At 59.7% G+C, this 69,584-nt stretch overlaps 1 protein-coding gene across 1 annotated transcript; it reads right to left on the bottom strand.

Annotated features, from left to right (window-relative positions):
* Nucleotides 1-10,387: 10,387 nt before the first annotated feature.
* On the bottom strand, nucleotides 10,388-57,750 carry FAM20C (FAM20C golgi associated secretory pathway kinase). The gene is made up of 10 exons (XM_053893796.1): nucleotides 57,131-57,750; nucleotides 55,122-55,300; nucleotides 43,925-44,003; nucleotides 22,021-22,113; nucleotides 20,558-20,673; nucleotides 13,770-13,950; nucleotides 13,049-13,158; nucleotides 12,815-12,896; nucleotides 11,960-12,019; nucleotides 10,388-11,386 (listed from the first exon to the last, which is right to left on the bottom strand). Exons 1-10 carry the CDS (start codon nucleotides 57,736-57,738, stop codon nucleotides 11,137-11,139), a joined length of 1,758 nt encoding a protein of 585 aa, XP_053749771.1. The 5' UTR covers nucleotides 57,739-57,750; the 3' UTR covers nucleotides 10,388-11,136.
* Between the last annotated feature and the right edge of the window lie 11,834 nt (nucleotides 57,751-69,584).

Below are 69,584 nucleotides of genomic sequence, written 5' to 3' on the forward strand. Positions count from 1 at the left end.
CACCTGCTCACCTGGGCACAGCGGCCCCTCCCCGCTCTGGCCGGCAGGGGGGGCGGCGGCAGGTGTCGGTCTGGTCAGGGAGCCGCCTGGAAAGGGAGAAGCCTGCAGCGTCCCTCACCCCACCTCCACCGAGGTGCTGGGAGACCCCGTCTTGGACTTTCCTCCTGAGGTCGCAGGGGGCAGGCGGGGAGCCTTCGGAGCATTAAAGGAACGACATGCGTTGTTGGTCGATTGCGCAGGAAGTACTGGTTGGTCAGTTGGGAAATTTTCTAACAGATTTGGGGGTCTTAGAATTCTGAAACACGTGCTTGACTTACCTGAAAATTAACTTATTTATTCGGGGCCTGGCAGTGAGAAGGAAGGGTTCTCTGATCTTGAGCCAAAACGTCCTGAAAACACTACTCATGATAGTAACATCGGCAGCACACGTGGACCGGCAACGTCCTAAGATTTTTTTTTTTACGTACATTAACTGACTTACTTCTCAGGACGGACCCTCGAGTAACCCTCCTGGCCATTCCTGGCTCACAGTGTCCCCCCACGTCACGCTATCTGTGTGTGGTGGGGAGGGGGTTTGAACCCAGGCCCTCCAGGAAGGTGACAGCTGTGGGTGTCAGAAGGCGGCCTGGGGCACGCCCACACGTGTGTCCAGGGGGCTGTGGGAGGACACGGAACGGGAGTGTGCAGGCAACCTCGGGGCACCAGCCGCGGGAACCCTGTCCGAGACCAGCGTCAGCGCCTCGGTGGGCCTCACCACCACACCCAGAGTGGCAACGCAGTGCTTGATCAACTCGTATTTGGGGCAGAGGGAAAGAGGGTGGGGAGGGGGAGGGGAACACAGGGCTTTCAGAGGGTCTCCGGAGCATCGTGTTACAGCTTGCTCATGATTGCAAGTTGTTACAGAAAGTTTAAAAGGTAGAGAAAGGTATGAAAATAAAAAATCACGTGCTGGAACATATCCTTTCGATTTCGGAAGGCGGGAACCATACTAACACGTAGTATTCTTCAAGAATTCGATTTTTCATGGTAAAGAATGTTGAATGTGGGGCGCCTGGGTGGCTCAGTCGGTCGAGCGTCCGACTTCGGCTCAGGTCACGGTCTCGCGGTTTGTGGGTTCGAGCCCCGCGTGGGGCTCTGTGCCGACGGCTCGGAGCCTGGAGCCTGCTTTGGATTCTGTCTCCTCCTCTCTCTGCCCCTCCCCATGTGTGCTCTGTTTCTCTGTCTCTCAAAAATAAATAAATGTAAAAAAAAATTAAAAGAATGTTGAATCTGTCAGAATTCGCGTATAAGTCATATTTTAAACTCAAATAATTTCAGGAACCTCACTCTACGGGTCCAAGTTTCCTTAAAATCAGGTGCCAACCTGAAAGGGCAGAATCTGCCTTCAAGGCTTGCTCCTGCTCAGCTGGTGGTGGTGGGTGTGTGCCACGTTCCTGACCTTGTGAGAAGTTCTGCACGCACACGGCAGCTCGCACTGTTTTCTGAGTGGCTTTGCTGGAGCCCCCTGGAGCCAGGAGGGGGGGGGTTTGGTTTTTTTGCTCCCAGCTTCCAGTGGGTGATGCATGGGCCCTGGAACCCCACACTTTAGCCAAAGAAAGAACATAGCTAATTCCATAAATCCTGCCCCCAAAGGGGGAGGGTGTGCCTCACGCTCGCTCCTGCCCACGGAGAGCCCCTCTGTGATGGCTCAGGAAATGCCTTGTGTCGCTTCCCACTGGCTGCCTAGGGTCACCGCTGTCCTCCAACCATTGCAGCCGGGGGATTGCATTTCTTGCCCTGGAAATGCCAGCCCTGGTGCCTGGAAGCAAGGTCGGATCTGCTCAAGTCACAGGACGGAGGCTCGCAAGGGAACCACTCCCTACGGAGGAGCCACAGGTCCAGTAGAACGAAGGAAGGCCTGCCTCTGACCGTGAGGCTGCCAGCAGGCTGCAGGCATATTGCAGAGTGTGCTGTGGTGGAGAACAGACTGTCCTACGTTTTGCTCATTGCAAGGACGCATGCAGTAGCTCACTAGAAACAGGGATAGCTAGCTACGAGTAGGAATGTAGACAGGGTGAGCCCCTCTGCTCCTGACAAGCCAGCTTTGAGCAACTGTGCATAGATGGAAAAGTTTTTGCAATTAACGTAAAAGTTTTGACACAGTGTATTTTGTTATCTACGCTGAGTGCCTTAAGCTAACAAACATCTGACGTCTTGCAGGGTTTCTGAGAGTCAAATCTGCTGTGGCTTAGCTGACAGGTTTCACTCGGGGTCTCTCGTGAGGCTGCAGTTAAGGTGTCACCCAGGGTTGTGTCATCTGCAGGCTCTTAGGGGCTCCCGTTCCAAGAAGCCTCCCCCATGCCTGCTGTCTGGTGCCAGCTGCTGGCAGGGGTGGGGGTGGGGCGCTCAGGTCCTCACCACGCAGGCCTCTCCATCAAGCCACTCCCAACAAGGCGGGGAACTTCCCCTGCACAGGAGATCTGAGAGAAGGAGAGGCAGAAGCCTAGTGTCTTCTGTACCCTAGATTTGGAAGTGACCTGTATTCTACTGGCCTCTCAGACCAACCTGGGTGCCACCTTGCGGGGGCCCACAGGGGCGTGAACAGCAGGAGGCGTGGACCACACGGTGCCCACACGGAGGCTGCTACTACCATGAGAAGTGGGAACCCTTGACTCCAGCAGTGGGGATGGCGTGGAGTAGATTATCAACAAGTGCTGAGGGCCCAGCCGGCGGGTGCCAGGGCTCAGTGTGGGAGAGGGAGGTGCCTTGGAGGAATGTTACAAGTTCAGTGCACAAGACAAGCGGGGGGCCGGGGGGGGGGTTGGTGGGGACTGAACCACGCGACGTTGCTCATCTGAAATGTTCAGTGAGGACTTACTATGTGCTGGGAGCCAGGCGGAGCAGAAAGCAATCCCAGCCTAGTGGGGGAGTAGATGGTCTCCATTCCCAGCCCAGTGGGGGAGCAGGGAGTCTCAAAAAGAGGGAGGAGCCCTGTGACAGGACATACTGAGGCACTCGGGAGAAGGACCAGGGCACTCCCCTCCACCGATGGAATGTTTGAACAGCATCCAAATTGGCAAAGATGAAGTCAAGCTTTCGCTTTTTGCAGATGACATGATATTATACATGGAAAACCTGATAGACCCCACCAAAAGTCTGCTAGAAGTGATGCATGAATTCAGCAAAGTCGCAGGATACAAAATCAATGTACAGAAATCAGTTGCATTCTTAGACACTAACAATGAAGCAACAGAAAGACAAATAAAGAAACTGATCCCATTCACAATTGCACCAAGAAGCATAAAATACCTAGGAATAAACCTTACCAAAGATGTAAAACATCTGTATGCTGAAAACTATAGAAAGCTTATGAAGGTAATTGAAGAACATATAAAGAAATGGAAAGACATTCCCTGCTCATGGATTGGAAGAATAAATATTGTCAAAATGTCAATGCTACCCAAAGCTATCTACACATTCAGTGCAATCCCAATCAAAATTGCACCAGCATTCTTCTCGAAACTAGAACAAGCAATCCTAAAATTCATATGGAACCACAAAAGGCCCCGAATAGCCAAAGTAATTTTGAAGAAGAAGACCAAAGCAGGAGGCATCACAATCCCAGACTTTAGCCTCTACTACAAAGCTGTCATCATCAAGGCAGCATGGTATTGGCACAAAAACAGACACATAGACCAATGGAATAGAATAGAAACCCCAGAACTAGACCCACAAACGTATGGCCAACTAATCTCTGACAAAGCAGGAAAGAATATCCAATGGAAAAAAGACAGTCTCTTTAACAAATGGTGCTGGGAGAACTGGGCAGCAACATGTAGAAGAATGAAACTAGACCACTTTCTCACACCATTCACAAAAATAAACTCAAAATGGATAAAGGACCTGAATGTGAGACAGGAAACCATCCAAACCCTAGAGGAAAAAGCAGGAAAAGACCCCTCTGACCTCAGCCGTAGCAATCTCTTACTCGACATATCCCCAAAGGCAAGGGAATTAAAAGCAAAAATGAATTACTGGGACCTTATGAAGATAAAAAGCTTCTGCACAGCAAAGAAAACAACCAACAAAACTAAAAGGCAACCAACGGAATGGGAAAAGATATTTGCAAATGACATATCCGACAAAGGGCTAGTATCCAAAATCTATAAAGAGCTCACCAAACTCCACACCTGAAAAACAAATAACCCAGTGAAGAAATGGGCAGAAAACATGAATAGACACTTCTCTAAAGAAGACATCTGGATGGCCAACAGGCACATGAAAAGATGCTCAACGTCGCTCCTCATCAGGGAAATACAAATCAAAACCACACTCAGATATCACCTCACGCCAGTCAGAGTGGCCAAAATGAACAAATCAAGAGACTATAGATGCTGGAGAGGATGTGGAGAAACGGGAACTCTCTTGCACTGTTGGTGGGAATGCAAATTGGTGCAGCTGCTCTGGAAAACAGTGTGGAGGTTCCTCAGAAAATTAAAAATAGACCTACCCTATGACCCAGCAATAGCACTGCTAGGAATTTACCCAAGGGATCCAGGAGTACTGATGCACAGGGGCACTTGTATCCCAGTGTTTATAGCAGCACTCTCAACAATGGCCAAATTCTGGAAAGAGCCTAAATGTCCATCAACTGATGAATGGATAAAGAAATTGTGGTTTATATACACAATGGAGTACTACGTGGCAATGAGAAAGAATGAAATCTGGCCTTTTGTAGCAACGTGGATGGAACTGGAGAGTGTGATGCTAAGTGAAATAAGCCATACAGAGAAAGACAGATACCATATGGTTTCACTCTTATGTGGATCCTGAGAAACGTAACAGAAACCCATGGGGGAGAGGAAGAAAAAAAAAGAGGTTAGAGTGGGAGAGAGCCAAAGCATAAGAGACTCTTAAAAACTGAGAACAAACTGAGGGTTGATGGGGGGTGGGAGGGAGGGGAGGGTGGGGGATGGGTATTGAGGAGGGCACCTTTTGGGGTGAGCACTGGGTGTTGTATGGAAACCAATTTGACAATAAATTTCATATATTGAGAAAAAAAAGAATAGGAATGGACGAAAATATGGTTGGTGTGGGGCAGAGAGCGCTAGGATGGGAGGCTGTGCAAAAGCCCTGTGGCACCATGGAGGTGGTGCGTCCATAGCTTCCATTGCCCTCCCCATGAGCCCCAGGCTTCTTCTGTGTTGAAGAGAGTGTCTGTATGTGTTTACCGGTGCACAGAACTTCCACTCAACTCTCGGTGAGGATAATTCATCCATTCGGGGGTAGTTTTTGAGTGGCAGGCACCGTACTGATTCTCCTGGGACAATGAAGAGGCCCCTTGCCTAGGGCCACCGAGTCCTGGTCGCTGTAGGACAGGCGGGCCTGGTTGGTGCTCAGGTGGCTGGCTGAGGACCCACCTGCCAGGCAGATGAGCGTCCCCACGGCCCCTCCACTCTGAGGTCCTGGATTGGGGTCACTGCCTTTTAGAGCGGGTCTTGCCATTCGCGGGCTCTCCTCCAGGTGGCGCAAGTGGGCCGGGCATGGGGAGTGTCCTTGGTGCAGGCCTCCCCAGGCCTTTCCTGGGGCCTTTCCCGAACGATGGTGACCGCGGGACAAATCTGGCCACGGCGGCCAGTGGTGGGGAGTTGTCTCCTACTGCAGGCTAGCCTGGTCCGGGCCCCGCACCTGCTGTACCCCATCCGGTCTGACCTGCGGTTGGCCTCTTTAAAGGTTTCAGCCCACTGTTCCTGTTCAGACCGCCAGGCCAGGAGCTGTCCTCACCCCACTGAGACGGGGTGGACACCGTACCCAGTTCCCAGGCGGGCAGCTGCCAGAGGGCTCTGAGCCCCCTCCTTCCCAGGGCCAGCTGCAAGCAGAGTGGGGAGAGCCCTCTGCGCACTGGGGCCCTCCTCGCGACGCGGGGACTCTGGGGTCAGAGGCGTGTCTTCCTTCACCGCCCACCACAGCCCACACCCAGGCGGAGGCTGCTCGAGGCCTCCTCTGCTCGCCTCTTCTGTTAAGGTCCCTCTGGGAGCGGTGTCCCTCAGGGACACGTGGAGGAGTTTCCCTGGGAGACTGGCCAGGCTGTGGGAGGGACGTGTGAGGGCAGGTGGGAGCCCCTGGGGCGAGGCACTGTGGCCGGGCCACCTGGGAGCTGGGTACCGTGTTCACCCTGTCCCAGTGGGGTGAGGACAGCTCCTCTGCCTGGGGGCTTGGCCTTTGGGGCTCTGGCCCCAGGGGTCTGTGCATTCAGCTTACTCCCAGGTGACCGGGTGCCAGGTACACTGTGGGGGCCACCGGGGGGGGGGGGGAGGAGTCCTGCAGCCCGAGAGGCTCCTTTGTCACCCTTCTGTGGGCCATGGGGGTGTCCTTTGCTGTTCGTGCATCTCAGGCTTCTGGATGGGGGGGCCTGGGAGCAAGAGGGGGTCCACCCACCTGCACTACTAAGCCCCACTGCAGCCATGTTGTCCCCTCGTGAGGGTCCCTCTTTACATATTGGTTTCCTTGTTTATTTACTTACTTTAATTTGGGTAGTGGTCCAAGCCAAGAGCCTGCGGCCTCTGTCTGGGTGTCCCCCCACCCCCCGCCTCCCGCCTGCCCCTCACTTCTCCAGAATGAGTCCCCCGGCCCACTGAGGGGGCACCGGTTTTGACCCCCCCACCCCCCCACCCCTTTTTTTGTTTTTGTTTCCGTTTACATCATGTTTGAGCTCTCGTCCGCACTTTCTCCTGGGCCCCTCTTGAAAATTCTGTCCAGTCTGTGGACCCGGCAGGCTGGGTGACGCCCCCAGGAGACCCGACTTGCACCAAGAGGAGTTTTGTGGAAAGCCCTTTATCTTTATCTTGTTCAGGACCGGCTCCCTCTGCCCCCGCCTCTCTCCACCCCACGAGGTCTCATAGGAGTCCCGGGGCAGGCCGGTCTGGGTGTCGGGTCTGTGTTCTCTCTCAGCAGCTGACGGTGTGTAGGGGCAAGGTGTGGTCTGAGTTTAAAGACAGAAAGAGGGTCTCCTGCGTCTAAGGGTCTGGCCGATCCAGGCCCCGAACATCTCTCGCTCACCGTGTCGGATTCAGGAAAGTCATTTCTCCGGTCGGGGACTCAGTTGTGACAGCTGTAAAATGGCATAGTTGGGCGGGGGGGTCCTCTCGGGCGGTGCTGACCCTACGGCCTCCAGGCCCGCAGCCCAGCCTCTGACCCCACCTCCTCCCCCTGTATCTTCACCCGCATTCCGGACGTGTGCCCAAGTAGCTGATGGGCGCACCTTACGAAGCCTTACGTAACCCCACGATCAGGCCGCACAGAACAGCAGAGTCTGCTCCTTCCCTCCTGCTTCCACCACCGCGTCCCTGGGGAATCCCGCCTATTTCCCTGGATGTGCTCGCTTGCATTTTTGTGTTACCTCCATGCTTGACAGGCGTATGTTAAACTTTATATTTTAAATTTCACCTAACACCTGTCGACTTTGCGTCTTGCAGAGAGGGCTTAGCTCTCAGACCACGTCCTCCCCGGCCCCGGCCCGCCTCGGTTAGACCACCTGTGCTTTCTTTGGAACAATAAGGTTGGGCATGTCTGTAAAAACCACACAGAGCTGAGTCGTGAGTTCCCGTAATTGTACATCCTCTCCTGAGGAGCTGATCCTCTGGACAGAACGGCCTTTCCTGTCTGCCTGGTTCCCGGAAGGTGCTCGTCACCGGCTGGGCTGTGCTGTTGTCTCTTCTGCAGAAAGAGCTGGTTCCTCGTTTTTCCACGTCTTCCTGGACACGGCCCTCCCGCCCCCGTCCTGCCCACTGAACCAGGCTGGCATCCCTCCCTGTTCCTGCTTTCCCCCCCGTCTTGATTTTCTTCCTGGTCTGCTGGTGCATCCTCTGGCACATCCTCCTGGGCACAGGCTGTTCAGGGCCCGTGTCCTCACCCGGGCCTGGTGGGCTCCTCGGTGGGCGGTCGGCCTGCTGGGCCGTTGAGGGAATGTGGCTTCTGGCGTCGTGCCCGTCGTATCCCAGTGGCTGAGCCTTGGGAAAGTGCTTCCCTGTGTCGCAGGGACGAGGAGCCTCCTTTCTGCCTGAGACGCCCTCTTCCCAAGTGGCCTCGGCCTTCGGACTTGTGCGTCGGCTTCGCACTGGCCGATTTTAACAAGGACCCTTCTAAGTCAGGTTAGTGAGAGCCTCGCCCTGGATGTCGGATCGGGTCCCCATCCCCCAGGGGGTGTCTGGTCCCCCTGGCCCGCTTCAGCAAGAATCCTGACCCCATGCCTCCTTAGTAATTTCCAGCCCACTGACCCCCTGCTCTGTGGCTGCGAATCCCCGCTTTGTCACGCCGTGTCCTGAGCTGAGCCTGGGTGAACAGGGACGTCCCTGTGCCCACAGTCTGCTCTCACTGCCAGCCTGCGCTGGGCTTTCTCTGAGGCACCTGCGCGTTCTGGTTCCAGTGATGCTGCCTGGCTTTTGAAGGGCGGCAGATTATGTCACCCCGAGATGGGCCTCTTGGGCCTGAGGATTATTTCGAGCTGGTTGTTTTGAGAGTCAGCAGACACAGGAGATACTCTGAAGTGGAGTGGAACCTACCCGTTTGCCGGGGACGTTCGCGCTGAGAAGGGGAACCCCCACGTGCAAGGGTGTGCCCCGTCCTGGACCGAGAGGAGTCCGGGCCACAGAGACGGGCCCAGACCTGAATCTGTGTGACAACCACACGCTCACTCTTTCCGGTCACCTTTTTCCTTCTGTCTTTGCTCAGGAAGCTCCAAAAGACCTGGGGGTTCTGTGTTGGGACCCAAGAAAAAAGACCAAAAGTGTATTTCCTGTTATGCCACAGGCGCCCCAGGAGCCCCACATGCCAGGCAGCTTACGCACGGGCTCTTAGAGCAGGTGCGGCTCCTGGTGGGTCCCCTGCTGGCCTGCAGGTGGCTGTCTCCTGCCTGTCCCCACGTGGCCCGTCCTCTGCATGTGCGGGGAGGAAGACTCCCCTCCTCTCACGAGGAGGCCAGTCCTAGCGGATTGGGGCCCCAGCTCTTGACCTCACTCAACCTTACTGCCCCCTTAAATGTCCATCTCCAAATGCACTTACACTGGGGGTCAGGCCTCCACCCAGGAACTTGGGAGCAGGGTCTCTCCTACCTCTGTCCCTTCCCCATCCGTCCCTGTCTGGAGTGGCCTAGTTTGTGCCGTACGCATGGGTTGGTCACCTCTGGTGATGTCCGCTGGGTCAACAGCAGGTCCTGCAGAAGCTGCCCGGCCAACCGTACTGGACCAGACCAACGGTGGTTGGACGGGGGGGGGGGGGGGGGGCTGGAGCCGTGTGCAGCATTGACTGACCCTGAGTCAGAGGCCGCGACACCAGCACTTCGTTCCCTCGGGGAGGCCTGGGGTGGGGTGGACGCACCGTCCGGGCCACGGAGCTGTCTGCTCCCTCTCGTGGAACCACAGCAGGCCCTCCTGGGCACTCTACTCCTCCCCACGTGGCAGAGACAGGGACCGAAGCGGGAGACCAGAGAAGGGTGGCGGGCAGGGCCAGAGGTACGCGGGTGCCGGCCATCGGGCGAGCGCCGGGCTGGAAGCCTGTGCTAGGCAGGGAGTGGGAGCCACGTCCCCCGTTTACTTCCTTGCAGCCTAAGGCTCGTTTGTGGCTGGGCTGTGGGCAGGCCTCCCGCACCTGAGCGTGGCCCGGGTGGGGCTCAGGGACGTGGAGGAGCCCTCCTGCCCCTCAGTGAACAGCTGGCCATTCTGGGAACCTGAACTGACTTTGGGGCCCAGTGTCAGACCCTCACGGAGCCTCAGTTTCCCCATCTGTGAAACGAGGAAAAGAAAATCGACCTTGCCATGTTGCTTTAGAGACCAGTAACAGTTCATTTCGGCTGCTTTGCAAGGTGCCGAGCACACGGAAAGTGATGGTCCTGGGGCAGCAGTGGGGCTGGGAGCATAAGAGGGGGTGCCCAGGAGGCACTGGGGGCTCTGATTTCCAGCGCCCTCTGCTCCCAGGCGTTCTCATGCTGCAGGGTTTACGTGAGCCCTCGGTAGCGTGCTCTCCTTGGAAGCCTCGGGGCTGGCCTGTCACAGTGCCCTCTGCCCTCACGGTGCTGCACACGGAGAAGGTCTGGGGAGCCTCCAGGCCCCGCGGCCAGCAGGGCGGGGCAAACGTGGTGTGCCCACAGGTGCCAGTGCCGTGTAGATGTGATGCCACCCTCTGGGACCAGCCCGTGTCTTCGGGGACCCCCTCCCAGCTTTGTCAGTGCCTGCCACAGCAGGAGTGGGATGGGCGGTTGCCCCCAGGCCTACGCCTCCTGCTTGCCTACGGGCCTCTCTTCCCAGCCACGGCGCCAGGCCACCCTGGGCGCTCCCAGCTCCAGGACTGACTTCTGTGGATGGTGGGCGGGCAGGCAGCCGAGCTCAGGGTGTGAGGGACCTGGACCCCAATACACATTTGCTGTATTTTTATTGCACTTTTACCACATTGCAATCTATTCCACAAAAATGCTGCAAAATTAAGCCTGTTGCTGAGCCCCGCGGAGGGGCCCGTGTGACGTATTTACATCAACCATCAGAGCAAAGTCAGAACAGCAGCAGCACCCTCAGCGGCCGGGGAACGTCCCCGGTGCTGCCGAGCGGCTCTGAGAAATGGAAGACGTGGTCATTTACGTCACTCTGGAGCCAAGAGTCTGTCGACCAGCCCGTGGTTCCATCAGGAGCCTCCCGGGCACCGAGATGGGACGGTCGGCTGTCCGGCTGCAGGGCCCCCAGGAAGGAGGGGAGAAGGGAGTTTGTTTCAAGTTAGGTCCAGATGTGAGCAAACTTGGTGGGAGAGTCCAGCCCCGTGGGCTCTGCCCCCTCGTGTGCATTTGGTAGCTGGGCTGGCGTCCGTGTGTGTGGGCGTCGCTCTCTGTCTATGCACATACACGCCACGTATAAATACAAAATAGTACGTAAACACTTCCTTTCCATACAAAAAAGGTGGGTCGCCCCCGCCGCCAGGCCGCCTCCGTCCGTGAGCACAGAGCGCCCGCTCCCCAACCTCCTCCGGTCTCGAGGACGAATACGACGTGTCCTGTCAGACCCACCGCCGAAGGTTCCCGGACTCTGGGAGTGGCCTGTCTGTTCCCAAAGTCACTGAACGCAGGGTGTGGACGCACGAGTCCCTCCTCCGTGGCAGGCCGGCGGCTCTCGGTCACTACCTGCCGGGGGGGACTCTGTGCTCAGGGCCCAGGTCGTCCTCCACCACGCTGTGCGGCCCGTCCTTCTCCACACAGTCCCTGACGGCCTGCAGCACAATGCGGAGCCTCCGGTCCAGGGCCTCCAGGTGAGGCTGGTACAGGACGGGGGCCACGCGGTCCTTGCTCAGGGACTCTGCCATCAGCAGGCTCAGCTTGTACTCCTCCTTGGCCAGAAGTTGCAGCCGCAGGTAGGTGGACTTCCTGACCCTGCAGGGGAGAGGGAGGTCAGGCGCCAGCTCGCAGGAGGCGGTGCCCGGCCTCTAAGGACTGGGCGCGGGGCGCTGGGGCAGGACGAGGGACCGCGTCGGCCCCGAGCGGGGAGGCCACGGGTTGGTCCTCGGCCTGCCTAGGCCCCTGCGTGCCAGAGGCGCCACGGTGAGGGTCCCGCCTGGCAGAGCAGGGGGCCACGTGAGGCCTGGCAGTACACGGGCAGACGCAGGGCGGGGAGGGACGGCCTGACCCCCCGGGAGATGGCGCTCGGCTCTGCGGCACACGCCTGCCGGGGCCGGGCAGACCCAGTGCGCCTCGCAGACTGCTGTCCTGGCCCTAACAGGAGGATCCGGTGGGGAGCCCCGAAGAGGGTGGCAGAGAGTGCTGGGGACGGGACCCCTGTCCGGGCGCCAGTGTCTTCAGCCGTAAGATGGGCCGTTATGGGGTCTGTGGGCTGTGTGCTGGGAAGGGCCTTGGGGCTCTGGCCCGCATGCTGCAGGGACTGGGGGGTTTCTGCTTAGCCTGGGGACGGGCCGGGGCTCCCTAGGGGGCAGGCAGCGGAGGCCTTACCTGCAGCATTGCTGTAAAGGCACCAGAATGGACAGCTCATCGTGGGAATATTTTCCAAACCTGCCCAAAGAAGAGGAGAATTGTCCAGGGTTTCGCCTGCGTGCCGAGGGTACCACAGAGCAGCCCCGGGGACACCCAGGGCCCTGGAATGAGCACCTCACGTGTGCCCTGCTGGGACGCCAGGCACTGGACGCAGGGCCTGGGATGAGGGAGGTCCTGGAAGGTAGTCTAGCGTGCTGGCCGCTGCGTGGGGCAGGAGCTCTTACACGCAGGGTCCTAGGCAGGCGGGGTGGAGAAGGCAGTCGGTGGTCAGCTCAGCCCAGTGCCGTCTTTTGTGCTGGGAACTCGTGGCCCCCACATGCCAACTGTCCGGGTGCCCGGTGCCCACTTCTCCGAGGCATCTGAGAATAGCTTTCGTGGCAGCTTTAACCATTTGGGGAGAGCAGGTCCTGTGTCCCTGCCTGCTAATCAGGCAGATGGCCCTCCTTGGTGGCTCCGGCCAGCAGTGGCCACAGGCCCCCACAACGGGGGCAGGGAGGACCGTTTGTCCCTGCCAGCCAGTCCCAGACATCCACATGAGGCATAAAGGGCTCCTCACGGCCCTGTCCTTCCTGGCAAGCACCCTCTCTGGGCCTCAGTTTCCCCAGGGCAACATGGGGACATAGCAGGACCCAGTGCACAGGGTGACTGCCCCTGAGGGTCAGAAGGAGCAACACGACAGGCACTTACTGCTGACGGGAGCCAGAGGCCAGGGGCCCCCACCCTGCATCACACACAGAATGTCCTTGGGGAATGGCCCTCCCCGCCGCCACAGTCTGGGCCCCCCGGGTCTGTAGGAGCAAGAACACAGCTCACCCTCTTCCGTTGTCCAAGTGGATGATAAACGTCTCATTCCCAAACTTCTCAAAAGTCTCATAGTGATGACGGTCCATGTTCCCTGTGGACAGAAGCAAGCTGAAAACCCAGGGCTGTCCCCCCCGCCCCTGTGTGACACCAGAGCCGAAACAACGGAGCAAAGCGTGTGCCGTGGCCACAGCCAGTCAGGTGCAGGGTGGGAGCCCCGGGTGCAGTCCGGCGCCGCCGACATACCCATGAGGAAGTCAAAAATGGTCATGTCCATGACGTCCAGCACACGGTGACTGCTGTCATAGGGGGGCGTCTGCTTTACCTCCTCGCAGTAGTCGGGGTCCACTTCCCACCTGCAGGGGAGCCACTGTGAGAAGGCTGAGTTCCTCCTCTGTGTGGACAGGGAGGCCCAAAGCAGCTCAGCACGGCGGGATTACCGCAGCAACGACGGGGGGTGCAGAGAGGCGTCACCACAGAATAGCGCCTCTGGCCAAGGCTGCATTAACGGGAGTACGGGGCTGGGAGGTGAGCAAGCCATGTCTGGAGGCCGTCATCAGCCCCAGATGCCAGGTTTCGGGGGGGGGGGGTCGCTGTTAGGAAACAGAGCCTGGACACCACGCCCACAGAGACACCTCCACGGCCACCTCTCTCGTCTGAGGGACAGGAAGGGCAAGGAGTGCAAGCCGAGTTTGGACACTGAGAGCCTGTGCTTCTGGGCTGGCCAGCACCACCGCGGGGGGCACCTCTGATTCTCAGGGGGAGGAAGCCCCGTCCCGCCATCTATTCACAAAGCGGAGGTCTCGTCCGCGTCGGGAGGGGGGAGGTGGGCGGAGCTGGGCGCGCCTCCCTTCCCCGACACCCCTTCACACCCCGTGGCCCTCGACAGGCCCGAGGCCCCTCCGAGCAAAGCGCTGTCAGAATGAGGAGGTGGGCCGGGCCTGGGCTCGGCCTGCCCAGCACTCACTCTGCCTTCTTGCGCTTGTGGTAGGAGCGCCGCCAGGGGTTCCGCCACGTCTTCCTCTTGGCCAGGGACAGGTCTGGCAGGAAGGCCGCCAGTGAGCCCTCGATCTGGTCGGGCTTCCCACACAGCGCGTGCTCCGTAGAGCAGTAGTAGGAACACTCGCCGTAGAAGCAGACGTTGTTGGCTGGCGGCAGACAGACACAGGGGTGAGTAGGGAGCAGCGCGTCCCACGCCCGCCCTCCCGCACGCCCGCCCGGGCCTCCCGCGTCCACACCGTCTGTCGGACTTGCGCAGCCCAGATCTCCCATTGCTGCAACCCCGTGGTACGGGACACGGAGGCCCACGGAGGGGGGCTGAGCGGCCCGAGGCCACACAGCTGTGGGAGACGGGACGGCCTCGACGGAAACTCTAGAGTCAACGCTCAGAGGCTTAAAGGCATAAAGGAAGCGTGGACAGTCCACGGCGGGAGGGGATGTCTGCGAATCGCACATCCGAGAAGGGTCTGCGTGTGGCACATGTGAGGAGCGCCTCAGGCGTAAAAAGCTGAATAATCCAACTGACACACGGGAAGGGAGTTCAACAGATACTGCAAAGACGCGAGGGGCCAACAGGGACGTGGGAAGATGCTCCACACCATCGGTCGTCAGGGGAATGCGGTGGAGTCCACAGAGACGCCCCTTCTTACCCACCAGGCTGGGTTTGCTCAAGAGAACAGGCGTTTACAGGTGTTGCGGAGGATGGGGAGAGACCGGGGCCCCGGACGGAGCTGGTGGGGCACAAACTGGGGAGGCCGCCGCGGAAACCAGTTTGGGGGCTTCTTAAAAACTTAGGCACAGAACGGCCACACCACACAGCAGTTCTGCACCCAAGAGACGTGGGCACGTGTCCACAGCGTGCTGCACGCGGGGGCCACAGCAGCCCCGGTCACAGAGGCCGAAGAGTGGAGGCAGTCTGCACGTCCATCCGGCGGTGAGCGGGCAAACAGAGCGTGGTCCACACACCGCATGGAACGCTACGTACCCTTAGAAGGGGTGAAGCCCCAACACGCACTTCGCTGCAGACGAACCACGGAAACGCGTGTGCCGTGAGAGAAGCCAGACACGGAACACCACGTGTTGTCAGATGCTGTTGACGTGAAGTGTATCCCACAGAAATATTGGTGGCTCGGGGGCTGGGGGAGGCGGGAGCTGGGGGTGACTAACAGGGACGGGCTCCTTTTTGGGGTGAGGATAGCGTGCGGAGATCAGCGGGGCTGTGGCACGACGTGACGAATGTACCAAAAGCCACTGAATGGCACACTTCAAAATGATGAGTTTCATAAAAAAATAGGGTGGGGCAAATTTAACTCGATCTAACCCATATGTATAGGCAGTTACTTAAAGAATAAAACGCCCTGGTCATTTTGTTGCCCAGAAAAGTTAATGAATTTCATGGCGCCCGAATCATGTCTCGATGAAACAAGTCATTTAGAAAGCGGGCACCTCTTGCTGACCAGGCGGCACGCTGATTTGTTGCCAGATGCCCCCGCCGGTCAGGGGTGCGATGGCGCTCGTGTGTATTTACCGGTAGAATCTTGTGTTCAGTAACTTGTCTGTTTGGTGGAGAGACCCTCAAGAGCCCGGGGAGTGCAGCAGCCAGAAGCTCCCTCCCAGCTGTGCAAACGGCCAGTTCCCCAGACGAGGGGTCTCCTTTCGTGCGGCTGCGCGCCCTGCCCGCATGGCAGTCACGAGGCTCCCGAGTCTTCTGGCCACGCTCTCGCTCCCCATGGACTCCTGACGTGAGCCTGGCAGGCCCTTCTAGCCGCAGTCTCCGTGTCTGGTGGGCAGTCTCCATGGGCAGCCGTCCAGAGGAGATGGGGGGCCGGTGCAGGGGCTCCCGCCGCGCCCCGCCGGCACACGGGAGTCTCCGCCTGGATCGCCTGCCTCTCTCTTCCTGCCCCTGACCTCATGATCCCCGAGCCAGTGCTGGGGAATTGCTGTGAGGACAGTCTGGGAAAGGTCAGTCTGTGGTCTCGCCTGCGTGTTGACGCAGTTCATCAGCGACCCCCCGACACACAGTGCAGCCATAACCGAGGAGGCAGCCCCACTTTCAGGGGGACAATCTATCTGATCCTGTTGGCCGGAGCCCTGGGATTTGCTAAGCTAAGAGCCTAAGCTGGCTTTGCTCAGAGAGAAAGGCATTTCTTGAGTGCACAGCACTGTCCTCGTCAGACATCCAAATCTGGTTTCTGAAGGAGCAGCCAGGGTGGGGCCCGGAACACTGCCCAGAGGTGCAAAATCGGTGTGGTGTTTCACCTCCTTGTGCCTCGGTTTCCCCACCTGAATGAGGGCCCCAGTAGTGCCTGCTCATGGGCTTGGGAGTATTAAACAGGAAATGTGGGTAAGATCAGATGTCTGATGCTGAGTCAGAGGGCAGTGCAGGTGAGCGGTCACTAGGTCACCCCCGCACTTGGACGGGGGAGGGGGAGGGGGAGGAGGGGACATGAGCCCTTTCTCGTCTCAGCGATGACGTCTCGGTAGACGGCGGGGAGAAGGTGGGGGCCAGAGTCAGCCCAGGAGAACCTGCTTCCCTGCCACTCTGGGGCCACCGCCTCCAACTCCGGGGACCTCGGGGGGGGGGGGGGGGGTGGGGGCAGGACGGGCGACCCCGAGCGAGAACCTGGTCTCTGTGGAGCTGGAAAGCATGTGGCTCGAGGGCTGAGCATGGGGACCGGGAGTGTTCCAGGCCTTTGCACGGCAGGGAGGAGGGTCCGGAAGAACAGGACTCTTACCGTCCTTCCCCCACCTGGATGGATCTGGTGTGGGTGGCTCTCAGGTGGGGCTGGAATGCTGGGGAGCCACCATCGCTCAGGAGTGGCCTGAAGGTGTCCAGCCACAGCTCTGGGGACCCTTCTTACCCTCGTGCACATTTAAACTGGACGCTGTGTCCACCACGTGTGGGTAGAGGCCTTGTGCCTACCCAGCCAGACCCAGGCCTGCGTAGCAGGAAAAAGAGTCACTTGAAAGATGTGGGGCTGAGTGGCTGGGAGGGAACAGGAGGGGCTCCCAGAGCTGCTCACAGTCTGTGTCTTGTCCTAGAGGTGTTTAGGTAGGTGGGTTCCCCTTGTAGAAACCCACGGATGTGTGTACCTTCTAGGATGTATGAGATGTGTCCATGGAGATTTACTGCAAAGTACAAAGACTTTTGTGGGGCTCAGCACAACTGGATTCTGACCCAGCCTGCCTTTGTGGGGCTCGGTACAACTGGGTTCCGACCCAGCCTGCCTCTGTGGGGCTCGGCACAACTGGGTTCCGACCCAGCCTGCCTTTGTGGGGCTCGGCACAACTGGGTTCCGACCCAGCCTGCCTCTGTGGGGCTCGGCACAACTGGGTTCCGACCCAGCCTGCCTCTGTGGGGCTCGGCATAACTGGGTTCCGACCCAGCCTGCCTCTGTGGGGCTCGGCACAACTGGGTTCCGACCCAGCCTGTCTCTGCACTGTTGCTTGGCGGGGGCGCTTAGCTGCTCTCCTGAAAGAAGACGTATCTGCTTAGACTAGGAACCGATTCCGCCTTTTGTTTATAGGAAGGGATCCACACCCTTCTTCACCCACCACATGTGGGACTTCCGTGCTGGGATTCTGGACACTGGTGGCTCCGTGGCCCCTTTGAGAGCCCCCGGCAAAGCTGCCATGCGCCCCGGTGAGACCTCGAGACCCAGAAGCGGGGTTCCTGCAGGGAGGCCGCTGTGCACCAAGAAAGCAAAGTGTAGAAAGTTCTTGACTCATTTTCCTTTCTTGACATTTCCTCCACTTCATTTGGGGCGGGTTACTGAGTCTCCTCTCGGCGGTGCCCATCACCAGATGACCAGGTAAACGACATGGGACGCACCCACCCAGGGCCCCGGGACCCTGACATAAAGAGCAACACGCAGACACCACACAGCGATGTGGAGGGACCTCAGAAGAGTGCTGTCGAGCGACAGAAGACAGACAGACCGCCGGTCACCCCCACTGTGCAAAACCGTAGAAGCAAAGAAACCCTCAGATACGGAAAGCAGATAGCGCTGTTGGGGGTACAGGGCAGGATGGGACCGGGGCAGACGGGCCAGTTCGTTGCTTCTCTGCTCGTGTCAAAACTCCTCGAACTTCGCACGTTGATACGGTCTACACCATGCCAATCGTACCTCAACAAAATGCTTAAAATGGGGAGGGGGGCGAGGAAACAACCCGCCCCCACAGGCTGGCCTAAGAATTAAAGGTGGAATCCCACAGCAGGTGCGTACCAGTGCCTGGCACACCGCAGGTGCCCAGTCATGTCCGTGTCCCCTTGGCCAAGGTGGAGGACACGGCGCCCGCGGTGCAGGCCTTGCGGGCAGCAGCAGCCCTGTCTGAGGGGGCTGGGGGCTGCTCACGGGGGGACAAACTTGTTTCAGGCTGAGGGGACATTATCCAGCCCGAGTGGCCCCACCCACGGCCCGCTCTCAGCAGCAACAAGCCTTTTCGGCCCCTCCGCCGGCACCAGAACAGTCTCTGGGCGGGCTCTGTGATGGAGGCCCCAGAACTCGTCCAGGTCAGACAGGTGGAGGAGCATCCCTCTAACGGGGAAACCGGGTGATGGGCGTGGGGGAGCGGGCGTGTTTCATCTTAAGTTCTGAGCACTGAACGATGTCACTAGAAATGCTGCAATGAGAATCGGAAAGACCACTGACAGGGGGCATTGGCCTGGGGGGGTCCCGTGGGCGTGGCCTGGGGCCGTGTGGGCGTGGCCATGGCCCGGAGGGCGTGGCCTAGTGCCCTGTGGGTGTGGCCTGGGCCGTGCGGGCGTGGCCGTGGCCTGGAGGGCGTGGCCTGGGGCCGCGTGGGGCGTGATCGTGGTCCGGAGGGGGTGGCCTAATGCCCTTTGGGTGTGGCCTGGGCCATGATCGTGGTCCGGAGGGCGTGGCCTGGAGGGGCCTTGTGGGCATGGCCTGGGGCCGTGTGGGCGTGATGATGGTCCGGAGGGCGTGGCCTGGAGGGGTCTTGTGGGCGTGACCGTGGTCCGGAGGGCGTGGCCTGGGGCCGCGTGGGCGTGATCGTGGTCCGGAGGGCGTGGCCTAATGCCCTGTGGGTGTGGCCTGGGCCATGATCGTGGTCCGGAGGGCGTGGCCTGGAGGGGCCTTGTGGGCATGGCCTGGGGCCGTGTGGGCGTGATGATGGTCCGGAGGGCGTGGCCTGGAGGGGTCTTGTGGGCGTGACCGTGGCCCAGAGGGCGTGGCCTGGGGCCGCGTGGGCGTGATCGTGGTCCGGAGGGCGTGGCCTAATGCCCTGTGGGTGTGGCCTGGGCCATGATCGTGGTCCGGAGGGCGTGGCCTGGAGGGGCCTTGTGGGCATGGCCTGGGGCCGTGTGGGCGTGATGATGGTCCGGAGGGCGTGGCCTGGAGGGGTCTTGTGGGCGTGACCGTGGCCCGGAGGGCGTGGCCTGGGGCCGTGTGGGTGTGGCCGTGGCCCGGAGGGCGTGGTCTAGTGTCCTGTGGGCATGGCCTGGGGTCCTGTGAGTGTGGCCAGCCTAGACTCGAAGGGCTCATCGCCACGTGGGGCAGCAGCGGGGGCAGCAGGGGCGGCTGACGGTGAAGGTGCTGGGGACGTGCAGGCTGGAGGACGAGAGATCCCAGAGTCCCTGACAGGCTGAGGTGGAGGAGGAGCTTGCTGTCTCGGGGGTGGGTGGGTGGGGATTCCCGGGGAAAGCCCTAGAACCCAAGGTTGGAGAGGCAGGTGTCCACCCTTGGAAAAGAAGGGCCTTTCCAGCAACTCAGGCTGTGCAGACAGGAGCTGAATTACCTCTGAGCCGACGGGCTCCCCGTCACCGGGGGCGTCCAAGCAGCCTGCAGCCTTGGGCAGGCTTAGACAAGGCTGATGAGAAGCCCTCCGAGCCCCCTCCCCTTTGGTTTCTGGTCGGGTGGTGAGACGCTGCCAGCACAGGGGGTAGGGGCACATAACCTCTACGTGGGTTTTATGTGCACGAACTAACAGATGGACCCACGCCACCAGGAGGGTATCTGTCTCGGGGTGGGTCCCGCTTATCACCGCACTCCACTTCTCTGCCATCGCCGGGACCTTCCAGAACCGAATACGAGGTAGAAGGTGTCCCCACCCTCAGGCCCAGCAAGCAGGGGGTGCTCAGCACAGGGCCTCGCCCAAAGGAAGTGCTCACAGGGACGGACGGACAGATCGCAGAGCCCTGAATGCCACATCGAAAAGCTCCTGGGGCAGGTGATTAGGTAGGGCAGGAGTTTGTGTGCGTCTGAGACTGATGATTAGCACCGCTCTGTGGCAGGCCCTTGTGCTGGCCCTCGAGGGCGCCAGGGGAGGCCGCCACTCTACTCGCTCTTCCTGCTGAGCCGGGGGAGGGAGGCAGAGGAGTCCTTGTTGCTGTGTGAGGGTCTTGCTGCCGGGGGGGTGGGGACAGGGTGGTGGTGCCTAAATCCGGGAGGAAGTTCAGGGAACAGAGGTCTCCTCCAGCCGGACCACTTGGAGGAGACTCTCTGGGGAGGCTGAGAATTTTCAAAAATGCACTCATTTTCCTTTAAAACAAATGGTAGGAAAAAACCTCTGTGCCCAGCCCAGGGGATCAATTCCATGATGATGACTTGGCCATTTCTGGCAGGCTTTTGACACTGTGATGTAGATACACCCCGAAGTGGAAGGGGCAGCCCTTGGGTGGATTATGCAAGAAGAAACTATAAGTTTCTTTCTTCTTCTTCTTCGTAAAGGTAACTAAGCTCGCTGTTCTGTGTGCAGTGAGCCAGGAAAGGGGCCTCCCCGAGTGCAGGTTACCTGGAGAGATGAAGAAGGTTCTCCACAGCTTCTTGTCTCTCGTGACGTCCCGGATTTCCTTGGTCATGTTGACCATCCTGCCGGCCACCGGAGGGACCCGGCGGAAGTCCAGGATCCTGGCGGGAAAGTGACAGGGGAAGGGTCTTCACCTCCGTGCCCCGGCCCTCGCTAGGCTGGTGCGCGGTGAACGCTCCCATCTCCGAGTCCCGCTAGGCCCAACGCGGGGCCCACAGCTCTGACTGGTGCCGTCGGCCACCAGCGAAAATGGGCCCCACGAGGACCACGGTGGGTGGTGTTCTGCTTCCCAGCACCGGCCTGCCAGTGCCTGGGCCCTCAGGGCTCAGGTCAGAACAACGTTAAATTAGCTGCTTTTAATGGAACGCTCTCTAACCGCGCTGCACTCGCTCACTTAAACGGGACGCCGATGGGCCTGCAGCGGCCTCTGGGGGCAGCGGCTGCGCGTGGGGAATGTGGGCGTCTTGCGTGCCGCCCGCACTCCGCCCGCTGCGTGAGCCGTCCGGCGTCATCAACAGGCCTCACCTTTCCGAATGAGGAACCCTCATCGGCTTCGTGGCAACTGTTCCTTTCACAGAAAGGCCTTTTTCTGGGTTTAGGCTGCACAATAGTTGACATTGTTGAAAATTTGACTTGGGGTTTCTGTGGCCCCCAAACCAGATTTTTGATCTTTAAAAAACAAAGCAAAGTAGGGTTTGCAAACTTGAGTGTGCACACGAATCGCGCGGCGTAGAGAGGGTCTGGGGTGGAGACCGGGAATCTGCATTCTAACCAGCCTGGGTGACCTGGAAGCTGCAGCCCAGGACACACCCCGAGCTGGAGGTCAGGACCCTGCGGGGCGGTCGGGGAGGCTCCTCCCCCTAGACTCTTGGAACTGACTCCAGACCCAGGCCCGTGACTGTCCCTGCAGGGCAGGGATCTCTGGGCCAGCAGGGTGGCTGCTGAGAGGCCCCCCACACACGGCCCCGACACCACTGCCCACCTCGCCTGCAGCAAGGGGCCACGTGGAGCCCAGGGAGGAATTCACGTTCTGCCCGGTAGAGCCAGCCCAGAAGACGGGCGATGGGGGAGGAGGCTCGTGTCCCTTGGTGTCACCGTGGCCCCGGAGGTTACACCCTGAAACACTCTGGGTTAAAATTCCCAGCACTCATGGTCCTTTCCGCTCTTCCTTTGTTATTCCCAACGGGCCACGTCCACACTCTGATCACCAACTGCTCCCGAGGATCTCCTGTCTGGCACCGTTCGTGGTGTGGGGCCTACCGCAGGGTGTTGTAACATCTGCAGGCCAGACTCCAGCTCTGTGCGGCAGAGACTTACCATGCCTCGGTTTTCCCATCTGTACAATGGGGCTAATTATAGGATTCCCAACACCTCGGCAGGGTGTTGGGAGAGCTATTCGGGCCCACCCGCACGGTGCTCAGACCCGGGGTGCAGGCGGGAGGGCTCACCTGTCCAGGTGGAAGGCAGCGATCTCTGCGTTGTGCCTCTCGTAGTCAGAGAAATAAAAGAAGTCAGGGGGCGTCTCCTGCTCCCTCGTCTGCCTAAAGAAAACAGGATTTTTCATCACTGTGAGAACCTCCGGTGAAAGGGTGCAGGAGGCTTGTACCGGCTGGCGAAAAAGCAGGCTGTCAAACTTGCAAGAATTTTGTGAACCAGTTGTTAAAGTCATTTTATAAACATAAGTCACATTTTATCATTTGCTTCCTTAAAAAGTTTATCTATTTTGAGAGAGCGAACAAATGTGAGTGGGGGAGGGGCAGAGAGCGAGCGAGCGAGAGAATCCCAAGCAGGCTCTGTGCTGTCGACACCCGGCCCGATGTGGGGCTTGAACTCATGAACTGTGAGATCAGGGCGCCCAGAAGTGACCTTTTATAAGTGACAAGTATTTAAATCGCAGCACCGGCCGGTTATTTAAGGACGTTCGACAGTTTCATGTTCGGGCTGTTACCCACCTTGCATCTGCAGGGGCGAGCAGAGGTGACGCGTGCCCCCCGCAGCCCCCCTCAGTGACCTCCTTCTGGGAGCATGACGTGAGCCAACGAGGAGGTATTTGCCACAGGAATTTGCAAACTCTCCAGTCAGGCTTTTCCCCCACGAGGGAGCTGGTTACTAAATACCGCTCAGCCCACCAGCAGGTCCGCACCAGCGGCCAAACACAGATCCTCCAGAAAGGCAGATGGCCAGGCGGCCCCCGGCCCCTGAGCCTAGGGAGTGTGTGGATGGCAGAGGGCCAAGGGCCTCACAGGAGTCACCCCGACACAGAGCAAGGGGACCGCCCTGGGGCGTCAGCTGGGGCCAGGCTCAGGCGTCAGTTTGTCCCTCTGGCTGCTCTCAGCCTCCCACCCGCATCCCCGCCCAGACAGCGTCCCCCTGGGGGGCGGGGGATGTGAAGGAGTCTGCGAAGCTCCTTGGGGGCCACCTTGGGACCCCTCTCTGAAGCCCAAAGAGGTGGTCCATTTTCCACCAGGCACCTGCCGTTGGGGACTGTACAGTCGGCCTCCTCCCGCCCCCCGGCGGCAGCTCCCTCTGCCCCCTTCCCCTCTCCTGAGCCGGAGTGAGGGCCATCTGCTGTTTCCGACTTGTCTCCACTCTGCTGCCTTTGCTGTCACTGTTCTGTCTTCCCAGAACAGGCTTCCGCTCACGTCTCCCGAAGGCTAAGTCAGCATTCCCGAATGTGGGTCCCACCCAACCAGGTCCAGGGGCTTCTAGCACAAGAGGAGCCCTCTGAGAGGTTGGAGTTTGGGGAACATGCCTAGTAGAGCACCCTCTGGGGTCTCAACAGTGCATATTACCACCATAAAGGCCCTGATAAGGCCTGCAGCCACTCTGTTTCTTAGCACTACACCGACTACAGAGCCCATTTTTTTCGTAGTACGTTACCACGCTCTGCACTTTTGGGAACTGCCGGTTAAAGCCTACAGTGCAAGCCGTTTCTAACCGCTGCTCAGAGGCAAACTCCCTCGCAAAACTTTCCTGATGCCTTGGTGGGGGTGACCTGAGGCTCACCCCGGACCCTCCCGGACTGCTGGGCAGACAGGAGGGTTCTGTTTGGAGCAGTGTCGCGGGTCACCCCACGATGGCCCCGCACGCAGCCAGAGCCCAGCCCCAGCTGCTGCCCCACCTGCAGCATGTGTGGTGGGGTGAGCATGGCAGGGCAGCCCCCGGCTGGCCGTGCGTGCAGTCCTGGCCTCCACATCTCCTCCCAGGGAGACAGAAGAACTCTAGGACCCCTGGGCTCGGACATCCACGCCCCACAGTGAGCTGCAGACAAGCCCCGAAGGAGTAACACGTGACCCTCCGCCCCAGCCAGGGGACAGGAAATCACACACAGGACTCTCTATAGTCTATACAGGCGAACGGCATTGTGTAAGCACAGATACTGAGCAGACGCCTGGGGAGCAGGGACACATGACGACTGCAAGTGTTTGACCTCGGCAAGCAGGGAATTTCCAAAATCATGTCAGAGCAAAAACGCTCCCTGCATTAAATCCAGCTCTGTTCTGTGCCCCTGCCTGTACCTGCAGGACAATGTCCACCTTCCAGGCTGGGGGCAGGGACTAACTCAGCCCTCCACCTGGTAAGAATTTACCAAATGTCGGGGACCTTCTCCGTGCTGGAAAACGCAGGGTGGGGAGAATCACGTGTGACCTGGCCAGTAAGGTGGAGGCTTGAATGATGTTCCAGCCCTAAGAGGCCCGTTCAGGGGCTACGGCTGGCCTTGCTGGGCAGCACAGATCTCCCCACCCTTGGGGGCCACCTGTCCTCACCCTATCCAGGGGGTGTGAGTCCAGGGGGGCGGGTCTGGTGACCACCCTGAGGGTCGCTGAGGGCCGGGCCCAGAGTTTTGCCTGCCTGCTGCACCCCACGTGTGCACACAGGTGCACACACACATAGACCCACACTCACAGGCACGCCTCGCCATGACAGGGCTGTCAGGAGGGTCTCAGAGAGAATAGGGCCTGGTCCATTGCCTCCTCTCTGGCACGGCCATGCAGGCGGCTGCGAAGGAGCCTTGGGCGTCATGGAAGAACAGTTTGCTTTCCTCGCATTTGTGGTGGAAGAGACTCCGGGCCAGAGGTGGGTGTGACTGATGTGAGTCCGGTCTTAAGCACATCCCACCGCTGCTGCTCTGCTCCTGGCCTGGCAGCGGACGGGCGGTCGGGGGGAGGCCCAGCCCAGGCTCTGTGGCCAGGCCGTGGGTCCTGGGCCCTCAGCCCCGAGGCCTTCTGGCCAGTTCAGCGCGCCTATGGCTGTGAGCCCCGGGCAGGTGCGGGGGGCCCAGGCAGGAGGGAGAGGCCACGAGGGTGGGTGAAGCCACAGGCTGCTGGCCAGGCTCAGCCTCCCAAACGTGCCCCCCATCACCCCATATCTGTGGCACCCACCTCCAACCCAGCACTTTTGCCCGCACAAACCTCCTAGCCGTCTCCAGCTCTGCCCGCCTCTCTCCTCACCCCTGCGGCTCCATCACCAGACCACTCCCAGCCCAGCCCCAGGCCTTTCCCGCTTCTGCACCTTCGTGCCGGGCTCTCCACCGGCACTCGCCTTCTCCATCCTTCCCAAGGTCTGTCCCAACCCCACCCCCGCCCAGGCCTATCACGGAGGAGCTTAACACTGCTGTACTAGACCACTGTTTGCAGGGTCTGGGGACAGGAGTGCCTAGCCAAGCGCCTGCTTTAGAACGGGTGTGCCATGAACAAATGAAACACTGATGGAGGGAGGACGGCGAAGGGGCACCAACCGGTCCACGGCCTTGAGCTGCTCCCACCCTCGTTTCTTCAGTCTGTGCCATTGTCATCACCATCACCATCAGCGTCACCACTCTCCCCTCCACAACCATCATTCCTCCTGCATACTGACCCCTTATTGCCTGATGTGCCTCATGTGATCACAGCCGCTTGATCTGTAACGCTAACACGGGAGCGTTTCTGTGTACCAGCGTTTGGGCTTCGGTCCATTTCTCCCTTACTCCAGCCCACTCCTCTGATCAGGTCAAACACGTGAAAAGCGGGTGGCTCTGAGCCCTGCTCCTCTGCGAAGAGACCAGCCACTTCTCGGAAGCCCTGTGACCAAGTTCCAGAACAGTTCCTGGTTCCCTCACGTCTTCCACCTCAGGGCTTTTTCCAGTGACCTCCGTCCCCAGGCTGTTTACACAGAGAGGCAGCTCTTTCCCGCAACCCCAAGGCCACACAGCAGCCTTCCGCCTGGCTGTCTTGGCCTCCAGATACCCCTGTGCAGAATGACCCTGGACGTGCAGAGAGGTGGTGATGAAGTGCTGTTTGTCTGTGTGCTCAGTGGCTGTCTTCACTCCTGAGAGGCTGCGAGGTGCCCCTGGGGCCTCTGTGCTCTTCGGGCATGCCTCCAGATGTGTGAAATACCCCTGGGTGATTTTGAGGCTCCTGTAGGCTGAGAGCAACTTGGGTAGGGGTCCTAGCTTAACCCGTCCTGATAAGGGCCAGGCTGGGCGCTCAGGCAACACCCAAAGATACGAGGGGCACGCAGGGTGGGAGGTAGGCTTGGTGTGGGCCTCTCCAGTCATTCGTGCCCTTGCGTGGGAGTGAAGGCGCCCAGGTCAGCACCCATCGCCAACTGGGGGGGCGGGGGGGGGGGGCGAGTGCGCTAGACTTCCAGACCCTCCGTTGCTCGAGCTGTGAAATGGGTTCATTCCGTGCATCTCCACCCCCGCAAGGAGAACAGGGCTCTGGGCGTGGCCGGCTGGCTGTGGCTCCGGTCGCCCAAGGGGTCAGCGCTCGCCCGCAAGCGGGGAGCGTGAAGCCGGGGCTGGCAGGAACGCGCTCGGGACTACCTGGTGAGGGTGCCCGAGGGCGAGGCCGGCTCCCTGCTGGTCTCATCGCTGAAGGTCTGTGCCGAGACCACCCAGCGTCGCGGAAACCTAGCCGTGCGCCGGCGGGACAAGCGTGGGGTCCGCCCGGCCCCTCGCCCGCCGGAGCCGTCTGGCGAGACGGCGTGAGCCGCAGCCCGACTCCTGCGCGGTGTGCTGGCCGCCAGCCCGCGCCTGCGGGGAGAACCTGGGGGGTCCGAGAGCCGGGTGTAGTTGCTGCAGGGGCTGTCGGCAGAGCAGGGCAGCCGGGGCGGAGGGATTTCCGGCCTCACGCTGGGCAGGCAGGAGACGGGACACGGTCCCCCCCCCCCCCCACCCCGGTGGGGAGGTCTGCCAGCCTCCCGCCACCTCCTGCGCGTCCCCAGAGAGCCGGAGCTGCCGCCGAGCCAGCCATTTGCGGAAGCGCTTCGGAAAAGTACTGAGCCCGCCGCACCCGGCGGGACCGCTCGCTCAGCTGCACCCGGTCGCCCGGCCGCCTCTCCTTCTCCAGGCGCTGAGGCGGAAGTTGGGCCCGGGTGTGGAGGGCAGGCGAGGGCACGGCCCACCTGGGCCTCTTCCTGGGCCGTGGGCCGTGGAAATGTGCAAGGGAGATGCTATCGGGTGCTGTGGGGGTTGGCTCGGCACCCACAGCCTGCGCCTGGCCTGTGAGGAGGGGTGGGGAGGCCAGGCAGCCGGCACGGGGAGCACGGCACCAGGAAGGCACGGTCCTCTCCTGTAGACTGAGAGGGCAGGGGCGGGTGGCAGGCGCTCCGAGGGGCTCAGGGATGGGGGGAGCCTCCTCGTCTGGCCACCCCCTAACCCCCGCCCCCAACGGGGTCACTGCCCCCCGACACCGGGAGCAGTCAGAGCCTCAGAGCCCCACCCTGATGGGCCTCGAGGTCAGGGTGGGCCCCACCCGGCCTCGGGCAGGGCTGAGTGGGCAGGGAAATGGAAAGGCCTATGGCTGACTTCCCTCGGAAAACAGCAGCTGAGGGATCGGGTGCAGTCAGTCCTTGGCATCAGCAACCGACGGTCAGGGCGGGAAGAAGGGCAGGGCCTGGTGCATTCAGGAGGCCCGGATCCCGGGGAAGGGAACGGGCTGGTCCCAGGGCAGCCCCCGGGGGTACGCCGAGCACCCTGACACCTTTAAGCCCAAGCCGGCTAAACCGTGGCAAGGGGCTGCTCAGGACCAGTTTTTGGGGCTACACTTTCCCATTCCCTCTGTCCTTCCTCTCTGGAGCTGACCGCACCAAATCCCTTCCCGTAGAGGGACTTGCTTCCCTTAGCTCGGAAGGAAGCACAAGAAGAACTGATCATGCGCTTTATACTACAGTGAGAATGACTACTATGTTGGCCTGTCCCAGAAAGTCTGTGGTCCGAATCTCCGTACATGGCAAAAGGGACTTTGCAGTTATGATTAAGTTGGCGACCTTGAGACGGGGAGATTATTCTGTATGTCATCCCCAGGGTCCTTATGAGAAGGAGACAGAAGGAGATCTGACTGCAGAAGAGGCCGCATGGCAGCTTCCAAGAGGGAGGCTCGGGGAGAGGATCTGTTTTCTCACCTCCTCCAGTTTCTGGGGGCCACCTGCATTCCTCGGCAAGGAAACACGTTCTCTCCGAGGGCCTGTAGAAGGAACAGCCTGCAGGTCCCTTTTAGATTTCTGACCCCCAAACCGCGCGAGAACACGTTCGTGTTGCTTTAAGCCGCTAACTGCGAGGTCGTCTGCACCAGCTGCATAGGCAAGGAATATAGAACCTTTGGCAACACCAGAGTGGTAAGGGGGACACCGCGACGTAGCAGCTTTGGGAAGGCTGTGGCACGCGGCCTGCTTCCTCAGATCCGGTCCTGCCACCACGGCTCCGTTCATTAGGCTTTTGAGACCTGACGCAGAGCATTTTGAGAAGAAGGCCCCTCTGTTTTCACAGAAGCCAAAGAGGCAGAATCTGGTAAGAATCACACGAGCCTCCGAGGCTTTGGTCCCTGTCCCCCCTTCAATGACAAGGAAGTCTGAGGTCAGGGAACGGAAGAGGCATGTGCCGAATCACACGGCTAGAAACGGCAGGTCCTGGGTTCTCTTCAGGGGCCCCCAAAGTCAGACATGGCTGCAGCCGGCCCTGTACGTCTGTGTCTTCTCCCGGATCAGAACCACCTCTGGGGGCTAGGACACCCCACGGGCCTGGAGCTGAGTCAGGGCCAGGCTCCCCGGGCGGGACTCCGGCAACCGCGACGACCACTGACGTCCTCCTCCGCACTTACGCCCCCTGACCCAGTTCCCACCGTCACTATTAACATCTCAGTGTTCCTTAAGTTGTGGGAAAACAGAAATCTTGTGCTTGGTTAAAAATACAGGAAATTGGCAGCTTTTAACCAAAGCCTGTGGGGGAAGAAAAGCCAACAGACACCCGGCTCTTACTATGAGCTGAGCATCTTGCTGGGCACTTTGCGGGGATTCACTCCCCACACCTTGACGACAGCCTGGGAAGGGCCCCCCTCCACAGCCAAGTGGCAGCCAGCCAGCCAGCCAGAGAGGTCTCAGCTGCCACAGGAAGGCCCTGTGCTCAGGTCCTCGGCCCTGCTTCAACCCAGCGCGCCTCCCATGCGCGAGGCTGGGTGAGGACTGGGCGGGGAAGCGTTCTCTCCGCTGACGCCCGAGGAAAACAGCTGGCGGAGAAGGGTCTGTCCGCCCGGACCCCCACCCACGCCGGGCTGCTGGGGAACAGGGGAGCCCGCAGCCCCCTCGGAGCAGTGTGGCAGGTGAGGCCGCTCGGAGGTGATGCCTCCGTGGTCCTTTCCACCCCTGCTGCCACGCTGCTGGGCCCACACAGAGGGGAGGAAGCATCCAGTCCCGCTCGGGGGAGCGAAACGCCTGCCAGGTCAGCAGGGTCCACGCGGCGAATACGGGGCCGGGGCCGGCCGAGTGGGGCGCGAGAGCCAGAATGGAACCGACAGCACCCTGTCCAGCACCCTGTCAGGTCGGACTCCGCAGAAGGGGCGGCCGTGTGACCGCTCCGACCCCCTGGGGCCCAGATAGCCGTCACACAGCGGTTTCAGGCATCCTGGTCAGAGCTAAGGCCTCCCCCCACCCCAAGATTCCTGAGTGCAGGTGGGAAACCGAGGCCCAGAGACAGCCACATAAAAACCTTTCGTGTGTCAAGGAGACGCGCGGCCACACCGCCCGAGCCTGCTGGACGGGAGCAGAGGGAAGACGCCAGCTTAGAGGCCGTGGGAGGGACCGCCAGGAGGCGCACCCACAGATGTCCCTGCACACACCATGTGGCTGGAGACCCGCTCGTCCCCGCCGCTGCATGCCCACAGCCTGCCAGGGCCGCCGGGCTCCCTGCTCGGCCTGTCGCTGTGAACAGGCTGGTGACCTAGCCAATCCCGGGCTCTCCACCAACACCCTCACCGGCCGAGGATGTGCAGTGTGGCCGCCCGCACGGCTCCCTCTGGGACCTTGCGCCCGAGGGGATCCCACCCAGGGTGTGTGATCAGCACCACCTCGTGCCCCCAGGGCCCCCCGCGGCACTCCCAACGGACCCCGTATCACTGTGCGGCCCTGCTGCCACCCCAGTACCACTTCTCACCATCTGTCCATCGTGCTGTGAACGGGCAGAACTTGGTGGAGTCTGTGTGTTGCTGCCACAGGCCCTTTGCACTTGCTCTTGTCCCCAGTGCTCTGGTCCTTGACCATCTTTACTTTTTTTTTTTTTTTCAGAGGGAAAGAGAGTGCATGTACAAGTAGGGGAGGGGCGGGGGGGGAGAGAGAATCCCAAGCAGGTTCCATGCCCAGCCAGACTCGGAGCTCGATCTCACAACCGTGAGGTCATGACCTGAGCTGAAATCAAGAGTTGGACGCTCAACCAACTGAGCCACCCAGGTGGCCCCACCGCCTCTTCTAACGAACAGACTCGGCCCCACTCACATGCCGAGGTAGGAGTTGGCCAGCTCCAGCCCGTGGGACAAATCAGCCTGTCACATGACCACGTACACAGTTTCACTAGGGCGGTCCCATCACTTTCTCTGGTTCCTCTTCCCTCTTACGAGGACACCTGAGGCTGCATTCAGGGCCTACCTGGCTAATCCAGGGTGACCCCCCCCTCATCTCCAGGTCTCTGTGCCCGGGGGCTGATACCCTGGGGGCAGATGTCACAGAAGGGACGGGCCCTGGTTCCCATTTCCAGGATCACCTCAGGAGGCAAAACACCAGATAAGGTGAACGCTTTCCCTTCTTCTAAACACACAGCGGGTCCCTGACTCACCAAATGAAGGCACAGAAGCAAAAATTAGCCTTTCTATCCTGGATAATCTTCCCATCACTCACACAGCAGAAAACAGCCACCTTGTCATTAAAGAGATATATTAAGCCGTTTAATATCAGGTTTTCGGATGGCAGAGGTTCTAGAAGGAGAGAGGAGGGCCTCTCCCTGGCAGCTGACTTCACCGTGACCTTTCAGCCCTATAACCCACTGTCAGTATTTCTTGCTACTTTGGGTAGCTGTCACCTGCCATGGTGCCATGTGAGTGTGGGGGGCCTACTTGGTCAAACACGCCTGCCGGTCTTTAATGATGGATGTCTGACCCGTGTTGTTTGAGCTACAATGGCAAGTTCTAGGCCCTCAGTGGCTGCAGAGGGGACACGGCCCCCGGGGCTTGGCTGCCACCCCAGCCGGTGCCCACTAAGCCTGTCCCTGCTCACCACACCTGCAGGTGTGGACGCCAGAGAACCCTTGAGAGTGAGGGTGGCAGCAGGCCTGGGAAGACTGGGGAGGCAGACTTGTCGTGGGGGGAGGGGGGCCCTGCATAAAGTGTGCCGAGCAGAAGACGTACTCAGGGGCCCTTAGCCCTGGAAAGCGTGCCTGTCCCACAAGAACCTGGAGGTGCGAAGGTTACAAGAGCTTCTAACCCAGACGTGAAGACAGGCCAGCGGACTGGCCTTTGCGGGGCCTGGCAGGGAGGGCGCTTGGGGTGCAGCGGGAGCGGGGCCGCGGGCCTGGCTGTGCCCTCTGCTGCTCAGTCACCCGGCTCTGGTCCCGTCTGGATATGAGACGGTTGGCCAAGTGCCTGGGTCTAGGGTGAGCGCGTCTCGGGAGGGACCTGTGCGGTCGTAGGACTTTCCCCAGGTGTGCGCGTCCTTGCGCAGTGAAACCTCTGTGGTTCGCCGTTCTTTTCAAGGTAACAGACGAGATGCCACTGTGTCCCGTCTCCTGAGTGGCCTGAACATTCAGCACCAACGTGACTGCTGTGATGTTGTTTTCTCTCCGGCCGGAAAAACAAACTACTCTAGATGGGGGGGGGGGGGGGGGGGGGTGCTTGTATTCCAGCTCGTTCTCCAAGGCTTGTTTAAGGAGATCCAGAGTCTGACGAGAGAAGTGCTAGCCTCCGTTTCCTTCCCAGCACAAGGGAACGGAGGCCTGTTTTCCTTCCCTCCTGCTAGTCTCCCCTCTTCTGAGACCATTAGAGTCGTGGCCCACACGCTGACAGGCACCCCGGGACCGTGATAGCCAGAGAAAAGCACAAAAAGACACTCTCGATATTGCTGTTTGGGAGAACATTTTGGGGGAAAAAAGGACTTGCTTGTTTGCCTTCAGACAAAGGGGATAATCTTCCTCAGAACCCTCCAAGGACACGCACGCCACAGTGAGAGCCAGGTCCCCCACAGCGGCTCCCCCCACGGACCTCAGCTTCCCCACTGCACAGCGGGGGCAAAGCAGGTGCCGGCTCGGAACCACACTCCCTGAAGGTTTTGCTCAGTTGTTCCCGTTTATTCCTTTTCCTGCCAGACTCTTGCAACCGTATCAGAATTGTTAACAATTTCCTTTCCTTTTTATTTTGCTAAGCAAAGGGATTCCGGGGTGCCAAGTAAAAGCAGGAGAAGACAGTTAACTTCTGTGGTCAACCTGAATTAATGCAGTCTTGGCTGGTGGTCAGTCAATGGGGGGCTCGGGGGCAGCTGGGGTCGGTGAGGGAGAAAACCCTTCTCCGAGGCCCCACACAGTGCTCCCGGCCACAGACCCTGCAGGTCAGGAGCCCCACTTTGTCCCCAAGGGTGCCTGTCCTGCCGTGTCTTCTCGAGCTGATTGAGTCCAACGCGCTCTCAGTATGGTGGAGCTCGGCGTGACCAGCTTACTCGGATGGTGCTGCAGGGCAAGGAGCCCAGGGCAGACGCCGGCCGCTCTGGGCCACCGGGGTCGCAGCAGCTCGGCCTCCTGGGGGCTGGCAGGGCTGTCCAGAGATGCCTGGGAAGACCCAGGAGAGCCTCTCCAAAGCCAGGTTCAGGTGTTGCTTATTTGGTTTTCAGTTAATAGGGTCCATTTTTGTTCTGACTCTAAAAATAACCCACAAAGCTGGAGACGGCCCATGTGCCACACAGCAGGGGGCCTGTGAGGTTAATGGCCGTGTGACACGTGGAATCGGCTTGTCCCTCCCAGAGCCTCGGGAGGCACGCGGGCTGCGGGCTCGGGACACAGCCGAAGGCCCCCGGTGGGACGCAGCATCGCGGCCGAAGAACCCCACGTGCCCGACCCTGCCTGCAGGTCACTGCAGGGACCAGTGCACACCCCACCTTGTGGACCTCCCCTGCCCTGGGGTCTGGAGCACCTGGCCTCTGAGCCTCTGGGAGCCCTGTGTGCGCACCTGCAGCGGCCCGGACAGCCTGCTGGGGTCCTGCTCCTTCGAGCGGGCACCGTTGTGGCCCATCTGGTGACCCAGACACCAGGTGCTGCTCTGAACCCTCAGGAGCCCGCATGCCCCTGGCTGGTGGGTTACACACATTAAAGCCCCTCGGAGTCTGTCTGTTTAGTCACTCGTTCACTCTACTTCACTCACTCATTCTGTGCACCTACTATGTAGCTGGGGCTGCAGACACAGAGTTGAGGAAAATGACCTGGGGCGCGCCCCGTGGAGCTCCTAGTCTAGTGGGACAGCAGATAACGGTTACACCCCAATCCCTGTCATTGTGACCGGTGAGCAGGTAGCAGTTAGATAGATGCCGATCCCCGGCACTGCGACGGGCCAGCAGGGAACGGTTAGACCCCGATCCCTGGCACTGCGACGGGCCAGCAGGGAATGGTTAGACCCCGATCCCCGGCACTGTGACGGGCCAGCAGGGAACAGTTAGATAGACCCCGATCCCTGGCACTGCGACAGGCCAGCAGGGAACAGTTAGATAGACCCCGATCCCTGGCACTGCGACGGGCCAGCAGGGAATGGTTAGACCCCGATCCCCGGCACTGTGACGGGCCAGCAGGGAACAGTTAGATAGACCCCGATCCCTAGCACTGCAACGGGCCAGCAGGGAACAGTTAGATAGACCCCGATCCCTGGCACTGCGACGGGCCAGCAGGGAACAGTTAGATAGACCCCGATCCCTGGCACTGCGACGGGCCAGCAGGGAATGGTTAGACCCCGATCCCCGGCACTGTGACAGGCCAGCAGGGAACGGTTAGATAGACCCCGATCCCTGGTACTGTGACAGGCCAGTAGGTAACAGTTAGATAGACGCCGATCCCCGGCACTGCGACAGGCCAGCAGAGAACGGTTAGATAGACCCCGATCCCTGTCATTGTGACCGGTGAGCAGGTAACAGTTAGATAGACGCCAATCCCCGGCACTGCAACGGGCCAGCAGGGAACAGTTAGATAGACCCCGATCCCTGGCACTGCGACGGGCCAGCAGGGAACGGTTAGACCCCGATCCCCGGCACTGTGACGGGCCAGCAGGGAACGGTTAGATAGACCCCGATCCCTGGTACCGCGACGGGCAAGCCGCGGATGTTTGTGTGGCTTTGGGAGGAGGGGTACTTGGAAGGGTGAGTCCTCAGCGGGCTCCTCCTCCTGACAACGAGATGCTCGTTAGTTCTCCCACCTGATGGCTGAGCCCCTCAGTGTCAATATGCCGCGCAGTCTATGTGGGAGCCTGGTCGCTGCTCCAGTAGGAGCTGACAGCCCGCAACCAGCCAGAGAGGAGCGGGTCCCACGCCCGCTGAGCTCTGATGGGGGGACGGTGCTGGTCCTGACTCCCCATGTGCCCACTTGCATGTGTGCACACACACACGTACACATGCACACCTGGGGGGAGGCCGATGCCGTCAGCAGGCTGCTCTGGGGACGTCCAGCAGTGCGCGGCTGGGACCCTCGCCTCCCTCCTTCCTCACTGCCAGGACCCTAGACCCCGCTGCCCCGTGCTCTCAGGGACGTCCTCCACACCTGCCCACATTGGTCTGGGAGCTTCCTCAGAAGGGGATCAGATTGTAGCCCCCATCACAGCACATCCACTGAAGTCCCGGCCCCGGTGCCCAGAGTCCCCCCCCCCCCCACACACCCTGGGTCCCAGCCACCCCGAATCGTCCTTCCGCGGTGCCTCTGTTGGCCAACGCCTTCTCGTCTGCTGAAGCTCAGATCACAAGATCTGCCCCATCCCCAGCCGTGTGGAGAAGGCTGCTCCTGGCTAAGCCCCGTGATGCACCTGCCCCGCTGCCCGTGGGCTCTTCTCCTGTCCCGCTTCCCCCGCTGTGGCACTCAGGGAGCCCCACGGGAAATGAGCTGACCGCCGTAAAACCTCGCTTTCTTGTCGGGGTGCTCTTGAGGGTCGGCAGGGAGCCCCGGTGCCCTGAGGCAGCACCACACTACCCCGGTGCGCAAAGCCGCACTCGGCTCCTGTCACAGGGAGGCCAGCAGGGCGTGCCTGCTCGGGTCTTCAGCCTACCCTGCCCTTCCCTGGCCTCTCCATACCTGTGTGGGCCACCGGCCTCAGACGGGAACCACAGGTGGCCCGTTGCTAGAATGTTCTGTCCTAGACCTTCACGTGTCTGGTGCTCACCTTACGGCTTACACACCCCTACTGCCACGTGGCCCGGAGCCGCACCCGCATGCGGGCGACGCTCTGCCAGTTCCCCGGGGGGAGGAACCTACACACAGCAGGGGAGAGGCCTGTCGCCAAATCGTCTCTGCCGCGTTGCTCAGCCGGAACCCTCTCGGGACGATGTGGCCTCTGAAATGTTCGTGTCCTCCGCGCTAGAACTTAGGCTCCCTGCCAGGCTGGACCTTATTGCTCTTGTTCAGGGCCCTGCAGTAGGCACCAAGTAGTAAGTCGGCCGTAAGCCAGGCCAGTGGGGGTGCAGAACAAGGATGGGCCCAATCACCAGGACTCATAAGGGGTCTACAGCAGAGACAGGGGCTCTAGCAGCTTCTGGGGGGGTGGGTCACGGTCTGACCCATGAAGCTGGCTGGGCTGCCCACGGGGGAGGGTGCTGGCGCTCCTGGAAGCCAGTCAGGAGGAGGGTGGGAAGCGGGCTCGCAGATTGGCCCACGCTAAGCACAGACACAAAGCGGTCCTTGTTCACCTCCGGTCAGGCCCAGGCCTCTGCTGGCTCCACACCCAGTGGCTGGCTATTGGGCAATCAGTTTGCCTTAGGGGCCCGGGTCAGGGCACCGGTGGAAAGAAAATATGAATTATTTATCAAGAGAATGACAAATCCTTGGAAACTCTGCTAAGTGCCCGCTCACTGGTCCTCAGAATCTTTTTATTTCCCCAAGCCTTAGTATGTAAGGCAGTGCCTCGAAGTCCTTCTGTACCCAGGAAGAACTCCTATTCATCCTGCAAAACCCAGCTCGAAGGTCTTCTCCCAAGGTTGTTTGGCAGCCAAGACTCCTCCTTTCTTGCCCTCCCACCTTGTACGGCCTCGCCAGTGGTCCTGCGTGAGTCTGTGCCTAGGTCTGTCCATAAGCCAATCTGAGCTCTCACCCCTGGGAACTGTTCTGGCCCCGTGCCAGGCGCCCAGCACAGTGAGCACAGGACGGGACAAGACCACAGGTTCTCCTAGGATCAGTGAATCCTTCTCAGGAGCATCTGTTTTCAGAACTGCACCTGCTGTTCACACAGCCCCGTGCCCGCCGCCGGGTCTCTGGGCTTTGACTGTGTTGGATGCCAGCAGTGTCTCACCTGCCCACCAGAGCCTTCCCAGGTCACCTCTGGGCCTCAGGACAGCAGCGTGCGTGGAGGAAGCCCGTGGCCCGAGTAGGGTCAGCCTCGGCACTGCCCGGTGGGGACCACGGACAGCCTACCGCAGCCTCCCTGCCGCGCAGGCCTGTGGGACGGGGGGAAGCCAGCAGCTCCCAGCTGCCTCTCTGCATCAGGCAGCCGCCACACGGACATCACTTCAGGAATTCCTGCCCCACAGCGGCCCCAAGGCAGGGCACCCCTGCCAGCTGAGGAGCTCAGGCTCTCCGGGGGCCTCACCCCACATCCAGACGGGGGCCCAGTGAGGGCCAGGGGCTGCTCAGGGCCTACCCAGAGTTCAGGAAAATGTCCCTGAGGCGGGTGCCTGTCTGGGAGTTTGGCCCCTGGTCAGACACTGGTCATGTGGGGGGCCTGCAGGTTAATGGGGGGTGGTGGTCGCTCAGTGGTCTCCAGCGTGTGGCTCCCTGCGTGGCCCCACAGCCTCTTGGGCCCTCAGCTCGTGGGGGAGGCAGCTGCCCTGCGCCCAGGGCAGGGCCAAGGTCACGGGGAGCGGGCCTTCAGACCAAGGTCGTAATCACAGAGGGGACTCTGCTCGCCTGCTGGTGCCTCCTGCTCTCAGGATACACTCTGCCTGGTGGACCACGCTTGGTCAGAGCGGGAGGGAGGCTCGGGGCTCTGCGTGTAGAGATACTGCCTCAGCCGGAACATTCTTGTGCAGCTGCCTCTGTGCATACATCTCGACTGCTCAGAATTCCTGGGCCTCAAACAGCCGTTTGAGGACGGTTTCTCTGGGTTACACACACACACGCACGTACACGTTTCCATTCTTTGCAGAGACAAACAGATGGCCAGTTTGCAAGCCCTGCAGCACCCACAGGACACACGGTTGAGGCCTCCAGCCACTGGGCCAAGGCTTGGCCGTGCAGAGAACAGGTAACTCAAGGCGGACAAGACATCTGGACTGGAGGCCCTTCCCTGTGCCCCATAAACACAGATAAACAGCAAACAGGAGACGAATCGGAGTATTTAGGCCTCTTCCCCATGTGCGGAGCCTCCGGAAATCTGCCGGCTGGGAGACGTAGCAGACCCCAGCCCCAGCAAGGTGGGTCCCACCACAGCCCTGCCTCAGCCTGATGACGCTTGAAGGGCCGGGACCTGGCATCCGGGAGCCTGGACCACAGCCCTGGCCGGCTGCCCTCCCCCCGTTGATATTTAAACCCTCTGGATCCTCAGTTTCCTCCTCGAGGGGGAGTTGGCAATACAAATAAAGCCTACTTCTGTGGTTGGAAAGGCCAGAGGACTTGGTGCGAGTGACAAAGCTGTCAGCTATCCATCACCTGCTCCTTCACTGGCCAGAGCAGCGACCGAACAACCCTGATAGATGTGCAAAGAGGAGGAAGTCCGAGGGTCAGAACCCACACGGCAGCCTTGGACACAGGTTCTTTCTGCATCCACGTGGAGACACGAAAGCGAAGGGGGAAGAGAAGCAGGTGCGTGCTCCCCCAGCACAGGGGCGGTCACCACCGACGGGTGTCACAGAGCTGTGCGCACACAGTTGGCCCCGATGCCATCCATTGATTCTCCCAAACCCAGGGAGCCTCCTGCCCTCCTAGGCAAGGGGAGCAGGGACCCGAGGCCCAGACCTTGGGATCAACATGTTCACTGCCTGTGACCTCTCCAGGTCATGTGGACAACCTCTCGCCTGCCCGTTAGTCCCCAGCACAGCCCCCACAGCGAGCAGAGACATCAGTGTCCAGCCCAGGCACCAGGCTCCACCCTGGGAACCTCGCCCTGGGTTATAGACCGCTGTGTGGCCTCCGGATGGCTCTGGCAGGACCTCTTATAGCCAAACACAGCCCCACCCTGTGACCAAGCACTTCATTCTGTACCCCCAAAACAGGGTCCTCCAAAAACAAGCATGGGCACAGCAGCATAGGGTTCCATGCACAGAAGGACAAGGGATGGCTGTCTATGTGCAGGAATTGGGTTTTACAAACACTTACAATATTTGCTCTTGGTCTAATCTAATCTGTCAACACATAGAAAATGAGGTCCCAAGATACTTGGAGGGCAAATTCACGAACAGTGAGGATGAAGACTTTAGTACCCTTGTCAACCACGGCACTGAGAAGGGTGTTGTTGGTGAACAAGGAGACTGTGCTTATCTGGGTGCCCAAACGGGTTGGACTGTGCCCCAAAAAGATATGTTGAAGTCCTAACCCTGAAACCTGAGAACCTCCCACGTTCTGGCCCTGGGACCCGCGAACCTCCCGCGTTCTGGCCCTGGGACCCGTGAACCTCCCGCGTCCTGGCCCTGGGACCCGTAAATGTTCTGAGTCCTGGCCCTGGGACCCGCGAACCTGACCTTACTTGGAAGTAGGGACTCTGCGGACGTGATGGTTAATATGAGGTCATGCCGGAGCAGGGTGGGCCACAGAGGAGGTCCCTTCTGAAAGCCCTCCAGCCGCCTGCCCTGCACTAGCCAGCCCCGGTCACACTCAAAGGTGAGGGGAGCTTGTCTGCCCCCGTCTGCCGCCGTCTGCCCACCTGATTCGCTTCGTGCACAGGCACCACCTGTGAGCCAGGCCCCCATCCTGGGGCCGCACTGCCGGAGCACTCTGCTCTCTGTCCCATCTGAGTGGCGGGACGGCGGAGTCCGCACAGAGTGTGGGTCTGAGGCACGAGGCCAGGCCCAGAGGCTCGGTGGGCATGTGTGGGATGGCTGTGAATGTTTGTGCTGGGGGGTGGTCACAGCCCGTGTCACGGGCCTGCCCGGAAGGCTCCTTTTCGAGAGGCAGGTTGAAGTTCGTCGCCACGAGCCACACTCTCTGGAACGTCCAACTGAGTCCACCCACTGTGGCCAAGCCACCGGCTTCTTGCAGCCGCCTGTGGGGCACATGGTGCCCGTGGCCACGCCTGCTTGCTCTGTGGACACACCGGCCTCGCAGACCTCAGCCCCACACCTCCCCGCTGACGTAGCGTATGTGTTGTTCCCACGTTCACCCGTAAATGCTACGCTGAAAGCACAGCCACAGCCTCCACCAAGTAGACAAACCCAACACCCTCAGAACAAAAGCCTTGGGCTGCGGGGGCACCTGGGGGGCTCAGTCCGTCAGTCGTCCGACTCCTGCTTTTGGCTCAGGTCATGACCTCACGGTTTGTGAGTTTGAGCCGCGTGCCTGTCTCTGTGCTGACCGTGAGGAGCCTGCTTGGGATTCTCTCTCCTTCTGTCTGCCCCTCCCTAGCGCGTGCGCTCTCTCTCTCAAAACGATAAATAAACTGAAAAACGAAAACAAACGTTTCCTTTGTGCTTCAAAGGACACCACACACGTGATGAGGGTCTTGTGCTCAAAATACATACAGAATGCTTACAACTTCCTAATGAAGAGACAACCCCCCTGGAAAATGGCAGATTTGCGTAGACATTCCTCCAGAAAAGATACACAAATGGCCAACGAGGACGTGTTGAGATGCTCAACATCATTAGTCATCAGGAAAATGCGGGGCTAAACCACCAGGAGACAGACACCACACCGCAGGGGGGCCGGGATCTAAGAGACAGATAATAACAGCCACTGGCCAGGATGCAGGGTTGCCGCGGATATAAGGGGGGCGGCTCCCGTGGGAAACAGTCTGGCAGTCTCTCCAACAGGTCAGTTCAGTTGTTAGAAGATCCGGCAACTCCGCTCCTACGTGTGGACCCAAGAGACACGAAAACACATGTCCGTGCAAAAATCTGTCCGTGAGTATTCATGGCGGCAATATTCACAACGACCCCAAACTGGAACTAGCCCCGATGCCATTAACAGGTGGAAGTACGAATAAAATGTGGCCTAGCCCCACGATGCAGTATCGTTCGGCCCAGAAGGGAGCGGGGCGCTGGCACCTGCCACAGTATGGGTCATCCCGGAGGACGCGGTGCTGGGCGAAAGAAGCTGGTCACGTTTATGTGTGATTCTACTGGGAGGAAACTCCAGAACTGGTAAATCCCGGAGACCGAAGATGGATTGGTGGCGTCTGGGCCTACAGGGTGGGCGAGGGGGACCCGGGGATTGACGGCAACACTGCATGGGGTTCTTCCTAGAGTCACCAAAAGGTTCCGAAGTGGATTGTGGTGATGGATGCTCATTTCTGTGAATGCAGTAAAAGCTGCTGAGTCGTAGGCTTTAAGTGAGTGAACTGTACAATACGTGAATTACATCTTGCCCCTAACTTGTTAGAAACCTTACTTTAACCCTAAAGCAAGAATGTCCAGAAACTTGTGAGCTAATGTGCTAGGGGTGTGTTTTTCAGTGACTTTTAAAAATGTGTAATGCTAAACTTTAAGTGGTCATCCCCATGCACAGAAACCACACTTTGCAGGACCCCCAGTCTCCACCCCCATCTCACCAGCCACCCTCTTCTAGAGACTCATAACTTATATCCTTCAAGATCTTGGAGGAAAAGTACTCCATATAATTAATTCATAATATTGTACCGACAACTTACAAAACTTTCAGGAGTTCAGAGAAGAAAGTTTTTCTTAAAAAGAACTATTAATCATGGATTTTAGTTTTTTAATGCTATGGTCAGAAACCACAGCTGTTTTCATATTCAGACCACAGCCACTGGGGACAGGAATGGCGTGTGCAGCCTCCTGGGGTCCTGGGCCTGGGCCCCAGGTCCTCAGGGGAGTGGAGGCTGCTGGCAACAGGACCACAGTCAATGCCAGGCTCAGGGCACGGTCAGCGGAGGGGAGTCCGGATGCCAGGAAATGCTTGGATACGACCCAGCAGAGCAGCAAGAGGATGGGACGAGAGGGGGGCAACACCATCAGCTTGTAACCCCTGCCCTGTGCCCACCGTGCCCGGCCAGTCCTCTGCCTAGGACCACGCTGTGTGCAGGGGAAGGGGCCTGGCTCACCTCAGGATGCCCACCATGGCTCTGGCAGTCTAGCTGGCAGGTCATGGACCTACACTCTCCCTTTCTGGCCTCATTTTCCCCAGTTGCCTAGAGATTCTCAACCCTGTTTCCATGGCTTCAGCCTGGCCTCAACATCCCCACTGGCCTTTGCTGAGCACTGGTAGAAACCCTGTCCCAGATGGTCCATGTGTGGCCTCAGCCTTCAGATGCCAAACAGGTAGGACCAGACATCCCTCCTGCTATAAACAGGCTGGGTGCTGAGAATTCAGGAGAAAAGGGGCAGACGTGAGCTATGTGAGCTTTCCGGGGACCCATGAGCCTGGCTGTCCTACCCTGCCAGACCGCTATATTCCTCCATGACCATGGAGGTGATGGTGGCCACCATGGAGGAGGAACCCCAGGGGAGGCTGGGAAGGAGTGGCTTGGGGAGGCCATAGTGGAGGCCAGAAGGGGGTGAAGTTAGGGGAGGGGAGACCTGGAAGAGGAGGAGGCTGGGCTGGGGCAGGGCCAGGGGAGGCCAGGAGAGGCCAGAGAAGGGAAGGCTAGGAGGAGGGGAAGCCCAGGGGAGAGGGAGGCTGGGGTGGGGGCGGAGGCCAGGCTCCCTGGACTTGTGGCTCGACCTCAGGCAGTCTATACGACTTCTCCAAGTCCTGGTTCCCTCATCTTTATGTGGCAGAACAACAGCAAGAATAATACTACTTCCTGTAACTCTCAGAGGCATTTTGAAGACACAACAACAAATGTGTGACCCCGTGGCACAGAGCCTGGCCCAGGAAGTGCCAGGACGGCAGTGCCTGCACAGAGCAGCCACTCAGGCAACGCCACCAATGCTGCTGTGTTTCCGCCCACACTGGGCGTCCTGACCGCAGGCATTCGCACAGGTCACTCCATGGAGGGACAGGAAGGGCACCGTTGTGACATTAAGGGACTTAGAAGTAGCCATTCTACTTCAGCTCCCTGTGAGAGGCTGCGACCTCTCAACTGGTTCCCCTCGGCAGAGGGGCTGAAACCGAGAAGAAGCCCAAGGAGGGTGGAAAGTTTCACAAGGAACCCATGCCTGCTCCAGGCCTCATCTCCTTCCCGAATGTTCCACGAGAAGCCCATACCCACTCCAGGCCTCAGTCCCCTCCAGAATGTTCCACGAGGAGCCCATGCCTGCCCCCAGGCTGCATACCCTCTCGCTGTCTCACCCCAGTCATCCCTCGTGAGTCGGGGATACATGAACCATGCTGGTTGTCCACACACCTGCCTCCAGCCGTCCTCCTGAGACAGCCAAGCCCGTTAATGGCTCCCTCTTCTATACGATTCTCCTGATGGAGGTGCGAACTTCCCTTCCTGCAGCCACAGGGAAGGAGGTGCTGTGCTCACGGACCCTCGACACAGCCAGGGGTGGCATCAGCACTCCCCAGCATGGGGCATGCCCGCTGTATCCCGGCAGCCCCAGGCCTTCGCCCTCCCCTGGTGCCTTCGTCTTGCCTGTGTGAATAAGGTCCCACCTGCTCCAGGCAGCCCCGGACCACAGACAGGCCAAGCGGATCCTCGGGGAAGCCCCCAGCAGGACATCTGGCCCAAGGAATGACAGCAAGAGTCCCAGAAGCACCCTGACACAAAATCATACCTTCGGTCACAAGTTACACACTAGCAGCTCTATTTTCTTTGGCCCGAAAGGTATTTGGAACGCTTCTCAATTAGTTACCATCATTCTCAACGTTTGGAAATTAAGCAGAAGAGATGTTCCAGCTTATTCCGAAAATCGTGTATCAGGACAAATGGCCACGATCTGGTGAACAAAAGACAGCTTCCCTTCGTCCCACCACCCCCCAGAGCGGCAGGCTCACACAACTTGCACGGTCCTTGTGGGCACTCGGGTGCAACAAACCCTTGCCGGTGCACAAACAGCCTTGTTGGGGTAACGCAAGATGGCAGAGCAGCCTGGGACCACATGGATCACCGGAGCGGACATCAAAACCACGATGCTCCTTGTGAATTTTCCGGGGATGGCCTGGATGTCAAATATCCCTTCTCCACCATTCCCACAAATTTTCGTGTGCCAACGAGTACCCTAATGTTTATTTTGGTAGCATGGTTTCTGCTTTATTTGGAGCAGGAAACTACAGGTGAGGGGTCGATCCAGCCCCCTGTTAGTTTTATAAATAAAGCTTTATTGGCACACAGCCACGTTCTGTTTACTTACACGTTGTTTGGCCGCTTTGGGGCTAGGACAGCAGAGTCGATTAGTGGACACACAGACCATACAGCCTGCAAAACCTAAACTATCTATTGGCTGGCCCTTTATAAAAAAGTTTGCTGACCCCCAAGGCAGGCAGGAGAGGCAAAAGTCACCTCCTTTAGGGGCATTCTTTGGTGTCCATATTCGGGCTCCTTGTTTAAAACACTTATGCTCCCTGGGGTAGAAATGATCTGCCAGTGGATGAAGGTGGAGAGAGGGAGGACTGGGGAGGCCAGGAAGGGGAGCGGGTAAGGGTACCGGACCCTTGTGCTGCCCGCTTGCCTTGATGGGGAGAAAGCCCCGAGCAGTCACCCCTAGTTCACCCGAAACACCTCTGGGAGGAAACACTGCATTTTCCACTAGAAACTTGGTGCCTGCGTGTTCCAGCACAGACCGTCCCCACACCTGGCACCCTAGCCCCAACCAGCCCCCAGTACTTACTTCATGGGTTTGAACAGTGCTTGCCCATAATTCTGGAATGTCATGATGAGCTTGAGCTGCGTGCCCCCCGACTTCATGGCTGCAGGAGAGAGGGAAAGAGACACGGGGTCACTTGCTGCCCTCAGCTCGTCCCTCTGTGGGTAAGTGAGCAGCTCCCACCCTGGTCCCGCGGCTCCACCTGGGCCTCTGGATGTGGTTGCGGGCTCCATCTGTCTGGGAGGTCTGGGGTTTCCTGCACTGACAGTGATACACATCCCAACTTGATATTTAGGTGCTGGGTCTGTGGGGGGCGGGGGGGTGGGTGGAATCTCCCAGGCAGTCTGACCCATAGACAAAGGGAATGGCTTCTAGAAAGGATGGCCAGGTATAGGTACCTGCCAGCCACGCCTCCCTCCCCCAGACACCTGCACGACCTCATCACACACCCACCCACCCACACCTACACACCACTGCTTGCCCCGTCTAAGTTTCTGGGGTTCTGTTGGAAGCCTGAGCAGGGTTAGTCTGAGACCCTGAAGACCCCTTGGCTGGAAGCAGCTCATTCATTATGGGGGCCTTCCGGGGGGCTCCCGATGGACATGGCTCCAGAAGCATCATTATGGTTTCCCGGATGCTGCACCAGCTCAGAAGTCTAAAGAATCCTTGAAAAGACCCACTCTTCCCCAGACTGCGGTTCTCTCTTATGAATGGGGCTAAAGGAAGGGAAATAGGGGTTTCCATAAGATGTGGGGTAGGAGGCTGGGCTTGGCCTGTGGCCACCTCAGGAGCTGGGTGGGCTGGCCCACCCCATCATCTATGTGGCAAGGGCCAGACCACGTGAAACAGGTCACACCGAGGGCCTCCTGTATCCGTACCAGGCACCAGCTCTGCTTCTGTCACAGGCGGGAGTCAGGGCGCGGCTGAGCACATTTCCAGCCTGGAGCAAGCTTGTGCACCCGCCCATCCCAGCGGGTGGGAGGGAGGTGGCTTGGGCACCTGGCTGTGTGGCAGTTCTTTGCCAGCAGGGAGGGAGTGGTCGGCACAAGACAGTAGAACAGCCAGGAACCAGGTAGATACCGCCCCCCACTATGTAGTGGGGCCGGCTACATGGGTGGAGGGTGCAAGCCAGGGGAAGGAGGCCGAGGCAGCCACAGCAGATGATGGTGGTTTGTATGACAGAGGTGGGGAAAATGGAAAAATTAAAGAAATATCTGGGGGTCCAAGGAATCATTTCGTGGAGTAGGTGTGGGGTATGGAGATGAGAGAGGAACCTAGGATGACTCCTGGATTCCAGGGGGGGTCAGCGAATGGGTGGGGAAGAATGTGCATGGAAATGAAGATCAAGGCCAGGTGACTACAGGATAACTGAGGGGCACCATACTGGGGGTGAGCCATACTGAAGGGCGCCATACTGGAGGGCTCCATACTGGAGGGTGCCATACTGGAGGGGTGCTATACTGGGGGAGGGTGCCATACTGGAGGGGCACCAGACTGGACACCGCCATACTGGAGGGGAGCTATGCTGGAGGGTGACATACTGGGGGGGCATACTGGAGGGCGCCATACTGGAGGGTGCCATAATGAGGGGGCATACTGGAGGGGTGCTATACTGGGGGGGCATACTGGAGGGGCACCATACTGGAGGGCACCATACTGGAGGGGTGCTATATTGGGGGGGGCATACCGGAGGGCGCCATACTGGAGGGTGCCATACTGGAGGGCGCCATAATGGAGGGCACCAAACTGGAGGGGAGCTATACTGGGGGGGGGCATACTGGAGGGCGCCATACTGGAGGGGTGCCATACTGGAGGGCACCATGCTGGAGGGGTGCTATATTGGGGGGGCACACTGGAGGTTGCCATACTGGGGGGGCATACTGGAGGGTGCCATACTGGAGGTTACCATACTGGGGGGGGCATACTGGTGGGCGCCATACTGGAGGGCATCATACTGGAGGGGTGCTGTACTGGGGGTGGCATACTGGAGGGTGGCATACTGGAGGGTGGCATACTAGAGGGCACCATTCTGGAGGAGTGCCATACTGGGGGGGGCGGCATACTGGAGGACTCCATACTGGAGGGCGCCATACTGGAGGGGTGCTGTACTGGGGGGGGGCATACTAGAGGGTGCCATACTGGAGGGCAGCATTCTGGAGGAGTGCCATACTGGGGGGGGGGGGCATACTGGAGGGCTCCATACTGGAGGGGTGCTATACTGGAGGGCACCATACTAGAGGGGTGCTATACTGGAGGGTGCCATACTTGGGGGGGCATACTGGAGGGCACCATACTGGAGGGCACCATACTGGAGGGGTGCTATACTGAGGGGGCATACTGGAGGGCACCATACTGGAGGGTGCAATACTGGGGGGTGCATATTGGAGGGTGCCATACTGGAGGGCGCCATACTGGAGGGGTGCTATCCTGGGGGGGCATACTGGAGGGTGTCATACTGGAGGGGTGCCATACTGGAGGGGTGCTATGGGGGGGCACACTGGAGGGTGACATACTGGGGGGGCATACTGGAGGGCACCATACTGGAGGGCATCATACTGGAGGGGTGCTATACTGGGGCAGGCATACTGGAGGGCGTCATACTGGAGGGGTGCCATACTGGAGGGCGCCATACTGGAGGGGTGCTATTGGGGGGGCATACTGGAGGGCGCCATACTGGAGGTTGCCATACTGGGGGGGGGCATACTGGAGGGCGTCATACTGGAGGGTGCCATACTGGGGGGGACATAGTGGAGGGCATCATACTGGAGGGCGCCATACTGAGGGGTGCTATACTGGGGGGGGCATACTGGAGGGCGCGATACTGGAGGGTGCCATACTGGGGGGGACATAGTGGAGGGCGTCATACTGGAGGGTGGTATTGGGGGGGGGGCACACTGGAGGGCGCCATACTGGAGGTCTCCATACTGGAGGGCGCCATACTGGAGGGGTGCTATACTGGAGGGTGCCATACTTGGGGGGGCATACTGGAGGGCGCCATACTGGAGGGCACCATACTGGAGGGTGCCGTACTAGGGGGCGCATACTGGACGGTGCCATACTGGAGGGCGCCATACTGGAGGGGTGCTATACTGGAGGGTGCCATACTTTGGGGGGCATACTGGAGGGTGCCATACTGGGGGGAGACATAGTGGAGGGTGCCATACTGGAGGGCGTCATACTGGAGGGGTGCTATACTGGAGGGATGCTATACTGGGGGGCTTTGGTGTGGAGGAGCCCTGAGGCTGGAGTCTGTGCCCAGCTCCCGATGGCCTGGCACCCTGGAAGGAGTCCTCATCCTCCCTACCGCTGGTTTGTGTTAGATGGCATTTAGATGCCTGCCCAGCCTCCGTCAAGGGGCTGTGGCCAGGGTCAAGTCAAATGAGGGAAATGTATTACTTGGCACAGCCAAGTCACATGCGGCACGGGGATGCCGGTCCTATTTACCTCCCAGGACTGCTGTCGCAATCAGGCGGGTAATGCTCGTGAAGCATCTAGAACTCCACGGGCACACAGCACATTCAAGATGGCTGACAGTCACGCGCGTGGAGAATGACCAGGAGCTTGAAGCTCTCTGAGCATCTTCCGTGGTCTCAGGGCCTCTGTGATGGCCGAGGCCCAGCCCGCCCCCCCCGGTTCCCAACCTGGCCACAGCCCGCTCCTTCCCGTGCAGAGTCCGAGGCCGGTCTTGGGGTCCAGGTGATGCTAGAGGCACAGTTCCCCCAGACCAGCCTGCGACGTGGGTCTGTGGCGATGCTCTTCCAACCGGCACCCTCCTCAGGAAAGCAAAGCCAGCAACGAATTCTACTTCACTCCAAAGCACCGGAAATAACCTCAAATGCCCAACCCGGGGGCAGACGCGCAACACAGGTCACCCCGTGTGAAGGAGCACTACGCAGCCTTCTTGCTGCCTCCAAGGCACTTCTGCGGACACAGCCCACGGCTTAGTATTTCCTTACTAAGCAAAGTGGCTTCTGAACACTTACGTTCGGTGAGCTGCCTCTTTGGAAGGTGTCTACCAAGTGCGTGGGAAAATCTGGATGCACAGATAAGCTTCAGTGGTGACCCCCCCAGAGTAGAGCCACAGATGATTTTAATTTCCTTCTTCCCTTATCTGTGCTTTCGAAATTTCTACAATGAACATTTATTACGTTTTTAATAACATGAACACAGAAGTGATTATTAAAAAAATTAGAGGCCCGATTAAGCCCCATTCGATGTCCCCATTTCCATGTAATAACTGGGGTCACTGGATTTAATTATTCCTTCCAGGGCCAATCAGCGACAGCACATCAGCTCTTTCCAGGACCCGTAGTCCTGGTTTTCTTGAATACCAAATTATTATGCAAATCTGGCCTGTTTAGTCATTCTTGTTCTGGAAGGCGACTCCCCATGCACTGTCGCCCCTTGTTTCCCACTGTGCTACGGGCTCCTCCCCACAGACAAGAGAATAACTAGAAATTAAAGTGCGTTAGAACCTCCCAGTGACTAAGGACTCCCTGCTGTGGACACCGCCCTTGTCTTGTCTGGGGACGTGTGCCTTCCCGTCTGGGTGCACCGTCCCGTCTGCCGAGCTGGGGTTGCCAGCTGGAAGACACTTGGACTTCTGCTCGAAAGTCAAGTGTGGTCTCCCTGCCAAAACCCACAGGCAAACGGCCTTAAGCCATGGTGAAGGTCACGTGTGCACCTGGGGTGGGAGAGAGGCAGACACCCCCAAACGCCTGTGCTCGGAAGTGGGTGGCCTCGCTCTGCTGCTGCAGGATGGACCCGGGGACCTGGGGGGCTGAGGGCCCAGGTGGCAGAGCCCAGAGGCCGACCGGGCCTCAAGAGGCAGGGTGTCAGTGTGGGGTTTCTTCCTGAAGGCAGACTTGAGGGATGTGGCCCAGTGCAGGGTTGCGAGGTGCCACAGAAGCAGAGGCAAACTCGGGGAGAGGCCCAGGTGTGCGGCAAGAGCCCCGCGTGGACGTGCCCTCACCTGGCTGGGTCTCCACGTTTCCCAGGGGACGGGGGCCCATCCAAACCCGGCCAGCCTTAATCCCAGGAGGCGACCCCACTGGGCGGTTGTGACAGGTGAGGCCAGGCTAAGGCCAGGGTCGTCACGGCACCTGCCCAGATGCCACCTCCTCTCCATCTCCGTGTCCCCTCCCAAACCTGGGCCCCACCGTTATCTGGTCACTAACACACGAGGGGCACCTGACCGGTGTCTGGCCTAGTTCCTTCTACCCCACCGACGTCGCCTCTCCCCTATGCTCTCTCCTCCCTCACCGGCTTCCTGCAGGTGACTGCCCCATTCAGACCACAGATGTCAGCTCTGTCTCTCCTGCTGTCGCTTGGGAACCGTACCCTCCAGTATGCGTTCACAGTACGGGGTAGGTTAGCACTGAGCAGCGATCATTAGCACACATGCATCAGTCAGCACACGTGTCAATATGTGTGAACAGCACACCCTAGACTTTATTACCTAACGTTTGCGGACGCTGTAATTCCGTGACCACGAAGACGCTTGGACAGTCTGGGGTTTTGCTCACTGTCTTTCCCCAGAACACAGCTCTCCCCAGAAGAACCATAACAGGCTTTACATTTCTTGGGATCCCCCCGAGGAAGGATGGGGTCGGGCCAAGGACCAAGAGCCTCCGTGGGAGGAGAGAGACAGCCCTGAAGGGAAAAGGGGTGCCGTCCCGGCCAGGGACCCCAGCACCGCCACACCAGTCGGCTGGGGGGGCTCTGATGTTACTGCCTTTGGCCTCTGTCACCTCGTCTGGGAAGTGGGACCCATGTCTGTCCTTAGGGATTGCGGTCAGGCAGGTGGTCCGGATATTTTCACAGCCACTGCCTGTTTTAAGGGTCAGAGGAAGCAAAGGCCTCGCCGTGGACAGCTCAGATTTGAAGACTGTGGTGCCAGGAGCACCTAAGTCACCACTGCTTCCCTGCCCACCCCACGCACCTCACCCCCTGGCGGGAGTGGGATCTGACCCGTGTTGCAGACCCCTGGGTGCCATGCAGAGCCCCGTGTACTGCCTTTGGGCGTGGAGGGACGTGGACCCTCGGAGAGCAGTGGGGGGCGCATCCACTTGGCCGTCACTGGTGGGTACCCTGGTGCCGGCATCGAGGGGGCTGCTCGGAGCGAGGGACTGGAGGCGGCCACAAGGGCCTGGGTCCTCCCGTCCCACTTGCCATGAAGCCTTGGCAGACCTCCACCAAACTTCCGTGCCTCACAGGCACCCGCAGGATGTTTGAGCTGTAGCTGCCCCCAGCCTAGACTGCCATGCACACCATGCTCTTTAAGACTGCTCACTTTTATTTTGATAATTAAATGTACTTCAGAGAGAAAGTCCAGCACAGCCCCAGCTGGAACCCAGCACCCTCCCTGCAATGGGAAGGGACACAATAGAATACATGGCTGTGGGATTCCGGGGCCCCAGCTGTTGTCTCTGCTCAAGAAGGAGAAAGCAGGTACCCACTTGGTGGCTTTGTTCTTGATCTCGGACCAGATGGCTGGAAGGGAAACCGAGGGGGAGGGCGGGGCTCAGCTGTATCACCTTCTCTGGCGTGCTGCCTGCCATCGTCCTCTGGGTGGGCTGTGTCCTTCCTCCCTGATGACCTACGGTGCCTCCCGCGGATTGAGCCTTGTCACTGGTCAGTTTACAGGTTGGAGAGCCAGCATCTGGGGTCTGGGCCCCGAGTGGCCCCCAGGGCGGGAGGGGGACTGTGGCCTCTCTGGGGCTGGAACTGCCTTCCTGAGGAGCTGGCCTCCGACCAATTAGGGCGGCCCCCAGGGGCCCCCAGGGCGGCTGCCCACCCTGGCCGTCCCAGCCACAGCCTTTGTTCTTGGAAGCTCGCTGGCCAATTAGTCCCGACCCAGCTAGATCAATTAGCGCCCAAAACTTCGGTCTAAGGGAGCAGCTCTTTGTTCAGGGACCGACCACGGTCGTGTCCCGACCTGGATGGAGTATGGGTGGCGTCTTTCAGCTGGAGGCTGCCTGAATCCTCTCATGCTAGTGTGACTTCTTTTCCTTATTAAGCAATTCCAAGTACAGAGCGGTTAATTGTGTCATTTATTCTTTGCATCCATAATTGTGCACGATAGCGATTTAATTATCACTGGCCCGAGCCGAAGGCGCTGCATGCCTGATTTCAAGCTGAATAGAGGTAGATAACGTCCCAAGCCTCTTTAAAGGCAGCGAACGGCTGTTACCAAGCAGCCAGGAGCCCGGCTATAAATAAATCTCTGTCGGCCACAGCAGCTGTACCGAAGGCCACACGTGCTTCAAAGTGGATCGAGCGGTTCCGAACGGGGGCGATTTAATGCAACCGTTCCGAGGGGAAGCTCTGGGAAGCCTGCAGAAACAATGTTTCCGGGCTCGCGTTTGGTAGCGGGATGCACAACTTGAAGGTGAAAGGGACAGAGCTCTGAGCAGGGATGCGCGAGACCTGCCTCGTGGGGGCGGTTCCCGGTTTGCAGAAGGCGCTTTGGAAGTGGGTTGGATCTCCAGCTCCTTAGATTTAGACTCGCCTGTACGCCACGAGTGTGGGTCAGTGTGATTTCTACGTCTTTCTCCCATTTCGTGTTCAGGAGGGTGGCATTGCTGAACCTTGGCCCTGAGGCAGGCTTGGGCTCCAGGAAAGGGGCTGCCATCCAGGGTCCCCCACGAGACCTTCAAAGGCTGTGCCCAACCCCGGGTCACAGCAGTGACAGGCACAGAGGCCTCCAGCAGCAGACAGCTCCTACCCAGGGCCTGCATTTACAGACCTGCCCGGCTGGCTCTCCTAAGCCAAGGGCCCCGCCAGGGGCTAAGGCCTCAGGCAGCTGGGCTTTTAAGCAGAACATCCAACTGGATGTGGGAGCACACACCGCCCAGGAAGCCTGCATCTTTGAGGGACTCCTGCAGCCCGGAGCAGGGCCAGCCCTTCTCCTCCCGCTGCCTGTGGACCAGAGCCTTTTCACAAGTGTGAGCTCACCTGGGGGCTCACTGAGGCAGCAGGGAGTGCGGGGCCAAGGGTCGGCCGAGGCCTTCCCCTGGCCTGTCCAGCTCGCGCTGCTCTGGGCAAGCAAGGAGGCTCTGGTCTGCCCTGGAACGCTGCCCCAACACACACCTGCCTGCAGAGACGCTCCCTAGCCTCTATTTCCACCTCTTTCTCTCACTCGCTCATCGAAGCCTCTCAGGCAGCCCTGTGATACAGGTTTCGTAGGGCCACGCCGTTCATCAAAATCTCGGAAGACAGGGGCGCCTGGGTGGCGCAGTCGGTTAAGCGTCCGACTTTAGCCAGGTCACGATCTCACGGTCCGTGAGTTCGAGCCCCGCGTCAGGCTCTGGGCTGATGGCTCGGAGCCTGGAGCCTGTTTCCGATTCTGTGTCTCCCTCTCTCTCTGCCCCTCCCCCGTTCATGCTCTGTCTCTCTCTGTCCCAAAAATAAAATTAAAAAAAAAAAAAATAAATAAATAAATAAAAAAAAAAGAAAAAAAAACAAGATAAAAAAAAAAAAAAAAAAAAAATCTCGGAAGACAGAAGCGCTCCAGGGTTTCAAACATCTCAGCTGACAGAAGGCGCAAATAACGTGTCCCTCCCACACATTAGGTCGCGGCCCCGATAGGTCTGGGCAGAACCCCGTAATTAAACATACTCTTACTGCCTCAGAGGAACATGTGAATATTTACTCCAAGGGAGAGAAAAAAGGTTCATAAATAGCCTTGTGAATTAAGGTTTTGCCTCCATATAAGTTCAGGTTGGGTCAGGTTTTGCTGTTGAACGAGTTACACTTGGATTTCAGATTTGCAAGTGGAGATTATAGGGTCTAGGTCATAACCATCTTTATGTTCCGCGTGAGAACCCAAAGTTCCTGAGATTAATCTGCCAACCCAGACTCACACCAGGCACCAGGGGCATCAGTCAGACTCCCAGCACCGACTGGGTCCCGCACAGTGACTGGGAAAGACCAGCGAGGCCAGAGCAGTCTAGGAGTGAGTGGGATCAGCACAGACAGCCCATCAGGAATCACTCCCCCTTCACACCACCAGGCCTGGGCCAAGCAGGACCCTGGGATGAGATCCCCAGCCCCTGGCTCAGTCCACCGTGGTCAGGAAACTTGGGCACCCCTGCCCAGGGGCAGGCCAAAAGTGGGTGGGAGGTGCCTCAAGTCCAGACCCCTGGGGGGGCAGAGAGAGCAGGGTGCCTGTGTTCTCCCTGAGCTGCCGGCCCTGTCCTCTGCATCGCGCGGGTGTCCGAGGAGAGCCGGAGGCCGTCTGTTCCCTGAAGGACACGGTGAGCCTGGCCAGCCTCTGGAATCCCAGCAGCCCTTCCTGCACCCCAGACCCCGCATTGAGAGTGGTGACCCTGCAGACTCACAGACGTCATCTTATTAGAACAAATGCAGTGTACCTGAGCGGGCACAAGCCCATTGGACAGATGGGGAAACTGAGGCAGAGAGGGGCACCACGGACAGCGGCAGAGCAGGCTCTTTTAATACTGTATTGTCTAAAACCGTTTCTAATTTTAAATTTTAAATTTTTTAATTTTAAATTTTAAAATGTTATTCTTTCCCTGGAAAGCCCAGCCCTCCCTGCCCCCTTCTATGACAACTGCAAACACTTCATCTAAGCCCCAGATCAGATGTCTTTTCTCACAGAAGGTCCTCCGTACCCCTCCTTCCAGATGAAGGTCATCTCCTTTCTAAACCCTCCTCCTAGATTTTGTGCAAACAGCGTTCAAAGCATTTGTCTTCCTCAGTGTGTCCGCTTCCTGGCCTCCCTGGGCCTCTTGGGTCATCCACGGCGGAATCTTGTTGAGGTTCATTCACCCTCAAACCGCTACGCAGAACGGGGCCTGGAGGTCAGCAGGTGCCCGAGAAACTCTGCTCAATGGGTGAGGAGTGAGTTGGTCGATGCCCGGGATATGTCTTTAATGGCCTCGTCTACTCTCAAGAGTGAAGGGGGCACCCGGCTGTGGCTGTCTGGGCACAGTTCCTGTCATGCACACAGCCTGCTTCCCAGCACCGCCTAAAGCCCCCGACACCTACAAGAGGCAGAAGGGAGGCTGGGCTTTCCACGGGGAGAGCCGGGGACAGGGCTGCGGTCTGGGGAGGTGCTCAGACCCCTCCTGCATAGCCAGCTAAGAGAGGAAAACGCCAGCTTGTTCTTGCCAGCTCTCCTTCACGCGGGTGAGCAGTCCTGGCATGTGGCAGGTGCCCAGCAGACAGCTCGGCACCGGCCAGAGAGAGCCGGAAACAGCCCCTAAAAGCCCCCCGCAGAACCCACTTGCCAGCCTCACTCCCCTGGTCAGCAACTGGACAGAGCCCCAGGGCACTGGGGCCCTTTCAGCACCGTGGCTCCTCGGGAAAACGCCAGGAAGACTGTGTCAGAGAACTGTCCGTCTGTTCCACAGCACAGGGTGGGGACCTACACTCATGTCACCCCCCGACTGGCCTACCTCCACCCCTTCCCGGCTGTGTGTACTGAGGCCAGCTCCTGGCAGAACCCCCAGAACTATTCTTTCCACCCCAGGGCCTCAGCCCATCCCTCTCGCCACTGAGCCACCACCACCGGTGACTAGTGGGGACCTTCACAAACGATTGCTTTCAGGCCTGAGAACAATGGCACCAAACCTCCGTGCTCAGAAACTGCCCCTGACACATTTGCCTGAAATCAGTAACTGGATGCCCCTTTTCGTCCGAGTCAGCAGATCCCAAAGTACTCAGAGATGTTGCCTCTGAATTACTAAGTGCTCGGGCCTCCACCCCAGACAGTCGAGCCCTGGTCACTCCTCGCGCACAGGAGATGACAGGAGCACCTGGCAGAGCTCTGATGCAGAGCTGCTCCCGAACCACACGCCTGTGAGTTCTGCATGTGTCCCCCTGCTGTGCTGAGGGAGGGGCCGCAGCCACCAGGGGTGTGTGTCCCCTCTTTACCCCTGGAAGGGAGACCTGCGGTCTGGGAGGTGCTCCTCCGGGGGACCTCCTCAAGGGGGTCAGCGGAACGCAACAGCAAGGCTCTGAGGCCCCTCTGTCTCCCTTGCCAGCCTTGTCACAGTGGGCAGCAGCCCCTGGCCCGCTGACGGCATCGGAAGCATCGCTCCCCTCCCAGAAGGTGCCGCATAAATCATCCCAGGAAGTGATGCTCCGGCAAGAAGCCGAGGAGCGATAGCTCCCCCCCCCCCACCCCGTCTCCTGCGGAGGAAGGCAGCCCTTGCCTTCTGCAGGTGCCTGTCTGCAGCCCCAGACCTGCACCTACCAACACTGGTGATCTTCTGAGCGCTGAGGTCATGCAGCAGGGCTTCGATGGCAGGGTTATGTCTGGAGTAGAGCTCGTACCGGTTAATGCCGATGTGGAACTTTAGCCAGTTGGGGTAGGAGTCCACTGCCGCCTCCCCGGTGGGCAAGAACTCTTCGTTCTCCGTGCCTTCGCGCGGCCTGCAGAAAATTAAGGTGACCGGAGTCAGCAGGGAAGGAACGGAGTGCTGAGGCCCGGATGGATAAGGAGGAGCTGGTGCCCACGCCTAGGTTTTCACTTTGGGTCCAAACCGATGCAGACGTACTCAAAGGGGCCTCTGCTCAGACAGGACCCTGCGGACGTCGGCACTTTTTCTGCGGCTACTGTTCTCGTCACTAATGACATAGCTAAAGGCCGTAATTCCTACTTGCGCTCGGGAGACACCCAGACAGCTGTAACTACATCAGGACCAAGTCCAGAACATCAGCGCCAGGCCCTGCCTCGTCTGTCCTGGGGTCACCCAAGCAGCCCAACAAGCCTGATGTCAGCTTGGGGGGTGAGAGGCCACCAGCTCTTCCTGGGGGCAGACCAGCGAGCCGTCTCTGACCGCGTGCTATGCGCACACGCAGACACGCCCCGCCTGTCAGAGACCTTCCCTGGGCACTCTCTTTTGGTTCCAACAACCGGGGGCAGAGATGATGCGCGAAGCTCAACTCGATTTTAACGAGAGCAGTCTTGGGTGGGGAGCGAGGAAAGAAGCAGGCACTCACTCCCGCTGAGGCCCAAAGTGGCACATCCTCCGACATCTCCGGAGCCCGGGGGCCAGTCTGGGGGAGCACAGAGACTCCTGCTGGACCGGAGGGAAATGGAGCTCCAACTCGCCCACAAATAGGGCCCTTCCGGCCCCAAGTCCTGTCCCGCAGGGGCCGCATCACTGACCATCGGCCCTGGGCTCTGTCTCTCCTGTGAAGAGCTCCAGGTCTGGGCCACTGCTCTGATTCTCAAGTTTGTGAGCATTTCCTTGAACCTGGCCAGCAGTCAAAGCTCAAAGGCCACCGAACACCTTGGTGTATTTAGACAGAAAAGCCCGGGCCTGGTCAAGTTTCAGGGTAGAAAGGATTTTTATGAGATGTTTTGGAGACCTGGCCTTTTCCCTGCGTTGCTCGGGTAACCTCTTGCAGGTAGCTATTTACTCCGGCCTGGCTGCTAGTTAATATTTCACTTCTCTGGGTTCTGCATCTGCTTATTCTGCTCCGTGTGGCTGAGGAGGGCCTGGGGGGGAAGGGCTTACACCAGGACAGTTTAAAGAAGTGCTCCTGGGATATGCTTCTCACCTTTTATGAAGCTGTCACCCAACGCAGCTGGCACCATTCCAAGGGAGCCTGCTGTCTGCACCCTGGCTGGGAGAGCCCTTTTGTTCTGCCTCATTGGGGCCAGCACGCCCCTCTGCTAATTTTGTTCTCGGCCACTGGCTTACAGGGCTCATTAGGCTTCTGCAGACCTTCCTGATGTGTCCACTAGAGAAACGTCGCCGAGTGTCTGGAAGGCCCGACAGCCGGCAGCTCCCCCGGGAGAGGTTAGGGGCAGTGGCTCCTCTCATTCATGCCCTTGCCAGCCCGTGCCTGCATTGCCCCACTGGGCTTCTGGAGCCAGAGACCAGGAGCTTGTAGGCCAGCATGGCTCTCCTATGAAGGCAGCACTGACCCTCCCTTGGCTCCACAGGGAACAGTCCCCAAACCACCCAGCAGCCCTTCTCAAGGAGGCAGTCATTCTGGAGACAAAGGCAGTGCCCTGAGCAAGAGACAGCATGCTGCCCCACCCCACAAAGCTCCCCTGGGTGGGGCATTGCTTGGCCGTGAGGGTCCATACCCTCCCAGGGTTCCTGAGCCTCTGGCCTCTTTACACAATGCCTGGGATGTGCAAGGCCCTTTCCTGGGAAGGGAGCACAGGCTGAAGGCCCGGTGGAGGGGTCGGGGCCTGCCTGCACCTCCCCCCCCCCCCCCCCCCCCCCTCCGTGAAGCCTCACTCACCAGTCAGGGTTCTCAGCTGCCGCCTTGGGATTGAACCTGATGTCGCTGTTCACATTGAAGAGCACGTCGTCCTCCGTTAGCGGTGGAACAGCCATCCGGTAGAGTGGGTGTTCAAACAGCCTAGCCAGGAGGGAGCCGTCCCCGCTCGGGCCAGGGGGCGGCACCGACCGGCGGGGTCCGGGGTCTCGGAGCAGCGGTCGGTGCGCGGGGTCTCGGGCGCGGGGGCCGCCGGCCTCCTGCCCCTGCGAGGCTCCTTCGGCCGGCTCGGCGGCAGCCGGCAGCTTCTCCAGCGAGTGGGACGTGAGGTTGGAGGAGGGGTCGGAGCTGAAGTCCTGCAGGATGCGCAGCGTGTGTTTGTTGGGCCAGCCCGCGTCGCCGGCCGCGGAGGCGGCGGCCGGGGGCTCCCCGGGGCGGCCCCGCGCCTTCGCCCAGCCGGGCGCCGCCGCCTCGGCCGCGGGTTGCGCGCACGAGCAGCCGGGCTCCCCCGGCGGCCGCACGGCGCGCTGCTCCAGCTTGGGCAGCAAGTCCAACACGATGTGCAGAGCGCAGGCCACCAGGAACACCATGAGGATCAGCACGCGGAACCTGCGAACCAGGATCATCTTCATGGCCGCGCGGCCTGGGGCTCCGGGCGCCCTCCGGGAGCGCGCCCCGCCCGGGCCCCGGCTGGTCCTGGCCTGGCCCGACCCAAGTGCCGCGGCGCGGCTCAGCGTCCACCGGGCGTCGGGCGGCTACCAGCTCGGGGGCTGCCCCCGGGCCCGCACCACGTGGAGGGCGCCCGCCGCCAGAGCGCCCGCTGGCCCGGCCATCTCGGGGCCGTCCCCTGTCGCCTCTCTGGAGCGGCCGCGCCCGGCGGCCCTCGTCCGCGGAGCTGGGGGCGCAGCGGGGTGAGGCCCCGGGCACGCAGCGGCGGGCGTGGGGTCTCCGCGCTCATCCGGCGCGCAGGAGCCCGACGCCACGGCCCATGTAGGCCAGGGTGCGGCTGCCCGGGGGTGCGGCGCGCCACCGCCTCCCCCCAACCCCTCAGCGGGTCCGTGGGCCGCGCTAGGCGCCGGGCGGGCCAGACGGAGAAGGGGCGGCTCCTGAGGGCAGGGCCCCGGAGGCGGGGACCTGAGGCCGAGCGGGGGGGGTGTGGGGGGAACTGGGAGGGGCCGGGCACCCGGTTGGGGGGCGCACGGAGCGGCAAGGGAGGTCCCCGGGCAGGTGCAGCGCCCGCGCGGCCGAGCCTCTCGGCGCCCCGCGCCCGGGCCGGCAGATATCCGAGAGCCCGGAGCCGCCCCCCGCGTCAGCGCCCGCAGATTGGCGGAGACGCGGCCCCACGAGTCACCGCCAGGCCGAGCCGACTCCGCTCCCTTTTTCCTTTCTCCTCCCCTCGGCCGCGCCCCGCGCTGCCGCTGCAGCTCCGGGCCCGCTAAGGAGAGGGCGCCTTCTTCCCGCGGTTGCCGAGAGAGGCCCGGGGGGCCCCGGGGGGTGCGCTGTCGCCGGGGGTGGGGGGGGGGGCGGGGAGGGACCCTCAGGCCAGGCTGTGGCTCCCCGGGACCTCCGCCCGCCCAGGGCCGGCCGCCGCCAGCTGCAGCCTCCCGGCTCCTCCCCAGATGAGCGGAGGGCCGCAGCCCCGGCCAAGTCCCTCCCCGGAGCCGCTGGGCGTCTGCGCCGCCGGATGAGCTCCCTGCCGGGCGGCGACCTTGTGCCCCCCTCCCCGCCCCCGCCTCGGACGAGAGGAGAGGAGGGGAGCTCGGTATTTGGCCCCAATAGCAAATCTGGGGCGGGGGTTGGGGGTGCCAGAGCAGGGGGGAGGCTCCTGCACCCGGCTGAGGCCCCATCCCACCCCAAGGGGACACGCCTGCGCCTTAACTCTGGTGGCGCCGGGGCGCTCCCCGCCTAAGATTTGCTTGGCACTGGGAGGTACCTGGTGTTTGCAGAGGCCGCACCTCCCTCACTCGCCTGTGTGTGTGTGTCATTTGCTTCACAAGATGCATAAAATCAGCCACCCATACCCAGACGTGGCCCTTCTACATGACCTCTTCTGGGCCCACACAGCCTCTGGGCCCCCAGCCCCCAGTAGGGAATATTAATGTGAATGTCAGTCCAAAGTCCTGGTGAGAAGGGTAATGACCTGGCTGGGGAAGGCGGTCCAAACACATCCACCATCAAGCAAACAGGCGAGCGCTCAAGGCACCGCACATTCTCAGCCTCTCCGGCAGCAGAGAGAAGGGAAGCAGTCTGTGGTGGGGCGCTTAGGAGGGAGCCCTTGCCTTCCCCTCCACTTGCTGTGCTGCCTGGACATCTCACTGCCCTCTCTGGACTTCAGTGTTCTCTTCCGTGCATTCAGGAAGAGACTCGTCATTGAATCTCTGTGTCTGGCCCAGTGCTGAGCATGTAGTAGGCGCCCACTAGATACTTGAGGAGGGAGAGGAGTCTCAGCCCAAGTGATCAGTGCAGTAAGGGTTTCGGAGGCCATTTGAAGTAAGTGAAAGGCTGCTCAGCCCTTCTGGAGCTGGAGGCTAGAGGGGACTAGGTGAGAAGGTGGGTCTGACCTGGAGCCGGAGCTCCCCCTCCATTCTACACCAACGGCACCATTTGTGTGCAGCAAAGGGAACTTTGGGCGAGGTTACCTAGAGAGAGGCCTAGGAGGTGGCCTAGGAGATGATGTCCGAACGGAGATTGGTGAGCAGCCCCTGCCCCGGGGAGCAGGACCTGGAGCCCCACAATGTCTCCCTAGACCGTGGGGTTCTGCAGCCTCTGTCCCCCCCGCCCTCCCCCGGCCAGTGTCCTCAGGGTGGCCGTGGGGCGGCTTGCCCCCAGGAACCATAGACATCGTGTAGGGGGCCTCACGTCCCACCCCCGCTGGCCTCTCTTGGGAGCTGAGGTGTTATTTGGACTCCTGTTCGCCACTCGATGGCTCCCTTGTGGAGTTCGTGGTTCATCTCAGCTACCACCTTGAGGAAGTATTGTCTCACTGCCCACATGGTTTCGAAGTATCCCCACCCCCATTCCCTCAATGTCCCACCACTCTGTTTCCCTAACAACAGCCATCACTATCTGAAGGCAACTCTTCTGTTCCGGTTTATGCCTCGTCTCCCCCCAAATGCACATGCTCCGCTAAGTGGGAGCCTCCCATGATGCCTCGCTCACAGCTCTGTGCTGGTGCTGAGCGGGTGCCCAGAGCAGACCACAAGCCACCGTCCAACTTGGGTTAGGTGTCAGCGGGCTAAGGTGCACACGTGAAATGGCCTTTGAAAACAGAGCCCGCACCACAGGGGACATAGCATGAAAACCCTTGGCCAGATGTTTCTGCCTGGTTCCTTGTACTTTGCTCTGGGGAGTAATTGCATGCGGTCCAGTTGATTCATCCATGGAAATCACAAAAAGCAAACACACACATTCACACCCACAGAGGCACATCCAGTGACACACACACACACACACACACACACACACACACACACACACACACGTTTGCAGACACACATGCACGTGGGGCCGGAAGCTCCCTTAGGCTTCTGTCTTATTGTCCCTGAGCAGATGCCAGGTGGGCCAGGCTGGGCTGCTCCGGGAAGGGCCCCAGGAGCCGCACATGAGGCCTTGTCAGAGACCAGGGAAAGATTTGGGGACTTTTTTCTCCCAAAGGCTGGAGCTCCCATGAGCCAATGTAGAATATGTCTGGTGGTAACAAGAATGACATAGAAAAATAAAGTTGGTGCAGCAGAGAGGAGATTGGACATTCTGGGTGAGGTGAGGGCTATTTATACAGAGTGGCCAGGGAAGACCCCCCAAAAAGTGACATTTGACGAGAAATGTGCCTGTGCGGTAATTAGCAACTTGGAAGTCTGTGGGAGTGGTGTTTGGGCAGGGCACCGAAAGTGCCAAGGCCCTGGGGTAGGAGTGCATCTGGCATGTTCTTCAAGGTTGGAACTGAGTGAGAGGGAGACAGCGGGCCAGGGTGGCCATGTCAGGCCAGCATCCAGCAGAGGCTTAGGGACAAAGAGGGACATGCGACCTCAGGACCGGAAAAGGCCGGCTGGGGGCTGCGCCAGCACAGCAAAGGGGGGCCGGTTATTGGTGGGAGGTGGCTGCTCAGACCTGGGTGGGGTGGGCTCCCCGCATCTCGGGCTCAGACACCCCCTGAAGGTAGAATCAGGGGTCAGCCATGGGGCAGGGGAAACTGAGGGCCCCGGGTTTGGGTGCTGGGCATGAGCAGTCTGATTTTGGACTGTGAGTGCCAGCGTACAGAGCCACGGGTAGATGTGCCCGCAGGACCGGGTGGGAATGGGCGGTGGGGCCGAGGCCTGGGCCCCAGGACCTCTGCCCCTGAGGCCAGGAGGCGTGTGAGCAACCAGGTGAACAGAGAAGGGGCACCGTGAGCCAGGAGGCCACGATGGCCTGCCGGTGTGGCCCAGAGGCTGACCACTGGTGGTCTTATCCAGACGGCCCTGGTGGGGCGGGGTGAGGCTGGCAGGAGTCCTGAGGGAAACAGAGGGTGGTGGAGACCAAGGGCAGATGTGACTCTTGAGGAACTTTGTGTGGAAAGGAGTGGAGAAATGGGGCGGTGGCTTGAGGGCAAGGCAGGACCAGCCTCCCTTTCCCACCAGTGAGAGAGCCTGGGTGCTGAGCTGAGCTCTGGGTTCTCTGAGGGTGCTTGCGCAGGAGTATGGTCCCCAGGGCACCAAGGATATATACAAGGGTATCGGCCAGGAAGACCCTGCAGGGGCGAGGGGAGGGTGACGGGCTGCAGTGGTGGGGATGGCGAGGTCTGGGCCAGCAGGAAAAAGGGTCCGCGGTAGATTGGGGAGGGAGGGGCTTTCCAGGCAGAGAGGGAGCAAGTAGCCTGGGCACAGGATGCAGACGTGGCCGGGTCCCTGAGGACACTACCTGGGGCAGCCAGGAGGTCTGTCCAGGCTCCCCCGCTACAAGTCCCTCCTCGCTCTTGGTCAAAGCACACTGGAGGTGAGCCTTGTGCCCGGAGCCTCCCCGGGTGCGCGAAGCCACCAGCTGGCCTGGCGGAAGGGCCCCCGTTAATACAGGGCTCCTGCAGGTGGTGGATGTGAGACCCAGGAAGAGTAGCAGTGTAGGAAGGGCATGCAGGTGACAGTGGGGTGAGGGACAGTGGCGGTGTGGAAGGGCCAGGACAGAAGTCGTCTGGAAAGTGGGCCCCCCCTTCCACAAGGATGAGGGTGGAGAAGAGACTTTGGGGGTGTGTGACGAGGTGAGGAGACAGAGCTGCTGGGGAAAGACTGTCCTGGGAGCTGCGGGCTCCTCTCCTGGCCAAATAGCTGGGGAATATTCCAGAAGGGCCTAGGAGGGAGGTCCAGAGGGACCCACCCACTAGGTTCTGGCACCTATACCTCTGGGATCCTTCGATGTTTTCCTAGGGATTACTCATCCGGGACCCACCAGGGAGGCTCCTGGGGCTGTTTACTACAGGCCAGCCCTGGCCACAGGCTATTCTGGGAGCTGGAGGCGGGCAGGTCATGGTCTTCACCGGGCACCTGTGTCCAGGCGTCATGGGCTGTGCAGTTTTAACCCTTGTCTGGTGGAGCTGGACTCAACGGGCAGGGGTGGTGGGGTAATGGGCCTGGGCCTGTGGGACTTACACAGGGAGGTACTGTTAGCAGGAGAGACACCCCCGCAGGAGAAGGTGAGTTGAGACCCGTGTCCTCTGTGCTGGGGCAGGGGGACAGGAAGTGTTCGGGGGACAAGGGGGAGCCTCTGGCCGATTCGCTGCCCAGCCACATGGCCACAGCCTGAGGGGTCTTTGGAAAACAGAGCTTCTTTGTTCCAATTTAAAGCAACGGGTCAAGAAACCAAAAAGGAACAAATAAAACAATAAACGTGAGTTTATTTTTTCCATTGTGGATTGCTCAAATACACGATTTATGTTCTATCATACATGGAACAGCCATAAAAACTGACCATCTGTTGACCGTAGGGAAACTGTCAAGAAATTGCAGAGGCAGATAGGTAATCTGCGTGTGCTCACTGAGTGTGCATACACACCACACGTTCGTACAAAAACATATGCGTGTGTGACCTGTAATCTGTTCGCTGAAACAACGCAGTTTAATAAGAACAAGGTCTATGCTTTAAAAATGTCTCTACCTGGAAGTCAATATCACAAATAAAAACACTAATATATGTATATAACTTGGGGGTCATGAAGGAAACCAGAAGGGAAATTGCATGCTATTTAAAGATGAGCATAAGTGGGACTAGCACCCATCAAACCTGCAGGACGCCACCAAAGGGGCAGACAGAGGGAAGCTGGGGCCATGGCCGCACTCCCAGAACCCCGTGAGGACCAAACGTCCCTGAACTGAACTTTTGGTCCAGGAAGCTCAGAGAAGAGCAGTAGGAAAAAGCCCAAATGAAGACAAACCAAAGCAAACGCAGCCGGGAGCGAGTGGTGCAGGGGGCGGGGAGCGGGGGGTGGCTGAGGAGATGGAAAAGGCCAGTGGGACAGCCCATGAGTTGTGACAGCCAAGCAAGGGACAGAAGGGGGTGCAGGGGAGAGCCCTGGAGTGAGGAGGGACAGAAAGAGGTGCAGGGGAGAGTCCTGGAGCGAGGAGGGCCAGAAGAAGGAGGTGCAGGGGAGAGTCCTGGAGCGAGGAGGGACAGAAGGGGGTGCAGGGGAGAGCCCTGGAGCGAGGAGGGCCAGAAAGAGGTGCAGGGGAGAGTCCTGGAGCGAGGAGGGACAGAAAGAGGTGCAGGGGAGAGTCCTGGAGCGAGGAGAGACAGAAGAAGGGAGTGCAGGGGAGAGTCCTGGAGCGAGGAGGGACAGAAAGGGGTGCGGGGGAGAGTCCTGGAGCGAGGAAGGCCAGAAGAAGGGAGTGCAGGGGAGAGTCCTGGAGCGAGGAGGGCCAGAAAGAGGTGCAGGGGAGAATCCTGGAGTGAGGAGGGACAGAAAGAGGTGCAGGGGAGAGTCCTGGAGCGAGGAGGGACAGAAGGGGTGCAGGGGAGAGTCCTGGAGTGAGGAGGGCCAGAAAGAGGTGCAGGGGAGAATCCTGGAGCGAGGAGGGACAGAAAGGGGTGCAGGGGAGAGTCCTGGAGCGAGGAGGGACAGAAGGGGTGCAGGGGAAAGTCCTGGAGCGAGGAGGGCCAGAAGAAGAGAGTGCAGGGTAGAGTCCTGGAGCGAGGAGGGACAGAAAGAGGTGCAGGGGAGAGTCCTGGGGTGAGGAGAGACAGAAGAAGGGGGTACAGGGGAGAGTCCTGGAGTGAGGAGAAACAGAAAGAGGTGCAGGGGAGAGTCCTGGAGCGAGGAGGGACAGAAGGGGGTGCAGAGGAGAGTCCTGGAGCGAGGAGAGACAGAAGAAGGGCGTGCAGGGGAGAGTCCTGGAGCGAGGAGGGCCAGAAAGAGGTGCAGGGGAGAGACCATGAGCGAGGAGAGACAGAAGAAGGGCGTGCAGGGGAGAGTTCTGGAGCGAGGAGGGACAGAAAGGGGTGCAGGGGAGAGTCCTGGAGCGAGGAGGGACAGAAAGGGGTGCAGGGGAGAGTCCTAGAGCAAGGAGGGACAGAAGAAGGAGGTGCAGGGGAGAGTCCTGGAGCGAGGAGGGACAGAAAGGGGTGCAGGGGAGAGTCCTGGAGTGAGGAGGGCCAGAAGAAGGGTGTGCAGGGGAGAGTCCTGGAGCGAGGAGGGACAGAAAGAGGTGCAGGGGAGAGTCCTGGAGCGAGGAGAGACAGAAGAAGGGGGTGCAGGGGAGAGTCCTGGAGCGAGGAGGGACAGAAAGGGGTGCAGGGGAGAGTCCTGGAGTGAGGAGAGACAGAAGAAGGGGGTGCAGGGGAGAGTCCTGGAGCGAGGAGGGACAGAAGGGGGTGCAGGGGAGAGTCCTGGAGCGAGGAGGGACAGAAAGGGGTGCAGGGGAGAGTCCTGGAGTGAGGAGGGACAGAAAGAGGTGCAGCGGAGAGTCCTGGAGCGAGGAGGGCCAGAAGAAGGGGTGCAGGGGAGAGTCCTGGAGCGAGGAGGGCCAGAAGAAGGGAGTGCAGGGGAGAGTCCTGGAGCGAGGAGGGACAGAAGAAGGAGGTGCAGGGGAGAGTCGAGCGAGGAGGTACAGAAAGAGGTGCAGGGGAGAGTCGAGCGAGGAGGGACAGAAAGAGGTGCAGGGGAGAGTCCTGGAGCAAGGAGGGACAGAAGGGGGTGCAGGGGAGAGTCCTGGAGCGAGGAGAGACAGAAGAAGGGAGTGCAGGGGAGAGTCCTGGAGCGAGGAGGGCCAGAAAGAGGTGCAGGGGAGAGTCCTGGAGCGAGGAGAGACAGAAGTAGGGGGTGCAGGGGAGAGTCCTGGAGCGAGGAGGGACAGAAAGGGGTACAGGGGAGAGTCCTGGAGTGAGGAGGGCCAGAAGAAGGGCGTACAGGGGAGAGTCCTGGAGTGAGGAGGGACAGAAGGGGGTGCAGGGGAGAGTCCTGGAGCGAGGAGAGACAGAAGAAGGGGGTGCAGGGGAGAATCCTGGAGCGAGGAGGGGCAGAAAGAGGTGCAGGGGAGAGTCCTGGAGGGAGGAGAGACAGAAGGGGGTGCAGGGGAGAGTCCTGGAGCGAGGAGGGCCAGAAAGAGGTGCAGGGGAGAGTCCTAGAGGGAGGCTCAGGGCTGGGAGTGGGGCGGGCTTGAAAGTCCCCAAAGAGACAGTGCCACACGATACCAGCCTGATGGCACAAACAAAATAGGCATTTTAAAGAAAAGTTCAAATGAAGCCCTGAACGATGGCTCGAGACCCATCATCATAGGAGAAGTTGAAAGCGGTCAAATATTAATCTCTAAACAAAGAAGTCAGGCCCGTTTTGCCTGACCTTCATCGGACCTTCCAGGAACAGATGTTACGGAAATTGCCCCAAAGTGGCAGGAATGGATGGAGAGTCACTGGTCTTTTCGGGGACTCCTGTACTCTGACGTCCCCCAGATAAGGCCGTAGCACCTCCAAACAGCGATTGCTCTGCTCGCTTGCAGATGAAGGAGAAAACCCTCTGATCCCCTGTAGGTGCTGAAAATCCACTTCGTAAATTCAACACTTAGTGGTGTTAAAAAATCTCGGCCAACCGCGAAGAGTAGGAAATTGCCTCTTTCCAACTGGGGCACCCACGGGAAGCTGCTGCTCCTTCCCACTCACCAGAGGTTTGTTACAAACACTGCTCAAACGGGGAAGAGCTTTGGAAACACACATGCGGCCGTGTCCTCACGGGCTTGGAACTTTCCAGGGCTTCTCCCCCGCCCCCACCATCTTTCTGCACCGGCCCTACTCTCCAGATCGCTGAGCATGTCCCTGGCCCCTGCTCAGTCCCCTCCTGCCTCCCCCTGCTCCTTCTCTGCCACCCTCCTGGGCCAGTCTGGTTGCCAGGCTCCTGCACCTGGAGACACCAGCTCAGTCCCAGGACCCCCGTCGCCACGCAGCCCTGGTCTCCAGTCCCACTAAATATCATTGGTGCACTGGCACCCCACGTCCACATCTGCAGAACTGATGTCCAACTGGCTCTCTGACCTCGGGTGGCAGGAAGATCTCAAACCCAGCATGTCCAAGGTCCCCCCCCCCCGCCACACACACACCATATTCCTCCTAGTGAAATATTTACCTGGGCCAAACCATGGTGGAATCATCCTGAACATAAATCTTGTTAACGCCCTTTTCAACACAGGTCCTCACCACCTCCACTGCTTCCTGAAGTTGCCACTGATGGCTGGACCGTTGGGACTGCCTCTTCCCTGCCCTCCTGACCTCCACTGCATGCTGCATTTGGCATCAGAGTGATCGTATTGAGACAAATCGAATAGGTGGGTTTTCTGCTCAAAGCCCTTCATTTGCTCTCCATCCAAAGCACTGGCCACGGCCTGCAAGGCTGTCAAGAACCTGTCTCCTCCCCACCTCTTTGATTTGTCTTGTACTTCTCTCTCCTCTACTTCCGAGGCAAGCAGGCGTCCACCCCAGGGCCTTTGCAGGTGCCACTGAGGGACTATTTGCCCAGACATCTGTGGGCTTCTCCCTCACTTCTTTTAGATCTCCATTTTATTTATTTATTTATTATTATTTTTTTTTTTTTAATGTTTATTTCTGAGGTAGAGAGAGACAGAGCATGAGTAGGGGAGGGTCAGAGAGAGAGGGAGACACAGAATCCGAAGCAGGCTCCAGGCTCTGAGCTGCCAGCACGGAGCCCGACGCGGGGCTCGAACCCACAAACCGTGAGGCCATGACCTGAGCCGAAGTCGGTCGCTCAACCGACTGAGCCACCCAGGCACCCCTAGATCCCCATTTTAATGTCAAGTCTTGCCCCCTTGCCCTCACTTGATGCCCCTCACCCTGCTTCCTTGTTCTGCATAGTCTGTCGTCACCTGACATCACGTGTGTGAGGCCTCAGTTTTCATTTACATGCCACATATTTAGTCACATCACTTAATTGTCACCCACCTAGGAAGGAGCACGATGAAAAGATTTGCCGTGTGTCTGCCCCCCTGCTCTCAGCCCGGCAGGGCCGGACCTGAGCTTCCCATCACCATCTACACAAGGAAGGAAGCTGGAACTCGATGCTGGCGAAGCAATCTTAAGGGACCTTGACCACACCTTGTGTCTGTACTCTATTATGGAGGAAAGTGAGCTTATGTGATAAAACGATGCTCTAGAATTTATACAATTTGCCTTGGGGGGAAATAGAGCCAGTGGAGAGCTTCGTGGGGCAGAAGCAGGGAGCGCGGTCCTAGCCACACAGGCAGGCAGGTGCGGTCCCGTACTCAGTATGTGGGTCTTAAAAAACAGTTATTGGAGCATTACAGGTTACAAGTATCAAACGTGCTCACTGATGGTTAGCCAAGCTGTCCTCAGCAGACTAAGTTGGTGACGGTGAAGGAAGAAGCAGCCGTAATTCCCAATCGCAGGGCGAAACCAGTGCCAAGGGACCGGTCTGAGACCGTGCCTCCCAGGGAGGCACCGGGTTCGTACGCGGGCCTCGGCCCAGGGCTCTTCCCCCGGCTCTGGCGGAGAGCACACGTTCGAGGCGCCGGAAGATTCTCACGGTGTATCACCCTCTGGCCGTGGAAAACACACTCAGTGACCGCTCGGCCGCTAGCGGGTGACTCATGGTCATGTGAAGATCCCAGAGTCCACACTGTCAGCCCCTGAAGACGGGAAGGAAGGAGGACGTGGCTGAGGGTCCCTTCGGAGTCCGTTGGGTCCGTGGGTCAGCGGGGCCGGGACCAGGCTGACGTCTGCTCTGGCCAAAGTGGCCCCTGTTCCTAGAGGTTGCCTTGCACGGCCTTCCCTCCGCTGTGCTCTCTCTTTCCTCTCCCGAGGCCCCGTGTGAACCTCGCCGCCTCGGTGAGTGTCATCCCCCAAGGTGACTCTGCGGGAGGCCGGGACCCCACAGGATCCCGTCACCTGGAACCCATCCCAGGAAGACTCTTACAGCCGTGACTGAACTTTGAAGCCCGCAGATTACGATGATTTGAAACGTTTCGGAAAACGGCTGGGGCCTCTGCTCCCTGAGCCCTCAGCAGGACCCCGCAAAGCCAGGACCCGGTGGGAAGGGGCCCCAGGCACTGAGGCCTCCTCCCTTGTCTGGCAGGCAGTTCGTGCCTGGAGACCTGCCGGGAAGGGCCCAGGGGCACAGTAGACCCGGCCTCGGGGGTGGCAGAGGGGTCCTTACCCCGCAGGCACAAGGGGCGGGCCCGCACTGGGGCCACATCACCGGTGCAGACACTGCTCCAAAAGCAGCCCGGAAGAAGAGAGGGGTGGCGGTGGGCCCGGCGGACAGCCACCCACAGCGGCTCCCACACGGTAAGTCGCCCACACAGAGCGGGTTTTACTGCCGCTGTTACTTCCTGCAAGAGAGCCGGGCCCGCGGCTCACACAACTGCGTCCCACAGCTGCATATTCCTTGGGGCGGGAGTTCAAGCCCCACGACGGGGCGGTTGTCCTGTGGGCCAGCTGGAGCCAGCAGGCGAGTGGGGAGTCCTGCAGTGGGCTAAGCCTGGCCCGTGCCTCACCGGCAAAGTGACGCTGAGTGTGTGCAGACGTCTCTCGGGCCTCGGTGGCCCCGCTCTGGAAGGGGACGTTCACGCCTCGCGGTGCGGCAAGGAAGCGATTCACTTGGTGCCTCTCACACGCTGCTGCCGGTGCTCAGACCCCTCCGTTCCCACGCGGCTCAGTCCCTACGCTTAGAGCACCTCTCCGTTGCCTTGGTGGGTCACTGGGGGCAAGGCCCTGGGCCAGATGAGCCAGGTCCACACCCGGCCGCTGCCGAGCCCCACTCGCGAGGCGTGCGCCATCGCTTGGCTTTCTGAGCCGTGGCTTCTGCCCCGAGCGATGGTGGGCAGGTATACCCCTCCCCCTCCCGGGGCTTTGGGAAGGGTGCTGGAGAGTGGGCTCCACGTGTCCAACGGAGAGCCAGAGCTCTGAGTGGTCGGGGCTCAGCCCTGTGCGTAGCACAGAGGATGCTTTATGAACACAAGCGATTGCTCTGGCTTTCCTGCTTCCTAAATGAAGG

The sequence above is a fragment of the Panthera pardus genome, unplaced genomic scaffold (assembly GCF_024362965.1).
Source record: "Panthera pardus isolate Hobbes unplaced genomic scaffold, ASM2436296v1 HiC_scaffold_4, whole genome shotgun sequence".
NCBI classification, from domain to species: Eukaryota; Metazoa; Chordata; class Mammalia; order Carnivora; family Felidae; genus Panthera; species Panthera pardus.

Excerpts from the sequence above, each read along its gene's own strand:
- FAM20C (XM_053893796.1), bottom strand. The coding sequence starts at position 57,738 with ATGAAGATGATCCTGGTTCGCAGGTTCCGCGTGCTGATCCTCATGGTG. Across the intron at positions 12,897-13,048 it reads CATTTTTGACTTCCTCATGG|GGAACATGGACCGTCATCAC; the intron begins GTATGTCGGCGG and ends TTCTGTCCACAG. Across the intron at positions 11,387-11,959 it reads CCTTTACAGCAATGCTGCAG|GGTCAGGAAGTCCACCTACC; the intron begins GTAAGGCCTCCG and ends TCTCCCCTGCAG.